The 72,089-nt window shown below is 39.0% G+C and overlaps 1 protein-coding gene across 1 annotated transcript; it reads right to left on the reverse strand.

Moving 5' to 3' along the window:
- Positions 1–16,872: 16,872 nt before the first annotated feature.
- LOC149193033 (uncharacterized) lies at positions 16,873–50,420 on the reverse strand. The gene is made up of 6 exons (XM_089404767.1): positions 47,612–50,420; positions 46,755–46,895; positions 44,737–46,498; positions 39,210–39,394; positions 18,538–19,544; positions 16,873–18,414 (listed from the first exon to the last, which is right to left on the reverse strand). The coding sequence occupies exons 1-6, from the start codon at positions 49,820–49,822 to the stop codon at positions 17,199–17,201; spliced, it is 6,522 nt and encodes a 2,173-aa protein (XP_089260893.1). The 5' UTR covers positions 49,823–50,420; the 3' UTR covers positions 16,873–17,198.
- Between the last annotated feature and the right edge of the window lie 21,669 nt (positions 50,421–72,089).

Consider the following 72,089-nt stretch of genomic DNA (forward strand, 5'->3'; position numbering starts at 1 on the left):
TACTCTTCAACCATAGCATCCTTCCAAACTTGCTCTTTATCTACTTCTTCAAAAGTGGGAGGTTCAGCCTGTATGATGGAGCTCGTAGCAACAACATATCCCTAATACCAGCATGACTTCTTGCTTTCTCTAAAAGTTCCTTTGACAGCTAGATGTCTTTCAGCATCTTGTAAAGTATCACAAAGCCAAAGTGGCCTCTTCCTGGCAAGAGGATCTAAGGGGTCCATAGGCTCCATGGGCTCATCAACAATATCCTTCTAAGATTCCGGCACAAAAGGACCTTCTAGCAGGTCCATGTCATCATTCTTCTTCTCAACAAAACGGAGGGGGAAGGTCCCTTGCTTTTCCAAGGCATCATCTTCATCGAAAGTCACATCCCTGCTCAACTCATTACCAAATATATATATATATTCTAAAGGCTTTAGAATTTTCACAATATCCAACAAACATACCTTTCTTTCTAGTGGCTTCTAGCTTGTTCCTCTTGTCCATGGGGCAGCGAAATATCCTTAGATGTCCAACATCTAGCTTCACACTTGTAAACACTTCATCGGGAGTCTTGTTACCCAAGGCTGGATGAGGAGTGCACAAGCATGGGTCCACATAGGTCAAAGTGGAAGAGTTGCAGAATATCATTAGTCCTACTTTTGCTTTTGCTGAAGGGGAATGGCTCCCTTGTCTTCTTTCCACTGGCACATCCCAAACATACTCCATCATGACTAGCTTGAACATCAGCATCCCAAAAATCAACTTCCTTACTTTAGGCAGGGCTTCAAAATGTAGATGAGCTAACCTTCGATGTCATAGCTCACTTTGATGATTGATATCATGGACCATAGCTTGCAATGGTCTTCCATTGACTCTATAGAATCCTTCAATTCTAGAACCTAAGGTGAAAGCATCCCTCATGTGAGATTCCATGGGCCAAGTAAGGACCTTTACTCTTATGAAAGCAACTCCCATCCCTTTGTCTTCCAAGGCAGATATAGATACTAGATTCTTCTTTAGTCCCAGAACATACATAACATCATGAAGAAGAACAGATTCCACAGAGTTCAAATGAAATTTGACAGAACCAAAGGCCTTATAGGATAAGTAGAGTTGTCCCCAAGGATGATTTTTAGATCGGTCTCCCTTTCAACCAGGTTTGAGAGGACTTCCTTGTACCTAGAGCAAAAATAAGTATATATTCAGATTGAGTGGCAGCAACATTATTTTCATACCTAAAGTTCCTTGATCTCTTTTGAGGACGATGGCCTTCTCCATGATCATCAGGAGCATCTCTTCTTCTTCTATCATCTCCTCTTCTTCTATCATTGAACCTGTTGTTGTTGAAGCCACGATTGTTGTTGTAGTTGGACCTTGGAGCATTCCTCTTTTCTAGACAATCTTGAGCATAGTGACCATACCAGTGACAACTGTAGCATTCAATCTTTAACATATCCATGTCTCTTCTTGATCTTCTATTAGAGTCCCTAGATGTTGGAGCAAGCTTTCTTGAATTAGATGGTCCTCCTCTTCCTTTCCTTTTCTTGTTTCAAGCAACAAATGTGTAGGGCTCTCCTTCATGCTTTTGAATCCTCCCTCTAGAGATCATCCTAAATTCTTCTTGAGTACATTTGCCAACAAACTCGTCAAATGTCGGAAATTTGTTATTGTTGCTTATAGTAGTAATGAAGGTTTCCCAAATACGAGGAAGACCTTGAAAAGTGACCAACACCAACTCTCTATCAAAAATGGGCTCACCAGCAATTTGCAATTGATCCCTTAATTGGGATATTTTCATGACATAGGATTCGACAAATTCCCCTTTGTTCAATTTCATATCCTTGAATTGATTCTTCAAGGAAAGGATGTGATTCAAATTGTTGACCTCTTACATCCCAACCAAATTATCAAAGATATCTCTAGTCTTCTTCAATTTCCCAACATAAGTAAGCAAATGATCGTTCAGAGACTCTAAGAATTTCCTTGGCTTTGAGCTCACCTTTTTTATATTTGGAGTTGGTAGCAGCAAGAGCATTTTCTGGAGGCTCAAGTACCTTTCTTTTCACATATTCCAAAAAATCATTGTCATCTAGTACGACTTCCAACCTAATCTTCTAAGCAGTAAAATTTGATGAGTCACCCAGCGTCTCTGTGTCCTTGAAGTAAGAGGTAGACATCTTGACCAAGTCAAATAGGCTCCTTTAGCTTCTTCCAAAGATGATTTCTCTTGTTCCTTGTCTCCTTTGGGCTTGTCTTCACCTCAGCTCTAAAACCATGTTAATCTTCCATTGTTTTATGCTATTACAATCACTTAGCCCAATCTTTTCTTCAATTAGCAATCAAATTTATTCTTCCAATGATAAATAGCAATCGTAGATAGAACAGTAAATGCAATGTACAATAGAAGACAATCAAGACCAATAACAAGAAACAGAATATTTGGTCAAAAATCAAGGAAAAACCCCACAAGGGAGAAAACCCTTTCAAATCCTTCTTCTATTAGATTGTCATCAAATGTTCAGCAGAGAGATACAATGATTCAATTCATCAACAAAAGAGTCAAAGTCAATTCTTTGACTATCCAAGAGATCAACCAACCAATATCCAATATATGATCCTCAAAATCAAATCTGGTCAACAAGTCAAAGTCTGCAATTTTGCCACAGTCAATAGCAATCAAAGATGCCCTAACCAATCCAAAAGTTAACAGTCAAATTGCCTCAAAGGAGCTCGGTCAGCAGTCAAAATACTTGGCCTTCCTCACTAGTCAAACCTCAGTCAAAACAGTTTCAAACAACTCCGTCAAAAGAGAGAGAACACTGAGGTCAACTTCATATTTCAGAGGTCAAAGTCAACAATCAGCAGCAGCCAAAAGTGCCCAAAAAATCTCAGCTCCTCCACAAAAAATTCAGCCTCCAAAGATCGAAATTATGCAAGTCAAAATTGGTCAACAGTCACCCAAACAGAAAGTCAATGAAGAATTTCAAAATTTGCCTCTTTCCCTTCAAACGTGTGAGCTCAGACCTGCATAAACCAATCCAAAGAAGAGAGAAGAAGATGCTTGAGATGTGATGCTCCAAAGTGATATGACATTAGGTCTATTTATATGTGTTGGAGGAGACTCAATTTGACTTCTAGGCTGGCCTGAACTTTTGTGCACGGGTTTTCACATTAAAAATATATTTTTCCTTGACCAATTTAAATTCTTCCAAGGGCAAAGAGGGTCTTCACCCGATGAGGAAGGTTTTCCAAAGGAAGGAATTTGTCCTTGAGCTGCCAAATTAAAAATAGGGTGTGTGTGATCTTTGCCAAGGTCATATATGACTGCCATGGACTTGGTTGTGGTAAACTGATCCCCCCTATCGTCGGTTGAGGATCATTCTTCTTCTATGAATTGAGACATCATTATTCCACTGAGATGAGATGATGATGCCACTATCAGCTTTCCTTATGATGAGACATGTACATCTGAGATGAGATCTATGATATACAAGTTTAGTTCATGGAGCTTGACCTAGAGACCAATAGGGTGTGTGTGATCTTTTACCAAGGTCATATGTGACTGCCATGGACTTGGTTGTGGTAAATCGATCTCCCCTATCATCAGTTGTGAATTGAGTCTTCATTGTTCAACCGAGATAAGATCTATGGTGCAGCCGGAAGAATGCCTCCCTGGCTGAGAGGGAGTGTTGAAAATGGATTGTGATGCTATCCGCTTTCCTTATGATGTGACATATGAGAGAGAAAGAAAATACCTCACTGGCTAAGAGGGAGTGCTGAAAGTTGTAGCAATGGTCGGTATTTCCCTCAATGAAACCAAATGAATGAAATTAAAATCTATATTTATATTTTTGCCTTCAAAATTGTTCAAGTTGGCCTCCCTTTCTGTTCAAGTCAGTTGGGCCCCTTAGAGGCACCCATTCGACCCCCTCTTGATGACTATATATAGGAGACCCTTGCCCCTCATTTTGGCATTCGATTTTTCTTATAAGATCTGTGTTCTAGCAAAGGAGGAGGGTTTGGAGGCCGAATTTCTGATGAACTATTGTCACTTGCGGGAGGACAGGTTGCTGGTCAGATCTTTCTTGATACTCTGTTTTTGGTTGATGTATTTGATGAACTGGATATTGTCTCATAAAGAAAGTTTTCTAGGTTTTACCCCTTGCTGGGTTTTGCCCTGGCCTCAGTGCTAATTTCTGGTGTATCTTGTCTTTTGTTTCTACTGTGATATGATACTGCTCTTTCATGCTTAATGAACTAATTTTCTTATACTGCTTGATGAAGTAAATGTTACATGAAATCTAATGTTAATGATGATTATTTGAAGCTGTTAAATGTATAAGAAAATGTTGTTCTAGCATTGCCCTTATAAATTCAACAAATTTGATGCTCCCAAGATCCTTCACCTTTACATGAGGAGCCCATATAGTGCAGAAAAGATAACAAAGCAGCATGGTCCTAGTGGTACCCATTTGAGTGTCGATAGCATGCTTCATCCCCCACAGTTCCTGATATTGGAGAAAAGAATGATGTAATTTTCTATATATGTGGCAAATGATCACTCGAGTAAAAGCAGCCTGAGAGAACAGGCCTCCCTAATGTATAAACGAAGCCATCGCCACTTGAAGAAGTTCTATAAGGACCAGTCCAAACCCTTGTAGAGACTGAAATCTCCCTCTAATCTCATGGTAAATAGTGCACCAAAGACAGTTCAGGTTTAAATTCAGGTTCGGCAACAATTAGTTCTGATTATTATAAGGTTTGGACTCTGAGGTTCATCATTAAATTTGGCTATATAAATTTTTCAATATGCACATGTAGCATAAAATCATTAGAAATTGAATATGGCATAAAATAATAAGAAATTATCATCAATAAACATGAATAAGAATCATGATCAGAGTAACAGGTATACAACGAACTCAAGGCATACTGACCTTGCTACTATAATCCTCACAAAGAAACATCATGAGGCAGTAGTAGAGGTGAACCTTAAAAAAAATTTGAAGTTCACCAAATTTGAACCTGAAGGTTCAAATTTGGCAAACCCTGTGACATTGTCTGGCAAGATGTGATTTATCTCAAGTTCCAATCCTCAACTGGTAAATTATCTGGTTAAATAGTCTACTGAAGAATATCCATTAGCTAATAGGAATTATTTTGGACCTGCCAAATGGAAGGAACAATGGATCAAGATTCAAGGTTGGCAGTTGAAGCAGCAGACGAGTAGGTGCTTAATTTCAGTCCAACGTCAAGAATTGATGATCGATGTGACTGCAAGCAATAAGTTGCAAATAAATGGTCCTTTATGCTATTTTCAGAACTAAAGACATCCACAGATGTAATCAAAGATGGCAAAGTTGACTTAGATGCTTGTTATTGACATAAAGTCAGATTTAGGAAAAAGTCAATCACTAGCTTCCCTCTCTGTTAGTAGAGTGGTTAGACATATTCTGCAGAAAACTAAAGCTAAGGATTTCAAGGTTCTTCCAATCTGGACATGGCTCTTCCAGGACAGATAATCACTCGTTAAGATACCCTGTTTGACCAACAAGCCCATGAGATAATATTGCAGATCTCAGACTGATTTGGGTATGGGAAAGATAAGATTTTGCATATAGGATGCCATTGCATTGCTCTCAAGTAAATTCCTTTTTTCTGGATCCCTATAAAATGCAAACTTGAAAAGTAAGATTTAGAACAGCAACAGGCAGCCCATTAGATTGAATTGCAGATCTCAGATTTATCTGGGTACAGGGAAATAGGATCCTATCACGTTGCACTCAAGTAAGTTGATTGTTTTGGATCTCAAAAAATACAAGTCAGAAGACTATGACTTGGAACAGCAACAAAACAGAGGACCCTGAAACAATCTTATACAACAAATGCTAAGAAAATTAATGTTGATGTTTTAACTTTGTAGTATGGACAGGGACTTCCACACAGGTCAGGACGTGTGGAACTCATCCAAAGTCTTTACCTTAGTAACTCACTTTAATTAAAGAAATCATTAAATTGAAATGTACTTTATTAAAATGAGTTTCATGTTTAATGAAAAGTAAAGTTTTTACATTAGTGAATTAGATAAATCTAGAATGTTGATCTGGACTTAATCTCAACCGTCAATCTCATTGTGAGATTAGGGTTATGGAAACTTAGTCATCAATGGTTATTTGATTCAGTCCATAATTAAAAATTATAAAGGGTGGGCTAGGTGAAGAAGAAAGACACATTGAGTGATTGAGACATAAAGAATAATGACTCAAGTAAATCTCAGCAAGGGTGATAAAGGGATTTCATCAAGGTCCAGAGAAGAAAAACAGGATTGATTTACGTTAGGAATGATCAGCCGACAAGCAGGCCATAGAACACAGTAGATTTGCAGGCAGTACAAGAGTCACATGTGAGCCGTACAGCAAGTCATACAAGCACTGTATAGCAGGTCGAGGAAGGCTACCCAGGTTGTACAGCAGCCTGCCAGGGTGGGGTGATTCAGGAAATTTCGGAGGGCTGTACAAGCCATACAGGTGCCAAGTAAAATTCTGAAATATGTTGTCTCTTGTATTGTTTTTCTGAGAGGGCCATTTTCCCAATAAGGGAGCCTTTGTAAGCTTTCAAGCTATTTTAATGAGATAATGATTTGAAGGGAAAAAAAATTTCTATGTACATGTGTAAAAATTAGTTTCATTTACTTCCGTTATGTTTTTCCAAATTAAAATTCCAGTTGGTAACTTTTATTCAATGAACCAAATTTAATATTTATTTTTAGCAAGGAAATCGCTAGGGTGTAAATTGCCTACCAGCAGTAAATATTGTCGGTGCTTGAAGGACTAAGCGCAAATCCAAGGCAATTTGTTCAGATATGAAAAATGGCAGCTTCCAGTGTTAGGTTCGAAGACAGTTCGGATGTAGTATCCAACTTCTTTCCCGGAAAACAAGGGTAACTCTGCTTTTAAAAGAAAATGACCTATGGTAAATAGTTAACCAGGTAGTTCCTTCACCGACAGACCTGTAGCAATTAGCTACTCATGAGAAGGAGATCAGAGCCCAGAAGGTGATCTTGGTTGCAGTGAAAGATCATTTGATTCCTCATTTGTCAGAGAAACTGTCAGCCAGAGAAATGTTCAACGCTCTAGCAGGTCTTTTTCATGGAAACAACATGAACAGGAAGATGATATTAAGAAATAAGCTTAGATCCAAGCATATGTCTAGATCTGACAGTGTTACCAGCCACCTCATGAGGATCACTCAAATACATCATCAGCTTACAGCAAAAGAGGAGAAAGTGACGGATGCAAAGCTAGTTAATACAGCACCGAATGGTTTCATTAAGCCTTGGGAACCATTTGTCAAGGGTATCCATGCTCGGGAGAAACATAGCACTGCTGAGAGGCTTCGGGATGGTTGCATCCAAGAAGAGCCCAAAGGAGTCCAAAGCCAGCATGCAAGGGGGAGATGAGAACCTGGCCCTTGTCAGGCAGGCAAAAAATAGCAAAAGAAAGTGTTCTATCATAAAAGATAAAAGTGAAGAATCAACCTCACAGCTGAGGCATGACTTGAGAAGCATCAAGTGCTTCATATGCCACAAGAATGGACATTATACATCTCAGTGTCCAAAGAAGAAGGGTAAGAGAAAATCACATCAGGTAGCAACATCAGCAGAAACTCAATTGGATGAGTTTGCTACGAAGTTTGAGAAAGACTTCTCACTAATCTCCTGCCTTCCTACTAGCAAAATCACTAGGAGTGCATGGTACTTCGACAGTTGTGTATCTCATCACGTTACAGCTATTTAGCAATCTGATGGAGAAGGGCTCAATCATGTGAAGGTTGGCAATGATGCTAGGTACGCAGTGAGGGAGGTCAGGTGATCTGTTGGAAGCCAAGGACATGCCATATGTACCAGGAGTTACGTAAAATCTGCTCTCAGTCTCACTTATGGATGGGAGGGGTTTTGTTGTTATGTTTCAAAAAGGTAAAGTACTCATTTGTCCAAGAGGATCTAGCCCTAACACACCAAAGGTCATTGGGGTAAGAGAGGGCAAACTATACAAGTTACACGGTAAGCTAGTTCAAGCCTTTGTGCATAACAACAACTTGTGTGAGTTGCGTCACAAGAGGATGGGACACCTGCAGTACAAGGCATTCTCGATTAGGAGGTAGACTCTCATTGGTCTTCCAGATTTCAACATCAAGCAACAAGAAGTGTGAAGAACGTGTGCACTTGGAAAAAATGCCAAGGATGATTTCCCAAGTAGCAAGCACAGTTCAAACGGAACTTGGATATTATTCATTCAAATGTTTGCGGATCAATGTCAATGACATATATACAGTAAGCCTCGTCCTATGCGACATTCATTAATGACTTCTCTATGAAAACCTGGATCTACTTTATGATGACCAAGGATGAAGTCATCAATCAGATTCAAGAGTTTAGGGCTCTTGTTAAAAAAAATAGAAACGAGGATCAAGTTCTTGAGGTCCAACAGTGGGGGTGAGTACACTTCCAATGACTTCAAGGATTTCTGCAAGGAGGCAAGGATCAAAAGGGCGTTGACAGTTATATACAACCCACAACAAAATGGGGTTGTGGAGTGAAAGAACAGATCCATCATCGGTGCTGCCAAGGCTATGATTCATGACCAGGATCTGCCTCCGTTTCTTTGGACAGAGGCATGTAGTAAGGTTGTGTATATTCAAAATAGGAGTCCTCACGGGATCTTGGAAGACAACACTCCAGAGGAAGCATACACTGGAGTGAAGCCGGATATAGCATATTTATGCATCTTTGGTTGTCCAATATACATCCATGTGCCAATGGAGAAGAGGACAAAGTTGGGACCTCTGCGAAAAAGAGCATACTTGTGGGGTACAACAAGACTTCAAAAGCATAGAGGATCTTCATTCCAGTGCAAAGGAAGACAATTGTGAGTTGAGATGTGAAATTCTAGGAAGTTGCATGAGCCCCTACTAGCTTGTCCAATATACATCCATGTGCCAATGGAGAAGAGGACAAAGTTGGGACCTCTGCCAAAAAGAGCATACTTGTGGGGTACAACAAGACTTCAAAAGCATAGAGGATCTTCATTCCAGTGCAAAGGAAGACAATTGTGAGTTGAGCTGTGAAATTCTAGGAAGTTGCACGAGCCCCTACTAGCGACAAGGATGAGAAGCAAGAGGCTCCGAATGTTGAACAACATTTAAAGGCTTCCAATTGAGGGAGTCAATCTTCAGGTGGAGAGGAGTCAATGGCTCCTTCCAGTTCTGTTAGGAGACTGAGATGGTCCACACAAACATTGAAGGATGCTCAAGAGCATGTTGAGAATCCAAGGAACACATTCAGAGAGAGCAGGCCTCCGAAGAAGTTTTCTAACTATATGGAGTTGATGAGTAGCATCATTGATTATGAGCCTTCCAATTCTGAGCAAGTAGCAGGTTTGGAGGGATGTCATGGTGGAGGAAATAGTAAATACAACTCCATCATGAAGAATAATGTTTGCAAAAAAGTGTTGAGACCAAAGGGGGAGTCATAGGTGATTTCCAAGTGGCTCTTCAAAATCAAACACATTGTGGATGGTAGCATCAAAAAGTTCAAGGCAAGGTTTGTGACAAGAGGGTTCTCCAAGAAAGAGGGAGTGCACTATGAGGATAGATTTGTTGCAGTCACCAGATATACTTCCATTCAAGCTGTCATATCCATTTACTCAGTCATGGGGCAGAGGATACATCAGATGGATGTGAAGACAATATTTCTCAACAAGATCATCAAGAAGGTGTACATAGAACAAACTCAACACTTTGAAGTACAAGGAGGGAGTCTCATGTGTGCAGGTTTAAGGAAGCCTTGTACTGACTCAAGCAATCACTAAGGGCATGGTATTCCAGGATTGATGGTTACTTGCAAAGGATGGGCTTCACCAAGATTGAAGCAGATCCTAGCTTGTACTTCATACTTGTTGGCACTGATCCACTTACCTTGGTGTTGTACGTCGATGAATTATTTCTTACTAGTACTGAGAAGCTCATTGCAAGGTGCAAACTTAATTTCGCTATAGAGTTCAAGATGAAGGACACTGGCTTGATACATTACTTTTTGGGATTATAGGCATAGCAGAGGTCGAGAGAAATCTTCCTTGGTCAAGGGAAGTATGCGATAAAGATTCTGAGGAGATTCAAGATGAAGATTGTCGGCCTTTGCCTAGACCTATGATCACCAATCTGAGAAAGATTGTAATTTCAAAATCAAGATTGGTGCATCCCACATCGTACATACAATTGATAGGCTACTTAATGTATTTGGTCAACACCAAAACAAAAATATGTTTTGTAGTGAACATCCAAACCAATTCATGGTGGAGTCGACGCAGGTGCATTGGGTAGCAATGAAGCATGTCCTTGGGTACTTCAAAGGTATAGTGGAGTATGGTCTAAGGTACCTTGGAGGAGATTTAAGGAAGTTGCAAGCATATACAGAGTCAAATTGTAGGTAGTGTGACAAACACGAAAAGCACCTCAAAGTGTTTCTTCAACCTTGGAAAAGCAACGATATCATAGTTTTTTAGAATTTCCTGAACCTAGCACCTAGTATTTGGTTCACAACAATTATTAATTGAACGAATACATGGCTAAATTCCTAACCAAAAATATTTAGCGGAGGAAAAATTACTCGCTCTGAAACACATACACATAAATAGGTCTTTGCCCAATGAACAATTCTTCATTAATGAATTAATCACAGAATTTACTTGGGCTCCCATCCTAAGATAATGGCCCAATTGAGAAAATACAAAATTGATCACCAGCCTCACTGCACTCTCTCAGACCCAGCACACGCTCACTGAGAAGCCTCTCTCAATCTTGTGTTGTTGTTGTGTCTTAGCCTCAACACTTAGGCTCAATTTATAACTTTCCTAAGCTAAGATTGACGACCAAAATTAGCTCGTCAAGTTAACTAAAGATAAGTGACTTTACTTTAGTTAACTATCCTATCTTTAGCTTTCTCTACTTTAACTCAAGTACAAGTCATAAATTTAGCTTGCTTTACATGCACATCTCATGCATGTCACATGTAACACATTCGCATGTGTGCAACTCACTTGCACACTTTGCATGTCGCATGCAAGCTCCTAAAGAGGCAAATCAAGGTCCTTCTAGTCAAGACACAAGACTAGAAGTACCTTCCAAGCTACAAAACTCAAGTTTAGCAAGACATAGATTTCAGTAGCACTCGATTCAATCGAGGCAGAGTATATCTTGGTGTTGTTCATGGATGGCTTCTTTCTCACTAGTACAATGAAGCTCATAACAAGGTGCAAAATTAATTTGTCTATAGAGTTCAAGAGGAAGGACATTGGCTTAATGCATTACTCCTTGGGATTCGAATTCTGGCAAAGGCAGAAAGAAATCTTCCTTGGTCAAGGGAAGTATGCAGTGGAGATACTAAGAAGATTCGAGATGGACTATGTTGATTGGAGTAGAGAAGTAAGCAGTATGCTTGTTTGAGTGCTAAGACTAGCAAAAGAACCCAAAACACTGCCACTTTAGCATAGTATTAATTTATTTAGCTATTTTCTAAAGTTAGACTTAGGAAAAATGAAAAATTCCTAAGTGAACTTATGATTTAATCTCAGCCATTGATCACGATTTAATCTCAACCGTTGAGAGGGAGCTTACGGTTGAGAGCGAAATTGTAAGAGGAGACCGAACAAGTCAGTGGCAAGTCAGACCCAAGGGTTAGCTCAATTGGTTGAGTTCTCGTTGCTAAGTACCTCGCCGATTAGGAGGTCTCAGGGTCAATTCTCCTCGATGCCCTTGGGGTTAGGCCCTGCTCGTTTGGTCGGCGGGATTTTATACCCTCCAGGGTTGATCTACCCAGATTTTTCCGTGGATGTAGAGGCCACCCAATGTCCGTGAACCGCCATAGCATTAAAATAAATAAATGAATAAATAAAAAGGTCAGTGGCAAATCAGTTGAGCACAAGTAGGTGTGAGAAATCAATGAAGGAAGAGTCGAGGGTTTCAGCAGATCGCAAGACTCAGCATCCAAGCAGAGGAAATCGAGTGAGGGTCGAGCTCTTATAGCCCAGCGCAATATTCCATTTGCACATGTGCGCAGGAGAGAGGAAATGCACTCACACATGTGGGTCAAATTGTTGTTTTGTGCAAGAGTTTCGCAGATCCAGTGCGCAGAAAGGGAGATCAATTTAGTTGCAGGGTGATCTAGTGGTTTATTGTGATAAAAGGAAAGTTTCCCCCTTCTTGTAATTCTCAAAAGAAAATAAGGTTGCAGCGTGGTGATGATGAATGTTGCAATAAGGTGCAGCATGTGGGACAGCAAGCATGCAAGGTACGGAAAGCATGCAAGGGACAGCAAGCAAGATACAGCAAGCATTCAAGGTACAACAAACAAACAATGGGACAGCAAGCATGGACAAAATGGTTCAACCATGGCACATGGGAGAGCGGTGCAGCAATCATGAGGTCTAGCATTGTGGTGCAGCATGGTGAGGTGCAGCATGATGACGAGATGCAGCACGATGATAGGTGAAGGAGTCACCTTGGAGAATCAATTGAAGCAGCATGTCTTCAACTGATCTCATATATCATCTTCTTAAATATGATCTATGCTCTTATCTAGATAAATCAAAGTGTTTAGTACTATCTCTCTCTATTGAACTATTGAAGAACATAAAAGAAGAATTGATCAAAGGTTTCCCCACATTGGGGTTTGTCCCTGGCTAGCACCACATCTTGTGTCCTCTTGTCTTGGCTTGTCTTCTGCGATTTATGTTTATGGTCTATCTGCAGTTTACTTTAATGCTGATGTGAATGCTAATCTGGAAAAGATATTGAGCTAACTCTGAAAATCAATGTTGCGAAAATCGCGATTTTTTCATTTCGCCGATAAAATCGCCCAATTATTACAAACTTTTTTTTCAAAAAATTCGCTGAAAAAATCGCGATTTTTTCGAAATAATCGCTATTCGATCGGTAAAAATTGTCGGGCTCCCGGACAGCGCGTTTTATAAGGGAAAAATGAATTTTTTTTGTCATTTGAATAGAGAGCAGCGTGATTTGAGAATGAGGAGGAGAGGAAGCTTGGAAGGCGTCTACTAGAGTAGAAGAGGAGGAAGCTTGGAGATTTTAGCATCCCAAACAAGAGAACTTCATCTTTGGATCAAATTTCTTAGGCAAACCGTGGTTTCTAGGCATGAGCACCAAATTTGGCCATTTCGTTTTGGTTTTTTTCTTGTTTTTGCTTAGGTTTCTATAACACATTGATTATCAATGATTTTTGAGTGGATTTGATGGTGTTTTTTTTCATTTTTGTTGCATAGAGTGGAGAGAATTCATTTTGGATTGAGTTGAAGTCTTTTTGTTTGTTTGTCAAAAATTCAATGTGTTGTGTCATGTATGTAATTTTTTTTTAATGTTTGTAACTTGCAATTCTTATTGTACCTTAGGTTCAACTTCAAATTTCATGTTACATTAAAACTCAAGAGTTCAACCAAGTTACAAACATGCCAAGGCAATTGGACCCTCTGTGGGAATTTGGTGAACCTGACAAAATTGCACAGAAACAAGACAAAATTGGGTGGAAACGGGGCATATTTGGGCCAAAACGCCCCCGCAACGTTTCGGTGGCGTTTCCAAATCAAGAACGCCACCAAGGCATTTCAGCCGCATTTTGGTCACGCTTCAGAGGCATTTCCGAGAGTTTCGAGTATGGGTACGCCACCTTGGGGAGTGTTTCCTGCAACATAGGTATAAACAGTGGTTAAGCTCCTTGATATATTTGCTCAACACCAAACCAGATATCTGTTTTGCTATGAACACCTGAGCTAATTTATGGTGGAGCCGAGGCAAGCACATTGAGTAGAAACAAAGCATGTGGTCAAATACTCGACAGATACAGCGTAGTATGGTTAAAGGTATCTTGGAGGAGATGGAATGAAGTTGCAAGGATATACAGACTCAAATTGGGTAAGTAGTGTGACAAAAAGGAAAAATGTCTCAAGATGTTGCTTCAGCTTTGGATCAATGATGATATCATGGTTCAGCAAGAAACAGACTTTAGTAGGACTCATTCCAGCTGATACAGAGTATATGACAACAAGTATGGCGAGTTTTAAAGCCATTTGCTTACACGGTTATTAGCTTAGAAGCTGGATCTAACTGTGTTCTACCGTGATAATCAGAGTTGTATCAAACTCTTTGAAAATCCAGTGTTCCATGACAGTTCCAAACATATTGAGATCAGGTATAACTTCGTCAGAGAGAAGGGACAAATTAAGCTTTAATATCTCTCCAAAGATGAGCAGGTTGCATACATTTTGATCAAACCCTCAGTCAAAGGGAAGTTTGTATTTTGCAGGGACAGGCTTGAAGTTGTGTAAAGTACGTTCCTCACTAAGAGGTAGCGTTGATGTTTGTAGCTCGAACAAATACTTTCGCACAAGTCTAAGTGTCAAAACATGTTGAATTCTTCCAAAGTCTTTACCTTAGTAATTCACTTTAATTAAAGGAATTATTAAAGTGAAATGCCTATTATTATGAGTTTAATATCTATTGAAATTTAAAGTTTTTACAATAGTGATTTATATGAATCTAGACCACTAAGCTAGACTTAATCTCAACCTGTCAATCTGATTGAGAGATTAGGATTATGGAGACTTAGTCGTCAATGGTTATTTAATTTAATCAAAACTCAAAATTATAAAGGCAAGGCTACATGAAGAAGAAAGGCACATTGAGTGATTCAAGGAAATCTCAGCAATGATGACAAAGAAATTCCATCCACTGTATAGGCCCAGAGAAGACAAGTAGGACTGATTTACAGCAGGAAGAATCTGCCCACAAGCAGGCCTGGCCCATACAGCAGTTGCATGCAGAATGTACAGCAGCCACAAGCAGGCCAAACAGCAGACATGCATGTGGGTCGTACATGTGGCTGTACAGAAGAACATGGGAGGCCACACAGGTCATACGGCAGCCAGCAAGGGTCATGGGGTGATTCAAGAAATTTCAGAGAGCCATCCAGGCCATACAGGTGCCCATTAAAACTTTGAAATTTGCTGTAACTTGTATTGTTTTTCTGAGAGGGCCATTTTCCCAGTAAGGAAAACCTTGTAAGCTTTGAAGTTATTTTAATGAGAAGCTGATTTGCAAGGTAAAAATATTTCTGTGTGCATGTGTGAAAATTGATTTCATTTGCTTCCGGTATATTTTTACAGTTAAAAATTCCAGTTGGTGCATTTTATTCAATCAGCTAAATTTAACATTTATTTTTAGCAAGGAAATCAATAGGAAATAATTTGCCTATGGACTGGGGTCAGAAATTTAACAATTAATATTTTGTGGAACCCAAAAAATCAAGTCAATAGAATAAGGCTTAGACCAACTGCATACAGCTATAGAAGACCCTGAAGCAAGCCTGTACAACCAATGCAAAGAAATCTGAAACATAGGTGTCCAGAAAGGCAGCAAACAGCACACAAAATGAGTCAAGAAAAAAATTAAGTTTGAATATGAACAAAGAAGCACAGGAACTAGGGGTTGATAACTGTATGGAAGTGCAGAATTACATCCCTTGCACCAAAGGTACTACAGGCTACTATGAAACAGAGTATGTAATATCCTCTTCAAATTAATTGCCCAAGGAAGGACGTAGTAACCTATTTAACCCTCCAGGCTATAGTCATTTAAAAAGGGGAAAATCATTATTTAAAGCTACTTAGGTAACATTAGAATATAATAATTAAATCTGGGGCAAATGTAAGGAAACTTACTAGTCACTCAAAAAATTAAAATTAGGAGAGAAACGCCCCAAAGAGAATCTATAAAAGGGAGGGAGGAGATTCATTATGATCATCATGGTTGGTTATTCTTCTTGAATTGGGGCTCAGGCTCTTGGAGGGTTTCAAAACCCCTTTTTTTCTGATTGGTTTTCGTGGAGAAAGATTCCACCCTAGCCAATCCTTCTACCTTTCTGGCTACAGGACCAAATTCTGATTGAAGAATCATTTTTCTGAGGCAAAGCAAAGGCTGGAACCTTAGTTTCCAAGGCAGCAAGGCTGGACTAATCATTCTGAGGCAGCGAGTCATCTTCTGACGAAAGCGAGGGCTGGAATCTCAGTTGTCTGTGGTAACAATGGTCTGATTTCTAGCTTCCTGTGGCAGTGGACTAACTTCCTGAGGTAGCTGAGGGTTAAGAGACTATTTTCTGGGGCTGCCGGTGACCCAAGGGGCCACAAACAGGACAATGCACATGATTATTAAGGGCACAAGTTAGCATTAAGGACTGCTGATAGGGTTTTCTGGCAGCAAGGGGGAAGCTACAGTCTGTAGCCTAGAAACCATTGTTTGACTTGACATCCCTGTTGGGAGATTGTTGACCATGTAAGTCTGTTAATTATGTGTTGAATCAGCCCTATTTTAAACTGGTTGCTTGTGGAATCTACTGTTGCTTGGGTTCTTTCCTAAACTATTTGTGTATTCAATAAAGAGTGCCACTGTTTCAAAGATTGATCAATATTGCATTATTGTTATGAAGTACAATTCTTTTATGATTCATTGAAAACCCTAGCTCAGAACTGCTCCCTAAGGATAATCTCCCCAAGATGGATATTACAGACAACAGCACCACAAAATTGATCAAAATAAAAAACTAAGTCTCAACATGGACAAACAAACACCGGAATTTGATATATAAACTATTAAAATAGACAAACTCAGAGTTGATAACTGTATGGAAATGCTAAATCACATCCCATGCACCTATTGTACTACAGGCTACTAACAAACATAGTGAAGACAAAGGGGTTGATTCTTGCTGTGATACAGCAGCAGTAAAATAGCATTCCCAGGGCATGATAAGCACTCCAGTAAAAGTACTCACAAGTGACATGTTAAAAGAATCAATTTCCATATATGTATGTGCCAAAAATATTGTCCAGTATCTGGACACATGAAGAACTTACAATTAGAATCAATGTGTTCTCTTTGAAAGCAAAGAATTACAGGCCTGTTGCTTCGGTTTTTTCATAAGGCAAAAATGCACAAGGCATGCAAATGTCATTAACCACTGTCACATGGCTCTATGAAAAGATACATAGCTCGGTACTTACATGTTTCAGGGGCGAAGCTTTCTTGCATGTACATAGAAAGTGTTTTTCCAGCTTATGCGAGCATTTAAACCATTACAAACACAGCTACCATCGAGGCTGCTTGATGGTTGACAACTTTTGTATAAGCGAACAAAAACAAACATGTTCTGTTTGACAATGAATATGAAGGTCCTCAGTCCGGTCCAAAGATTTCATGTTGGAGTTACATACATGATCAAAAATAACAAATTCAAGATTTGCTTCTAGCCAAGAAGTATCCTGCCCATGTCTCCACCTTGCATTCCTTTTTCTTGGACTTGCATGGCATTTACATCCTCTTATAGTGATTTCTTCGTTCTTGATATTTGCGTCCCCTCTAGAAAAAGTCTGCGCCGGATGAAAATCACATGTATCCTCACAAGAACAAGAGCTTTGACCAAGAAGCACAGACCCTTTCATACTTCCTGATTCATTTGTGCTCTTTGAGACACCAAATTGGGCTACAACTGCAAGCAAACGTGCTGTACATGAAGCAACTAGATCATGGACACTTTCGAATCTGTCACAGCATCCATCAGCTTTCCAACAATTCATGACAAACTGCTTCACTAATAAATGGAGTCTGTGTATGCACTCAGAACAGCACCGGTAGACACACTGCACCTGAGAACTGGGCAAATTACTATCTTCTATTTTATTTGTAGCATCTACATTACCACCATTTTTGTCTGCTGAGGCACCATGGGACTGTAGAATGCCTGTCTCAGAGTCATGAAAATGATGGTCGGTTGATAATGTCTCTGAGCGTTTGATATCTGACTGGACTTCATAACCATCAGATGGATCAGCCTTAGATACTGTTCCATTGATCATCCTGCAAAAACTAGTCGGCCTTGCTGCAGTTGCTTCCTGAGCAGATTTTTCAATAGCATCACCTAAGTCCACATTATTCTGGGCTACAGAGGCTCCGCGCAACGGAAATTTGTTGGGGTCACAAACTGGGGGGGAGATCGGCTGACAACCTCCCTGCAAAACAGCATTGTTTGCTAACAGAGATCTTGGACTTGATATCTCTCTCCCAATAATGCATGTAGCAGGACCATTAATACCAGGCTTGAAAACATTTGGACTTAAAGTGTTGCCAGAAATAACCTTTTTGTTATTTAAATAAGAAACTGGAAAAGCATCAGAGGTTGCTTGAACATTCACTTCCCCATGACCAACCATGTTAATATCAGTAAGTGCTTGAGAGCTTAACTCTGACCTTTCCTCGGCACATGGTGAAGGGTCCACTAAAGGAATGCAGGAATCGGTTTCCAAGCTACAAACATTCAGAAACAGCCAAGCATCATGAGACACAATCCTGAGAAGCATGCTACAAAATAACAAGACAACGTCTCAGTTCATACAGAAGAAACAATTGATGAAAGAAAAGCAGAAGTACCTCTGTGTGGCATATGCCCAACTGTTAACCATGTCCTCCAGAGAAGCTGCTTGTGCTAATAAAGGGAAAAATTGGTATTTATCTTTTCCATTTTGAATCTTCGTTTTGATTTTTTTAACTAAAAGCTCCAAAACTTTTCTTATATCACGTGAAACTTCCTTCCCTGTACTGTATAAACCCTTGAATGCAAGCAAGCCCACAGCAACCAAACCTCTCACTACAGAAGAGGCTGACATACCTTTATGTTCAGCACTGCTGTCTTCTGATGCAACTTGTGTTGAGCTGTTTGTATCAAGAATACAAGAATTAAATGGCCAACGCTTCCAAGGCCCATCTGTGGTTGCACAAGGACCTTCATTCAACTTTGATGTCACCCAACAAAGTTCAGCAAATTGTGGATAGTGAAGAAGTTGGTAACCACAGGCCGCAATTGCTAGCTGCATGGCTGTTCTTCCTTTTCCAGATCCCCGGTGAGAAGGTTTTTGCAGCTTATGACTTGGCCATTGTTGCTTCCAATCATGTCCATCTTTCAGATTTAAATGTTCTGATTCAATGTTTGATAGAACAGGGTAATCCTTAGCACCTATTGAATGACATTGACTTCCTTTATGAAAACCACCAACATCATCCTCAGAACAGATATTCTTTGGTTCATCCAGTGAGGCATCTTCCCTCTCAATACATGTCTTGGAAGGACAGTTTATTATATTTTTCCCAGCTCTTTCATCCAGCTTTCCAAAAGACGAAGCAGTTTTAGATTTCCTCAGCGATATAGCATCACCATGAGATATACTGTGAATAAATTGAATGTACCTTCTCATTAAAGCCTTTGTTATATTCTTAGCAGATTGGTCAAATAACCACTTACAATCTGAGGTAGAAGGTAGTTGCACAGAAAAGCAAGGTACATTCTTTTTCGATGTAAGTGGAGATGCATCACAGTCTTGGTTCATGAAGAAATTTCTTATCTGAAGGGGAAGAGCAGTCCCTGGTAGCTCACAAGTAGCCTGGAAAATAGCACAATAATATTCATAATGTCATGAGTTTATAGTAAACATTTCCTCTTGGCTTTCAATATGTAACATCAAACTATCCTTAACCATCATATAGCTTTCCTTGCAAGCAATGAATAAATGATTTTACTTAAATATTTAATATACATTACCAAAGAAATTCAATAAAATGAATTAAAAATATAGAAAACTAAAAAAGAATAATTGAAACGTCATGAAAGTTATTGATGTCAGATATATACACAACATACATGACTGCAATGCTAACTTAATAAAATCCCGTCAAAATATGTTCGAGTGTGACAAGGAGCAAAAACCCCCCAGAGGTAGCTAATTTGAAAGACAAATAGCATGTCGCTTATAAATACATCAATCCATTCTGGAAAATATGGATTAAAAAGTATAACCAATGTAAAACAATGGCCGTCCCAATTTTCAGAATAAGCACAGTAATATTTAAGTTTTGGGATCAAGGTTATAATGTAGAATTGATGAATGTTCAATCAAAATTGACTTGGCTGCACCAACTCTTAACTTGCAATCTTCTCCTCCATATTGAGCTTTCTAAATACATTCCAAAGCACCAAACATCATTCAATTCTTAGTTCAGATGAGTAAGATATGGCCATTTTACTGCAACAAGTCGATTTTTTCCTTGACATAGATTAAACAATCAATGAACTTTCAGACAGAAATACTCCAAATAATTTTGAACTATAGCCTACAAACACTTCAACTAGATGCATTTTGGAATTTTGTGTCGTGAGAAAAGAATGCACGAGAATTCAATACCATCTGATAAAGTTATGTTAATTTCACAGCAAAGGGGTGAATTATACCTACAGGAATGTCTTCAAGCATTTTTGCAAGTCACAACTCACAAATGAGGCCTGCAACCCTTGGAAATCCCATTGATGAAAGAGGTAAGGCCTTTACACCTGCAAATGGTACTTGCAAGTTGCAAGTCCTTTCTAGGTTCGGCAAATGAGGGTTTTAAGGTTTTTACAAGCCCAGCAACTGAGAGTTTTGATGCCTTTGGAAGTTGCTAATATTTTTGGTCTTGTGAACAAGGGTTGCAAGGCCCTTGAGAATCCAGCAGATGAATGGTGTGCATGCCTGAAAACTTGTGGGTCACTTCAGTCCTGCAAATGTGGACTGTGTGGCTTAGTGGGTCCCACAAATGGAAGGAACGAAGATCTTTCTGAGCCCCGCAGATAAAGTTGTGGTTCCTTTAGCAGTAACAGATCATTTGACCAAGGTAAATGGGGCTCGCAGGTTTTTCAGCCCCACAAATCTTATTCCTTGTAAATTGCAAAAGATGTCAGCATTTATAAAACATGCAAGAGCAGCTTCAACAGGCCATACCCTTGAAACTCATCAAAGAAATTGCATTTTCAAACTCTCAAAATAATCAAAGGAAACTGTACTTGCCAATGGAACATGTTTCAGGTCTAAATTTGAAGCCATTTTGGCACAACAATCAAAAGTGATAACAGGATCACTTTCATCTCTAAAATTTTGGCATCTTCTGCCATCTTCATTCTACCAGCCATAACTTTCTCAATTCTCAAAAAAATTAAGCATATCATACCGTGTTGGAAACCATAGAATCATTTTTTTTGTCAAGTGGTCTGAGTTCATCAGAGATTACATCAGGCTTGACCTGTGGCTTGAGAAACCACTACCCAAGGGCATCGGATCACACCCAACCTAGACCACACCAGCCCTCAAAGAAATTGCAGTTTTCAAACTCTCAAAATAATCAAAGGAATCTGTACTTGCCAATGGAACATGTTTCAGGTCTAAATTTGAAGCCATTTAGGCACAATAACCAAAAGTGATAACAGGATCACTTTTCATCTCTAAATTTTGGCATCTTCTGCCATCTTCATTCTACCAGCCATAACTTTCTCAATTCTCAAAAAAATTAGGCATATCATAACCTTGTTGGAAACCATAGAATCATTTTTTTTTGTCAAGTGGTCTGAGTTCATCAGAGATTACATCAGGGTTGACCTGTGGCTTGAGAAACCGCAACCCAAGGGCATCTAAGCCGTCAAAAACACGGGGATCGCACCCCGCTAGGCCACACCAGCCCTTAACATGACTAGAATTTTTCCCACGGAGTTTCGAACCAGTGAACTTCACCTCACGGAGTGACTTAATAGTACACCCCATCACCGTCTATTCTACGCCCCATGTGCTGGAAACCATAGAATCATTAGTTTAAAAGGTACTAATTTAAGATATTTTGCATGACAGATTAAATGTCTGTTGAAATTAGCGAGAAAAGTGATTCCTTGATTTGTGCCTTAATTCAAGGAGTCAAAGTCGGGTTCCTTTTTGTGCATGGTCAAGTTCCTAAAACTTAGGAGTTTCCTTAAAAATTAGGAGTGCATGAAGCAGTTAACTGATGTGTTGAAATTGAAAGTCGAGTTCTTGATTTTCTAGTGTGAGTTAGTTTGGAAACTGAAAGAACAAGTGGAGTTAGCCTCCTAAATTTTAGGAGGAACTAGTTAACAAGTTGTGTTAACTGTTGTTAACTAGAAAAGCACCAGTTTGACTTTCCAAACATAGAACTCACTAATTTTAACCATTCAAATTGTCTTTAAAAGGGGGAACATATGCACAAGTTTAATCATTGTTTTGGTGAGCACAAGTTGGTGAGACCAGCAACAGGAAGCACAAGTTTGTGCGTGGAGCTTGTGATAGGAAGAGTGTGCAAGAGAAGCTTGTGCACAGATTGGTAAAGGGCATCAGAGATCAGCAGTTTTGCATGGGTTTCAAGCCTACTTCAAGAAACGAAAACTAGGTTGTTTTCAGATTGAAACAGTTGTATTTGTAAGAGATCAATTGCTCAGTTTTTCAATCAATAAAATTTCGATCAAGCAAAGGGTTTTTCCAGTTGGGTTCCTAGTTTAAAAAAAAATGTGTCTTGAATTGTGTGACTGTGTTTCATTTCTGTTCCTAATTCCGCTGCAAATTGAGTAGAGAAATTTTGTGTTTGTAAGAAAAGAAAGTATTCTTTCAAATTGTTCTTATCAGCATATCAGAATTTCATGGAAATTCTACATTGTGTCGAGCTCTTGGAACAGATTTAAGATCATCACAAGTGCATCACACAAGGAAAAGGTCTGTGGCAGCCAAGTCCCTTAGGTGTTGGCCCGAATTGAAAGGAGGTCGAGATAGTGTTTCTTCTTGTGTTTCAGGGCAGCCAAGATTGGCTAGGTGGTGGCTGTGTGACAAGGTTGAAGTCTGGAAGGTTTTCTGTGCAGGATTAGTGGGCATATTCTCTTCAGAACAGGCCGCAATAGCTCTGTGTCTCTTGGAGATAGACCGAGCTCCTGTAACAGAGATTTGGGAGGGTTGTAAGGCCTCAAAAGAAGCTGCTACAGGGGCTGAGTAGAACCCAGGCACAGCACAGGTGGAAAGGGTGCTAGAAGAAGGCTCAGTGCAGGTGTTGAAGGCAATAGAAGGCCGAGAGGAGGGCTGTAGCAGCTGCTACAGCAGCCCTAACCAGGGCCAAAGGTTGCTGACACTTGTACAAGCACAAGTCCAGAAGAATTGAGAAAGAAGTTGATCCTTCAGGTATGATATTCCTCCTTTCAAGTATCATGTTGATGCTAGGTTGGTAGAGGTCCTGTTTGGACAGAAGTGGGCAGCTCATGTACAGGTTGGAAGACTGTTAGAGGGCTGCCAGAAGAAGCCCTAATTTCAGTCCTTGTGAAGGACTACAAGACTGATAGGAGAGGCAGAATTATTTGAGCCATAAGTACAGCTTCTTGTGCAGGTTTTAGAGAGTTCTTAGGGGAAACGGTATGGCTTACCAAAGGTTGAGAGCAGATCACTGTCTAGAGGGTGCATCGAACTTCATACCTTGGAAAGGGAGGATCACGATAGTGCTGGAAGATAATGGGGTGGGAGAGTACATCAAGCAGGTGATAGCACCACCTCAAAACCCCCAACAATCGGCCCAACATAGTGCCTAGCTTTCACTCACCATGACAAAGGTACAGTGATATAAAACATTGAGTGAGTTTGACCAAGACTGGAAAGGTGGACAACTCAAGAATCTGTCAAGAGAAAGAAAGTGAGAGAGAGAGGTCGATGATGTCAAGGTCTCATGAGTTTTATGGCCAAGGCCAAAAGGGGTGAACAAGGCATTGGCTCTCTATCAAAGTCTGAGGTCCAATTGTATCATCTTGGGGGGATGTACGAGTACGGGATACTTCTAGCATCTAAGGTCAAAAGAAGGAAACTCCAACTGATATCTAGCTGCTCTTTTGGGGTTGGGCAGTAGTATGATGGGCCAGAGGTGCTCTGCTCTGAATATCTCTGGAGTTGATGTCTTTAATGCTTTGAAAACGAGTGTCCTGGTGTACGGACTAGTACCTCCGAACTAGTTTTCTACGGACCAAGAAATCAACCTTAGCTAGCATGGTGAAATCCAACTCAACTAGCATGGAGAAAAGTGAGATGTGAGTCAACCCCAAGCGTTAGCTCAATCAATCAACATAAAGCAGGTTGCCACCGGGGAGGCCATAAGTCACAAGATCAAATCTGATGGACCTCCTTAGGGCTAGTAGTAGCCATTGTCGTTAACAATTATTCGTCTTTCAATCTAAATATTACAGGGATAAAGGGGGGATCCTAAAAGGTTTTCTTAGAAAAAAAATACGCCAGATATGGGTTGCATATGATTGATCCCAAGTCCACGTGAGTGCTTTAATGACAGAAGGAGATAAATTTCAATAGTCATCAAATTTCGGCATATAATGATTCAATTTATCTTTGTTGACTCAAATACTATTCCTTTTGTATCAATTTATCAATAGTTCCTATAACTATTATGGGTTCACTTGACCATGACTTTGTTGATGGAACAATTTGAAGTGACATTAATGGCCAAACAAAATTCTCATATCAAACCTCACCAATCCTTGAACACGCAAGATATTTTATGATCCACATGGGACATCTAACTCATGCCAATCAACGCCTTCTTACTCAATTGATGAAGTTCCTTCTCTTCATTAAGTTAATGTCCTTTGGATCTTTGACTCAATGGCTCATATGGCCACATGCCTTACAACTAATGATTGTCATCATGGGCACCAGCATCAATTATGGGAATGGAAAAGACCTCCAACTAATTGGATTTGATGGGTTATGTGTCTAAACAAGCAAAGGGTGCATTTGAAATCAAATGATTGCACAATATGTTAATAAAAATGCTATAATTGTGTAGATGCATACAAGTAATTGTTGGAAGATAAAGGTTCTTGTAGATTATAGTTGATTTTCCTTACTTGATAATTACTTGTGATATTAGTTGGCCTTTTATTACCTTTTATTTCTTCTTCATCAAGCAATTACCAAAATAGTGAAGATCACAAAAAGACAAAGTACACAAGATATAGGCTCCAAGCCAAGGCAAAACCCCTCCAAGGGGAAAACCTAGAAAGAATACTTCTCTTCTTATAGAATCAATTCAAAATGAGACTTCCAAGACCCAAAGACCAAAGCCAAGATTCCTCCCAAGCACCAAGTCAACCCTTCAACAAGATCTTCTTCAAACAAGATGTAGTCTACCAAAGTCAACAAAGATCAAACCTCTTCAAAGCCTGCTCCAAATAGGTCTCGGCCTCAGCTTCAAATCTACAACTTCGACCTACAATTCTCGGCCCTGCAATTTGCCCAAAAACTCTAGATTTTCACACGTGTGGACAAAAGAATGTTTGATTTCGGCCTCCATTCCTTCGTTGGGTCTTTCTCCTTGCCTTCTTGTCCTTCGCACTCGTTTTCCTTCTTATATTGCAAATCAAACTTCATTGATTGATGATCCAAATGAGTCAAAATCCCTTATATTTATGGTCTTCTTGAGAGATCAAATAGGCTTCCTTTGGCAAACTTCTCCTTGATAGGACCGACATGGTCTTGGAGGACAAATTGACTTATCAGAGTCCAAAATAATATTTTATTTTGTTACAAAGAGTCCAAATGGGACTATAATACATGACACAAATTCTTCTTTGACTCAATAAGCCCTAGAAGCATGAAGAACATGCTTTGACCTAGACTTTGAGCATGAAACCCATGCTTGAATAAATAAAAATTATTTTTCTCTTTTTATATAAAATATACAATGTCATGATTACAAAAGTCATTATGAAGACCAAATCTAGTTACATTCTCCAACACTCCCTCTTAACTAGGGAGGTATTCATAATCCCATCATGAGGTACAAGGATTCTCAAATTGAAGTATTCTCATAAGAGTCATATTGATAAGCCATATTTTAAGCATCTACATCACAACCAGCATTGTCAACAAGGCCTTAACTGACAAGCTCTACTTATATGAGAGCATAATGTTGGGAGGCTTTACGTGAGATACCACACTACCTCTAAAGGCACATACCCCATTCGAAAGTTCGCTAGGCATGTCCTTTTAGGACTATTCTTATCTTGGATTCCCAATCCTCAAAGAATATCAATCCTCTTCGACTACTCTTGTCTTGGATGCCCTACCTCATCCTCAAAGAGTATCGGTCTATGAGTTTACTTTTATCTTGGATTTTCTAATTCTCAAGAAGTACCAGTCTCAGATACTTATTTGATCCTCATCCTCAAAGAGTATCTGCCTATGTGTTTACTTTTATCTTGGATTTTCTAATCCTCAAGAAGTACCAGTCTCAAATGCTTATCCAATCCTCTGGACCCCATTCTCTCTTCATGGCCTTCACTTAGACTTATAGTTGTTAGTCCTGGTCTAGTGCATGACACATGAAGAGAATATAATGTCCATTATCACTCCCTCTCAATCAAGGAAGAGATATCCACCAAGCCAAGCTTGCTTCTTAAGTACTCAAGCTTCTTGTTTGGTAGTGCCTTTGTCAAAATATCAACTACTTGTTCATCTGTAGGAATATAGTGTCTCTTCATGACCCCATCTTGTACCAAGCCTCTGATATAGTGGTACTTATTATTAGTATCCTTTGTCCTAACATGAAACACATGGTCTTCTATCAATCTTATGCAGCTTTCATTGTCAAAATGTATACTTGTAGGGCTTAATGGTCCTTCAAATAAATCTGATAGCAACTTTCTAAGCCAAACAACCTCTCTGCAAACTTCACTTGCAGCAACGTACTCAGCTTCAACACTACTCAAAGCAAAATGCTTCTCGCTCATCCATGAGATCATGGAAGATCCCAAACTAAAGCATCCACCTGTAGTGCTTCTTCCATTAGTCCCACTGCCATCCCAATCAAAATATGTGTATCCCAAAAGTTGGATCTCGTTACCAGCATATCTAAGGCAATGATGCATGGTCCCACAAAGATACCTCAAGATGTGTTTGGTTGCTATTCAATGGTCATGCTTTGGCTCCATCTGAAATTGATTAATGAAATTTGCTGCAAAACACATGCCAAGTCTAGTATTCACAAGATACATTAAGGAACCAATCAACTGTCTATAGCATGTAGGATCCACCGAACTAGATTTTAAACTCCTTAACTTCTTTAGATTAGTAACCACAGGAGCTATCAATGGCTTAGTATCCATCATGCCAATTTTTTGTAGAATCTTAATCACATATTTTCCTTGACCAACATATATTTCACCAGGTTTATGCCTAACCTCTAGTCCCAAATAATGGTGCATATGCCCAAGATCCTTCATGTCAAATTCTGTTGCAAACTACTTCTTGCATCGCTGCTTTCGATGCTCTACACCTGCAACAAGTAGATCATCCACATATAAAACCATGATCACAAGTTCATCCTTTACCACTTTGATGTAGTGGTGAGGATCTATAGAACTCATGACAAAACCAAGTCTCAATATGTATGCATCCATTCTAGCATACCATGCTCTAGGTGCTTGCTTCAAGCCATATAGAGCCTTCTTTAATCTGCAGATGTGTGTCTACCTCTTATGGACTTCAAATCCTTGAGGTTGTTCAATGTAAACTTCTTCATCAATGGTCCCATTCAGAAAAGTTGTTTTAACATCCATTTGATGAATGTTCCATCCCATAGTGGCAGCCAAAGAGATAAGTGATCTTATGGTTGTATATCTAGTTGTACAAGCAAAGGTTTCTTCATAATCGATACCTTATTTTTGTGAAAAGCCTCTAGCCACAAATCTTGCTTTATACTTATCAATGCTCCCATCCACAACATGCTTTATCTTGTATATCCATTTGGAAGTGACGATAGATTTGTCACTTGGTCTATGGACAACTTCCCAGACGTCATTCTTCATAATCGACTGATATTCTCCCTGCCTTGCATTCTTCCACTCTTGATGTTTAGTTGCATCTTCATAGGAGGAAGGTTCAACCTCAATGAGCCTAGTCATAAGTTGCATAACCAGAATGCATTTTAGGTCTTTTACTTTCTCTAAAGGTTCCCTTTGTTGTTGCATGTCCCTCTGCCTCTTGTAGAGTTGTTCTCAACCAAGCAGGTCTTTTACGAGTTTCTAGAATAACAACTTGCTGCACAAGTTCACTAGGTCCTTCAACATCTTCTTGAATTGATGTAGGATCTTGAACATTGTCATCCCTTGAGATTTCTTCAAAAATGGGTACCTCTTCTTCATCAGAATCCATCGGGATCTCTTTGGATTTCTTGTAGGCAACATTTTCATCAAAGATGACATCTCTGCTTAATTCAATATGACGATCATCTTTAATATAGATTTTGTATGCCTTTGATGAAGCACTATAACCAACAAAGATGCCTTTTGTACTTGTAGGATCCAATTTCTTCCTCTTGTCCTTTGGAATGTGCATGTAAACTATTCGAAGATGATCCACACTTGGCTTCTTTCGTGTAAATGCTTCTTTTGGAGTCATATTGTTGAGAATCTTATGAGGACTTCGATTCTGCAAGTAAACAGTTGTTACAAATGCTTCTCCCCATAAGAACTAAGGGAGATGCTTCCTTACATAACGTTATAAGCTTCTTTAGAGGTATATTCTCCACCATTATCAAACATGAGGGTCTTGATGTTTCTTTCTGTCAGATTTTCTACTTCATTTGAATTATTGAAACTTCTCAAATACCTCATCTTTGTTCTTGAGAAGATATATCCATGTTTTCCTAGAGTAGTCATCAATAAAAGTCACATAGTATTGATGTCCTCCAAGATATTTTACTGCCATAGGTCCACACACATCAGAGTGTATGAGATCTAAGATGTCATCAATAAAAATCACATAGTATTGATGTCCTCCAAGATATTTTACTGCCATAGGTCCACACACATCAGAGTGTATGAGATCTAAGATGTCCTTCCATCTTGTGTATCACTTCTTGCAAAGGATTTCTTCACATTCTTGCCTAAAGCGCATCCCTTACAGATTCTTTCATGTTCTTCCTTTAATTCAGGGATGCTAGTGACCAATTGATTTAGAGATGGAAAAACCTTGAAGAAGGTGTCCATACCTTCTATGCCATAATTCAGAAGAGCTAACATATAAGTGTAATAGGGCTTGGGGGAGAGATGTAAGAAGTCTATACAATGTCCCCTTACAAATCCCAATTATCTTAAGCATGTTTAATACTGGAGCCCTTTCCCCAAACCAAAACTTTGACATCAATAAAAGCAATCATATCACCTTTATCTTCTAGGCAAGAAACATAAAGTAATTTTTTCTTCAAACCTGGAACATAGATTATGTTATTGAGACGAATGCTTCCACCCGTCTCTAGCTCCAACGAGGTAGAACAAATTCCTTTCACTGGATAGCTCTTCTTGTCTCCAAGTTTGACTGAATGAGAAGAGGTTCCTTTTGACAAAGTCTGGAGTTGATTGCATTCACCTGAGACTGTCATATGGCTGGAAGCTCCACTATCGATAACCCATACATTAATGTCCTTAAAAGTGCCTAAGAGAGCGGAGAAGGAACTTCCATCCATCACTTTTTCTGCTAGCTTGGAGGTGTTCTTCAAGATGTATCCTTTTAGAGTTACAAGGAGGCTCCCAAGAGACTTGAAACCTTTCTTCATGACAACTTCTAGATCTTTAACAAGAGTGCCAACTAAGATGTGATCTTCAATCTCCTTGCACCTTAGCTTTGATACCATGTTGGAAAATCAAAGTTCTTGTAGATTATAGTTGATTTTCCATACTTGATAATTACTTGTGATATTAGTTGGCCTTTTATTACCTTGTATTTCTTCTTCATCATGCAATTACCAAAATAATGAACATCATAAAAAGACAGTACGCAAGATACAAGCTCCAAACCAGAGCAAAACCTCTCCAACAAGAAAATACAAAAAGAATACATGTTTTCTTATAGAATCAATTCAAAATGAGACTTCCAATACCCAAAGACCAAAGCCAAGATTCCTCCCAAGCACCAAGTCAACCCTTCAACAAGATCTCTTTCAAACAAGATGAAGTCTACCAAGGTCAACAAAGATCAAACCTCTTCAAAGTCTGCTCCAAACAAGTCTCGGCCTCCACTTCAGATCTGCAAATTTGGCCTGCAATTCTAGGCCCTGCAATTAGCCCACAAACCCTAGATTTTCGCACGTGCACAAAATAAGGTATGATTTCAGCCTTCCTTCCTTCGCTAGGTCTTTCTCCTTGCCTTCCTTCTTTTATTGCAGATCGAACTTCATTGATTGATGATCCAAATGAGTCGAAATCCCTTCTATTTATAGTCTTCTTAAGGGGTCAAATAGGCTTCCTATGGGCCAACTTCTCCTTAATAGGGCCAACATGGTCTTGGAGGATAAATTTAAATTTTAGAATCAAAATAATATTTTTCTTTTGTTACAACAAGTCCAAATGGAACTATTATACATGACGCAAATTCTTCTTTGACTCAATAAGCCCTAGAAGCATGAAGAACATGCTTTGACCTAGACTTTGAGTATGAAACCTGTGCTTGAATAAATAAGAAATATTTTCTCTTTTTATACAAAATATACAATGTCATGATTACAAAAGTCATTATGAAGCCTAAATCTAGTTACATTCTCCAACAGTAATTACATCAAAATAGTGACCCCATGGGGTAAGATCTTCCTATCCTACCTCTAGCTTACTTCACTAGCTAAGCTAACAACTAACAAGTTCACAAGAAAGCGAAACCCACAACCCAAAATGTCCCAAACTAAGCTCTTTGTATTTAGAGTTATGTTTGCATAATGCCACAAACATGAAAAAGGAAGTTCATTGGACGTAGCATCTCCAACAACCGAGGAGGATTTGGGAGAAAGAGGCAGCTAATATACCAAGCATTCAAAATGGTTGTGGGAGGGAACAATCCCCGTAATGGTTTCAAGGTCCCGCTGAAGGGGAAATCCACTGCAATTGCAAATGATAGGAAAATTCCCATTTCTCACACATCTCATGCAAGCTTACAGTTTCCTGTGGGACAGATCCATTGTCTGTTGAAATCTCGATTATCTACAAATGCAAGGGTGGGAACAACTGTAACTATATATTGTGCAAGCATTCTGGAGACGAAGACATTTGCAGCTTGCTATTAGAGGAGATAAAAAACTTGATACTTTGATCAAAGCCAATTTCGTGAAAGCAAGAAGCCGAACAAGTATCAAGGGTACTTAGTTGCCATGAGTACCATTGTACAATCTGAGCCTTGTACATTCGAAGAAGTCGTGAAACACCAAGTTTGGAAGGATGCGATGAACGAGGAGTATGAGTCAATCATGAAGAATGATGTCTAGGATGTTGTTCCTAGACACAAGGACAAGTCAGCGGTCACTTCAAAATGGCTCTGCAAGATCAAACATGGAGCTAATGGAAGTGTTGAAAAGTTCAAGGCTAGATTTGTTGCTCGAGGCTTCTCTCAAAAGGAAGGAGTAGAATATGATGAGATATTTTCACCGGTTTCCCGATATACCACCATCCGTTCAATCATAGCCCTTGTTGCCTCGCAAGGATGGAGCCTTCACCAAATGGATGTCAAAACTGCCTTCTTGCATGGCTCGCTTAAAGAGGAAGTCTACGTAGAACAACCCAAGAGGTTCAAAGTTCAAGATCGTAAGACACATGTATGCAGGTTGAAAAAAACCCTCTATGGGTTGAAGCAAATCCCCAGGGTTTGGTATGAGAGGATCGATAGCTATCTCATGAAGTTGGGATTTACAAGGAGCAATGTTGACCCTAACCTATACTTCAAGGTCGAAAAGAACAGGCCTCTCATTCTGGTCCTTTATGTGGATGATCTCTTTCTGACAAGTGATGACCCTCTCATTCATCAATGCAAGAGGGAGTTGGCTTCCGAATTCGAGATGAAGGACCTAGGACTGATGCACTACTTCCTAGGACTGGAGGTCTGGCAAAAGCCAAGTGAGATTTTTCTTTCTCAAGGAAAATACATTATGAAGCTACTTAAGAGATGTGGGATGGTGGATTGCAAGTCTGTATCTACTCCAGTGGAACAAAACTTCATGAAGCTATGTGGAAGTGTTGTTGGCCCAGATTAGCAAACCCTTCCGAGTATCGTCAACTTGTGGGAACCCAGATGTTCTTGTTCAACTCCCATCCTAACATATGCTTCGCTGTGAATAGGTTGAATCAATTTATGGTCGAGCCTCATCACATTCATTGGATTGCTGCTAAGAATCGCTTTAGATATCTTCGGGGCATAATCCATTATGGACTGAGATACACTGCCGTGAACTTGAGGCTACATGGATATTCAAATGTTGATTGGGTTGGCAATGTGGTGGATTGTAAGAGCACGTCTGGGTGTTGCTTCTCTTTGGAGCCTGCTTCTATATCTTGGATAAGCAGGATGCAAAAACTAGTTGCTTTAAGCACCGCCAAGGCTGAATACATTGTTGTGAGTTGGCCTATTGTGAAGTTGTTTGGTTGAGAAAGCTCTTCAATGAGCTTTTTGAGCACGTGCTAGATACCACTGTGATCTTCTGCGACAACAGAGTGGGATTCGCCTATCAGAGAATCCTGTGTTCCATGACCGCTCCAATCACATTGATATCAGGTACCACTTTATCCATAATATGGTACAACAGGGAGCAATAAGGCTCCAACACATCAGGACGGATGAGCAGGTCACAAACATTCTCACGAAGCCTTTGAGGAAGGTAAAATTCTTAATCATACGAAAGAGACTTGGAGTCGTGGAACGACCCTCCTATGAGGGTCCCGTATGAGTTGGACATTGAGCTCTGGAAGCTCCTAGGGGAGTTGGGGTACTTCTTGGAGCTTTGAGCGACCATAGGGTGAGTGGCTCACCTTCCCCTAGTGGTGCGCTAGATACAGGTTGAGTGGTTCACCTTCCCCTGTGATGCCCCATGACGTGTGTAGGGTGAGTGGTTCACCTTCCCATACGATTGCGGACACATGTATGTAGGGTGAGTGGTTCACCTTCCCTTAATATTGTCATATGCATAGGATGAGTGGTTCACCTTCTCCTATAGCATATGAGCAGGATGAGTGGTTCAAGTTCTCCTGCCAATGCCCCAGCACACAGCCTACCCATGGAGTCTAGGGCTCATGGGAAGTACCTCTCATCTGGCCAATGAGTTGGGAAAAGATCGTTAGGGACCATAGCACTATCGATGGACGCATCATGTATTGTCGTACTCCCTATGACTAGGATGCATGGTGTTCAACAACTTGATATGAGATCAAGGACTGACTTTTGTCAGTGGAGAGTGGTGTGATCTTATGACTCGCTCTCGATCACTTCTAATTCATTATTACTTCATGGTTCAGCAGTGCAGTGATGACAGAGATGGTACATGATGATAAGAAGGCATGATGATGACAGATGGATTGGCAGATGCAATTCTCCCTATTTGAGAGGGACTGTTAAAATTGGCAACTAGGGCCAAATTCCACCTTAGAACAGCTCATGATGGAGATGATTATTACATTGGATTCCTCTTTTCGAGAGGTCCAATTTTGATATAAAGATCATTTCATTCTGACAAGCAGAAGTGGAATTTTGAATTTATTCTCTCTCATGCACAAATTATCAAGGTCGGCCTCAGTGAAATGTAGGCTCAAGAAGCCCAATGTATGTGTCTCCTCACCCTCAACAAATTGTATAAATAGGAGTGACCTCTCTCCTCATTTGGACATCACTCATCGCATCATACATCTCTCTCTCTCCTCTCTTGATTGGTTTGTACAACTTAGGGACAGCCTCTATCTTCTTCGCACGTATGGCAGGAGGCTGAATATTTCAGGGACAAAACAAACCGAAATTTCAAAGAATCAAACCTGCATTGACCGAGTTTGACTTCGATCTTCAAGGCAGAATTCCAATTTCTCTAGGCCGAGTTGATGGGCACAGATTCCAAGGTGTTTTGAGCAAGTTGACTTCAGCAATTGACTTCATATTTTGCCACAGAAATTACAACAGTGTTTCTCTCCTTTGACTAGGTTTGACCGCACTATTTTGGGCTAACTTTGACGCTCCTGGAAGGCCGAATTAGACCGTTGTTGAGCGAGCTGCTTGGAGGACGTTTTGGTGTTGATCAAAGGGTTTTCCCCACATTGGGGTTTTTCCATGACATCAGCCAAATCTTGTGTCCTCTTGTCTTGGCTTGTCTTCTGCACATGTTTTTATGTTCTATCTGCATTTACTATCAATGTGTATAAGTTAATGTGATTGCTACTTTTGGAAATTGTCTTTGCGCTGATAAGGAACATTGAAGAAAATTGTGCTTAAGCATAGAAATACCATTGTTATCTAAAATTAACAATCCAATAGTGAATTCTATGTTTTCATGTTTTTTGTGGTTGATGTTAGTAGCTCAGATGGGTATTTCTACACAAACCTCCAGTTGAAGCTTGTGGTAGCTTCGGAAGGTCTTCTACATAGGCTCAGTGTCTTAGCATGTAGGAGATTGATTAATTGCCTCTTTAGGGGCTTGTTTGATGGAGTAAGAGATTTATGTCTTCTTTCCTAAGTCTATCTTATAAAAGTACAATAAATAAAGTCAATTAATTAGTAAGTAAATTTCTAAGGATAAATAGCGAAATTATTTAAGTGCCTTAAAAATGATCTCAAACAATGATCTCCCAAATCTTCTAGAAGGGAAATTATGGTTAGGTAATTGGGCTTGACGAAGATTATAAAATAAGCCTAAGGAAGAGTTGAAGACACACAAGTGGAGAAAATTTTCTTTGGAGCGAGAGGATTAGCTAGACTGCAACGCAAAGGAGGAAGAGTGCCGGTTGATTCGAAAACATTTCTAGGAGGCCAAATTGTTGGAAATTGCATGACCGAATTGTTGAAGCAAGGATGACAGTTTGTTGGAGAGGTCAATTTGCCAAGGCCAAATTTCCTGAGGCATAGAGGCGATTCGAGGGGAAGGAGGCTATTTGAGTGGAAGACACAAAGGCCAAATTGTTGGTGAGAGGTGGACAGAGTTTTCCAAGCCAAATTTCTTTAGAGGCTAATTTCCAGTAGGCCAAAATTCCTAGGGCTAGATTCTTACAATGGGGCCGAATTGATTAATGAAGGGGAATTGTTGTGGGTGTTTTATATATTGTACTGTGTGATTGATCTCAATTTGATTTTATTTCCACTGCATATAAATTTCTAGGAGTTAAAATACCAGTGACTTTATTTTTCAAATATTCAAAATTTATTTGGATAATAAAATAAATTTCTAGGAATAAATAATTGTTGTGAGAAAGTATCTTTGGATTGGTATTAGGGGATTTAACACCTCCTAAGTGTTTAGGCATGCAAAAATCACCCAAAATCTCTTTAGGATACTTGCTCAAGTATTAAGTTGTTTTTGTAACTTAGCCTAAGTCTAACTTAGGAAAAGCACATAATTAATTATGTTGGCCACTGAGCTAAGGAAACTTAGGAAAAGTGAAGTATTTACTTTATTGATTATGTTTTAATCTCAATAGTTGATCTCAACTTAAGCAAAACCTAATCTCGGCCATCCATCACTTTGGAGATTAGGGTTAGGGATTTAGCTAAATAAGAAATTATAAAAGCAAAGCTAATGAGAGGAGAAAGACACACCTTACAGCGGCACAAGCCATTGAGAGAGGGATTTTCTAAAGTGAGGGGTGTGATACTTGTGTTTCCGGTCTAAGGACGGTTCAAGGGCACAGCAAAGGAGATCCATATCAACCAAAGATATCAAGGATAAGTGAGAGGTGTGATACTCATGTGTTTCAGGTCTAAGGATGGTTCAAGGGCGCAAAAAAGGAGATCCATATCAACCAAAGAGATCAAGGATAGACCTAGGGTCTGATCAACTAGATCAGATCCAAGGTATGTTGCAACTGTAAATTTCTTAGTTGGTCCATTATCCCAAGACGGGAACCCAAGTAGGTTATGATAAAGATATAATGAAGAGCTGACTTGATTGGACAGAATCTGTATGTGTCAGATGTGATTGAGATTTGTTGTAATTTTGCTTCTATTGAATAATTGTGTTAAGAACCAAGTTGTGCATTTATTCACTAGAGTTGTGATAAATCTGCTAGGAACTAATTGCTGGGTGCTAGATTTAGGAAATTAGCATTTGTAACTAATTCTGCATTTTGCAAGTTTTTTTGAATATATATTCATCAAAATATGTATTATATAAAAAAAAACTCCACTCCCAGAAGATTTTTGAAAGTTGCGCTTCCCACTCCCAAAAGGCTTCAGTGAAACAGCCCTTAACCATAAGTAGGAGAATATGATTAGTGCTTACATAAATATGAATTTCATTTTGCAAGTAGATTCCCCTTGCTCAAACAACATTAATGAAAGGCTTGGGAGAAAAGTATATGCAAATCATAATGCATCAATGAATTGCTTCCATAATGAATACATGGGTCTCAGGATATTATCCCAGATATAATTTCCACACAAAGAGAACTCAAGAAGATGTGAGCAGGATTTGAATGGAAACACCAGTATTCTCATCAGTTTTTATCATAGCGCACCACCGCCTTTCTAGATCCAATGAGTTGACTACCTGGAACTTAGCAAAGTGAATCACATATGAGTTGGCAAAGCCCCCTCCAATATCTATGCATAAAAAAGAAGACTAGCATTAATAAGGATGTTCTCCCTACAAACAATCTAGAGTTTTCCTATCTCTAAAACAGAGGCAACTGATATCAGTTTAGCATAACCTCTTGGAGGTGGACACAGCATTAAAGGGAGAAACCCAGACATTTGACATTCTAAAATAGACATGGAATCTGGACACATAAAACCAAAAGTAGACACCAAAGTTTTCACCATGATACTTCATGTTGAAGCAGATTTCAGAGAAGTTTTCATCTTTGTGTGAACTCAGAATGCAATCACACTATGAAAGGACTTGCCTTTTGTGGTTTTGAAGCTTTCTGTACACTTGTTGACACTCAAATGCAGCGTTAATATTTTCTAAAGTTCTTTCTATGCATATGAATTTCACAGTTGTTATTCTAAATATACCTTTGCACAACAGATTTGCTAAGTTTAACATGGTTTCTTGCAGTGTTTTAAAACTTGGCCATGTTGACCCTCAAGAGCACTGACTTGGCCACCAAACCAGTCCAACTTGGTTAAGTTTATACCAGAGTGGTTCCCTACAGGCCAAGCTGCCATTTGGGGGGAAATACAAACTAAATTTTCTGTCCCCTAAACCCTAAAAACACACTTCATTGATCATTTGAGAGCATCTGGAATTTTTGAGCCAAAAGCCAACCTGGAATGATAATTTAAAATTCCTAAATTAAAAGCTTTCATTTTCATTATATTCCCTTTTTCGTTTTGTTTATATTTCAACTTCATTTTCGTTATATTTCCCTTTTTCATTTTCTTTATATCTCTCTTTCCACCCTTTTACCTAAAATTTTTTATAATATCATTAATTGTTTCAGGATGTTTTACAGGGGTTCCAACCTCATTGAACCTCATACAATGAAATCAGAATTTCACCCAAAATTCAACAAACTTCGCAGTTTCGAATTCTAGCAAAACTGAACTACACATAACCAAAGATATGTCCACTAAACCATCAAAAAACACCAAATGCCACCCTGCTACTCTGCTACATGCCACTTGTGAAATACAAAGCTGCTAAAGATAGACATGCCAAAGATAGCAGTTCCAATTTCTAAAAAATAGGAGTTCCAAAATGTGAAAAATGACTGTTCCAGTAACTGAACAGAAGACCTAATACAGATCGCATTGTGTTGGAAACTTGGATGAAATTGACCCAACCTCAGAATGCGTAGAGGAGATTCACCCGACAGTTTCATCCTAATACCGATTACTTGGGATCGATTCATTTGGATCTGGATTCACTAGTAGGAATAGCATCAGGCATGGCAGGCACTACCTGATGCCAAGGATCCCATTTCCAACAGTGGCGATGAGCTGGATGATTGATCATGTTGAACAGTGATACATAGTAGGGTATTAGCTTGTAGCATGTTGTTTGTTAAACTCTAGAAGTTATTTGGAGACTCATTAATTAAGTATTTTGTTTCAGATATGTATTGCACTTAGTGCCATTTTGATATATTCACCCTTGCATGGTATATACATGAGCAAACTTTGTATATTTTGTCTCTACTGGTTTGGAATCTTTAAATATATTTTTCCATTAAAATTTTAATATTTCAAGTAGTTTTTATTAAACAAAGTCATAAACCTCAAACCAGTCTGATTCTGAGCCAAGTCCAACTCAAATCCGAGCAAACCTTCAACCAGTTCCAATGCCAAGTCTAAGTTTTAAGACATTGATTTCTTGCTCAGCTACCTTAGAGCAAGGACCTGGGTGGTTCAGCCCAGCACTATATACACTTTGTTTATGAGATTTACTAAGAGCCTGATCAACTAACTCAGCACAGAGATTTCTGTGTCTAATGTATTCAACTTTCAGCCTTGTGGCTTCCAAATATCCATATATGAAATTCATGCCTGCAGCTTCATATTTTTGCTCGTCTTGAATCTGAGTCAATCTGAGGAAGGATATTGATGGCAGTGGCCCTTCTTATTATATACACTGGTCTTTTTCAAATCTTATGAAATGACAATTTTTTTGTTTGAAATTACTTAGAGGGCAAGTTCTACCAGGTGATGACACATACTTACCACAATAACAGTGATTTCTCCCAAAACGCATTGACCCAATTTTCTCGACCTAAGCTCCTGAGCACATGCTATTAGTCATTGCATCCTGGTTACATGCAGTAAAGCCTCTGCTGTGCTAGAGCTCACATAGCTAGGACTTATGGAGTAGTCCCCAAAAGTAGATAACAGTCTTTTAGCCTATTTTGCTGCTACAGTGAAAGAATATAATCAGCTTCTTTCCACACCCTCTTTTTTCTTTGATCCTATTGGGACTGAACTTCACTTAGATGCACCAAGCACCCATATCATAACCTATATGTTTAATGACTTTCAGTCCCATTGGCCTTTTCCAGTTTACTCATGCATATTGATAAAATTTCAGTACCATATGTTAAGCAACATTTATGGTTCTTCAAAAAAAATACTCAGTTAATATTTATTTCTCAGTACAATACAGATCTTTTTCCAACAACAAATTGAAGAAAAAATAAAACCCCAATTATATTTCACCAAAATGTAAAATGAAATTCCTATAATTATATTAAATTATTAATCAATTTCTAACTGTTTTCAAAGTCGGATTTGTAGATAAATTATAAAAAAGCTTACCAGAAATACCAATGGCACATCTGCAGGTATTGAATCCACTTGCTGAAGAAGCATATTCCATGTCCGAGATACAGCACTCTGGTCAGCGCCTCCCTGACTCTCAGAAATCTCATCAACCTTTTCCAACGCCCAAACATCAATTTTAGGCATATAAATAACACATGGACCAATATTTCTCCAAATTCCTGTTCCAGAAAAAAATCCATCTAATCATTAGCAAGACCTGGCTACAAAAGAGAAATGACTAAACTCTTTGTCAAACTAGCTAGGATCTGTAAGCTTTCATAAAATTTATAATCAATAGATAAAGGGATTTTATCAATGTCTGCCAGTGCCAAAAAGAAACAACATATCCAAACAGCTGTGAGATCACAGGGGGCCAATGGTCATGTGCCAAGCTTTATGTTCATATATAACTGAAGTTAAACAAAACAATGCCCCCATATGCTAATCTAGCGATTAAAGTTAAATAAAACAAAATCTAAAGCGGTATCTCCTTTCACACTTCAAAGATATAGCAAAACATAAACAAATTCCCACAAGCCATATAATATCTATAATATCTACAGTTTCACCAAAAAAATGTCCTACCAGACTTCTCATTTATCATTACTCCAGCACAAAAACAGAATAGTATAGAAGCATTCAAGATAAAAGATAGACTAGATAGGTAACATTAACCAGCTTTGCTTGGAATCAGATCAGTGTGCTCATTGTAATATTCACCCTCACACACTAGAAGAAGCAATATTCATGTTTTATGCCTTAAAAGAGAAGCAAACCCAGCTTATTAGTGATTTTCCCAATGAATAACGCCATTTGCAACTAATGCATACTTTGGCAAATGTAACACTTTTAAACTACTTGTGGATTCTTCAGGCAGAATGTCCAAGCTTCCCCGTGGGAAAGTATCAGCTGGATATTAACCTCAAGGGTTAACTCAAGTGATTTGAATTGCCATGCCAAAGCTGTAATGGTCAAGGAGGTTACAAGATCAAATACCCCTGAATCTCTTGGGGTTAGGTTTACATGTTGTCCACCAGCAGCATTTTGTTGGACATTGGGTTCAGCGCTCCCCGTGTGTTTTGTGACATGGACTAACCGCCTCTCGTGGATCCTAATTCTGGCGATTATAGCAGAGACTAATGCCTGCAGGTTTTGGTCAAACAGCAATCATGATTCCAACAAATGGTATCAGAGCGACAGGTCTCAAGTTCGAAACTCACCCAGCTCAAGCTAGGGGGCAGATTGTTGGACACTAGATTCAGCACTCCCCGGGTGTTTCGCAACATGGACTAACTACCTCTCGTGGATCCTAACTCTGGTGATTGTAGTGGAGACTAATGCCTGCAGGTTTTGGTCTAACAGCAATCGTGATTCCAACACATTTACCCTGGATGCCATCCATGGAATGTGAGGAAGTGCCTGGAGGGTTTGCCCAAATAAGTTTTCAATGCCAATATATATATATATTGGTATGTCTCATCCAATTCTGCTGTCAACATATTTTGTACCACCATGAAATTGGCTGACAATTGGCACAAGACACATTGCAACTCTTGTATAATATACATGCAACTGTCAAGGAGGTTACAAGATCAAATACCCCTGGGTCTCTTGGGGTTAGGTGTACATGTTGTCCACCACCAGCATTTACCCCGGATGTCATCCATGGAATGTGAGGAAGTGCCCAGAGGGTTTGACCAATGAATTTCTCCATGCCAATATACATACATACATACATATATATATATATATATATATATATATATATATATATATATATATATAGATATATGACTATTAGTATGACTCGTCCAATTTTGCCTGCCAACATGTTTTGTACCAGCATGAAATTGGCTGACAATTGGCACAAGACACATTGCTACTCTTGTATATTATGCAAGCAACTGTCATGTGGTCCACCAGACTTTCCTGTATTCTCTTGGCCACTAGCATATAATCATCTCATAACTGATCTGTATTCCACCAGCAACCTGCAACTGGGAAGTAGCATAAAGTTCATTTGCAATCATTGTGCTTTGCATTATAACAAACCATGTCTTTTCATCGATGATAATATTGTGTTATCAAAGTGGCCTTAACATTGTTCTCTCTATGTTCTTCAATATTTAATTTTGTTGTCATATGCACTGCCGAAAATACCACATACATCTCTGAGGACATTGATCCTTCAGGTGTCCTCAGTCAGATTTCATTTATGGCCTGCTCCAGGTATGCTCTGGTATATTCTGCTCAAGATTGCTGCTGGCCATTCTTTAAGAACAGCAAAAAAAATTGGTGATAGTAGTTGGCATTTTGTTCATTGCCACTTCCTACTTTTTCTTAATTTTTTGAATGTATATTTACCAATAATGCTTGATCCACTCCTTTACAATGATTCAGCATTTTTTTTTGTTTTGTCTGATTCACTAATCTGAACGTGTCATGGCCTCTCCATCCTCAACAAGGATTGTTGAGAAATAGAGCTTGAGCAGGAGCTTCTTGACAGGCTAAGTGTGAATGTGCCAGAACTAGTTCCAGACAACTTCTACTGACCACTTAGTAAAAGTGGTAAATAATATCCCCTTGTAATTTCACTTAAATAAATAAAAGTGAGTCAAATTCCATATATTCTTCTCGTCTTAGAAATCTAAAATTTAAATGGAATATTATGTAGAATCTAGAATATTAATGAATTAGATTTGTTATCATCTTAGCCATACACCTCATTGTTGAGATAAGATGTTTGCTAGAACTAATGAAATTACTTGCTAAGATACAAGAAATTAGTTACTAGGATTGAGGAGACTAATTATCCCTCTTAAAGCATAATCAGGACAAGATGGGAGAAGTTGAAACACATATGAAAACACTTGAGAGAGGTGGAGACCAAGAGGAGAGTGCATCTAAGAGGAGAAAGTGCAAATCAGACATAGCAAACAAGAGGGAATCCATAAAGCAGCAGAGCACGATACAGTTGTACAACAGTAGCTGCTGCCTTATTTCTTCAGCAGAGCCATCCTTTTATTTCAGCAAGTTTAATGTTCTGTAGTGTTTTGTTTACACAGCTGCTAAGTTACAGCACACTGTGGAGGTAACTTGTAAGCTTTGATCATTGGAATGATAAGCTAATTAGAAGGCGAAAATCATTCTACATGTGTGTTATTCATTTATTGCTTCTGTTGTTCATTTTTCACCATATGTCTGATTATTACATTTTCAGAAATATTCATTTCTGTGAAGAAATAAGTTCAGATCTAATTTATTTAATTAAAAAAATATAGGACAACAATCATCTAGGGCTTTTGAAAATTTTGACATGGTACCAAAGTTGGTATCTGATTGAGATCGTTGAGGATTTACAGCAATTGATCAACCGTCAAAATCAAGGACCAACAGTTAGAGGGTTTCATTATTGTTGATTGAAGAACTAAACACTCTTGCAGGGCAATTTTTTTCCTTTTATTTCCATATCTGGAATGTTTGTGCATTTGATCTCAGAGATGGCAACAGCTAACTGCAGACTTGAAGATAGATTGGATGGTGCCTCAAAATTTTTTCCCTAGAAAGTCAGGGCAACATTGCTGTTGGAAAAAAATGATCTCTGAGATATCATCAAGGATGTCGTGATCTTGGATGCCATGAAAGATCACCTAATTCCTCACATATCCAAGAAGACAACAATGAAGGAGATGTTCAATGCCTTAGTCAGCCTCTACTGAAGTGAGAACATTAATAGAAAGACGACATTGCAGAACAAATTTAGATCCATAGAGATGAACAAATCAGACACCGTTACCGATTACATGATGAAGATGCGGAGAGAATGCTGCACATGCGGAGTTGGTGAACATGGCACTAAATCAATTCCCAACTTCATGGGAACCATCTATCAAAGATATTTGTGCTCAGGAGAACCTTCCTAACTTTGAGAGGCTTTGGGATGATTGCATCTAAGAGGAAGCTCAAATGGAGTCACAGGCCAGGAAGAAGGGTGGTGACAACAACCTAGCCCTAACTGGTCAAACCAAGAAGGGCAAACGTAGACAACCCAGAAAGGGTATGAAAAAAAGTTAGGAGTCAACGTCACAACTAGGGAAGGACTTGAGTAAAATTAAATGCCTAATTTGTCATAAGATTGGCCATTATGCATCAGTGTCCAAAGAAGAACGGCAAAGGGAAGCAGCAATAAAAGCAGGTAGCAGACTCTGCAGAAACTCAGAAGAACGAGTTTGCTGCCAAGTTTGAGAAAATTTTCTCAATGATATATTGCCTCTCTAATAGTATGGTTATGAGGAATGCTTAGTGTGTGGATAGTGGAGCATATAAAGTTTAAACATATGGCATCAGCTCAAGAGTCATTTTCAAGTCTAACAGAGCAAGACTTGGGAGTCCAGGTTGAACATGGTGATGCCCAGTACCTGGAAACAGGAGCTGATACCACTCCCCTTCCAGCTCTAGTCAAGTAACTCTTCAGATTTTGAAGATGTCTTGTTTATTCCAGGTCTCAGAAAAAATTTGCTTTCAGTTTTGGTTATGGAGGATAAGGGCTATGTAGTAGAGTTGAAGAAACGACTAGCCCTTATCAAGCCGGAGGAATCTAGCCTAAAAGAAGCATCATTGATTGGGATTAGAGAAGGCACCTTGTATAGGTTATAGTGTGAACCTGTTCGAGTGATCAATGAGAAAGTCATTCAGGAGTGCAACTCTGGAGCGGAAGCACCCCCATCCTGAATGATTCCAAATATTCCTGGGCAAGTGTGAACTGAAAACCATAAGACCAAGAAAGTGAAAATAAGAAAGCAAAAATTGCAAAGACAAAACCAAAGTTACCAAACTCAGGCAAGTCAAATTGGACTTGCAAGTCTAACTCAGCTTGAGTCTCAAAACGAGCATAGTCAAACAAGTCCTCAGGGTGACCAATCAGTAAGCCAAATCAAGATTTGAGCAACAAGAAAAACTCAAGCCCCATTTTACTGTATTGTTATCACGAATAGACACATTAGACTCTAATACTTCATGCAACGAACTCTATGGTCACATATGTATACGAAATAGACTTTTGTGTTTGTGTAACGCCATTCTGTGTTTTCTAATGAGAATTGTTGGTTCTTTTGATCTCCTATTTATTTATTTGCAGGCACATTTACAAAACAAGTCTGTTATTATATGATACTGAATCATAGTAGTTTGACCGTAACTTTTCCATCAAATGGATAAAAGAACTTTTAAATTCCAATTCAAGCCATCATGCACTGTGCCAGGACTTCCTGATAATGAAATTTTATACAAACAATACAAAAAGCTTTAATGGCTGCATGATAGCTCCTTGGTTTACAGAAATGCAAAGGTCATAGCTTCCAATGTTGGATGTAATATAGTTTATGCCTATGAAAATATTTCAGAAAGTTGTGCATCATTTTCTAACCTAAACAACTTTCATATTTCCCATTGCCTAAAAAGCATCAAAACCTAATCATCTTCTAGTCTGCAGGCAAGAAATTCAGAGACAGAAGGTATTTACCTAGTATATGGGTTAGGCCTTGAATTATGTCTCCATGTCCTTCCTGCGACATTGTGGATAAGTTCAACTTTCGAATTTCAACATGTCCTTCAAAGCCATGAATAATGCAGGAAGCTAAATATTTTTGTCCAGCCTTGGGAACTCCAGTAATCAAAACCCTAAAACCCACTCCTTTCCCCTTGTTCCCCCACCACTTTAATTTCTCCATATTTTTCAACTGACCTTCAGTGGAATCAAAACCATAATCTTTGGCATCTCTTGCATTCTCTTCACCTGGAGAAAATGGGAAATTAGAAGAGTCAATCCCATCATAAATAAGACCAACTGAAGACAGACATTTTTCAATGTCTTTGGCAATTCCTGATCCTGGTGAAATTGACTGTAGTAGGGACCAACAAGAAAGTTTGACGGGGCTCTTTTCTTCCAAATTAGACCTTGCTATATTTTCTATTAACCTTGCAGCTTCAGAAAGGACAGGAGGCAAGACAATACACCCATCCCGATAGAGGGAAACAAGTAATTCCACCAACGGCTGGAGAAGGGCTGAAACCATGTGCCTCTGTAGAGGTAATGCACTAATATCATTTATCGCCATGCTTGCTGCCCTCCTAGAACAAGGCGGAGGAGCTTGCACAAGAGCAGCTGCCCAGTCACTTTCCTTCACTGTGACTAGTGGAAGAGAAGGTAGTTTATTATTCTCTAGCTTTTTTTCAGTGGTACGCAAGAGTTGTTGCAAGGGAAATTGTCGTTTCAAAGCAATCATTGCTGCCTGAGTACAAAGCGCCTGCAAATCAGCACCAGCATATCCTGGTGTTTGTTGTGCAACCCTGGAAAGAACATATTGAGAAGCTGGTTTTGGCCATTTCCTGGTGTGAACGTGCAGAATAGCTTCCCTGTCCTTGACAGAAGGTAAAGGAAAATAGATTTCCCGATCAAATCGCCCAGGGCGTCGCAGCGCAGGGTCAAGGTCCTCAGGGCGATTTGTAGCACCAATTACAACTATCGAGCCCCTTGGTTTCAGACCATCCATGAGTGCAAGTAACGTGGATACTACAGAACTATGAGTCTGATCTTGCTGTCGAGAACGTTTTGGTGCAAGACCATCAATTTCATCAAAAAAGATAATAGAAGGCTGGCATTGTTCTGCAACCTGAAACAATAGTCGCAATTGTCGTTCCGCATCCCCAACATACTTCCCTAAACAGTCTGCTCCCTTGCGAGAAAAGTAAGCTATTCGCTTGCCACCACGAGCACATGCTCCAACCAAAGCCCGCACAACAAGTGTCTTACCAGTCCCTGGATAGCCATGCAGGAGAACTCCCCTGGGAGGGGTAATACCAAGACTATCAAAGCATCCAGGATATAACAGTGGTAAAGTCACTACTTCTTTCATGCATTGAACAACATTTTGCAGGCCAGCTACAGATTCCCAACCCTCTGCAAAAGTAGCACTGCCAGATGATGAGCCTCCAATATAGACAGGTGCAACTCTTGACAGATCTCGATGAAGCCGCTTACGCTCACGCCTCAAAAATTCTTCATCTTCTCCACAATTCTCTAACCATTTCTCTTCTGCTTCTAAATCCTTCCTAAGGGCAGCTGCACTTGCTTTCCTCCTTTCTATTACCAGCCTCCGAAACCGCATCTTTCGCATCTCTTGACGATATCGTCTACCTCGTGGACGAAACACATGGTAATGATCAGTACAAGCCATAAGAAACTTCCGATGGTCAAAGACGCAACCTTCCGTTCTACCACAAGCCTGGCAAGCAAAACAAAGTTCCCTGAAATGAGTTGGACACGGGTCCATTTTTGCAGATATTGGATTTTCAAACACACTACCTGTAACCTAAAAGCATTAAAAGATATAACTAAATAGAAAATTAAAAGGCATCTTATACATAGACTAACTTAATGATAAGTTAAAAAAGATTCTTGAGACTTCTAATTGTCTGAAACAAATACTTTATAAAAAAGATCGTAATGAATTGAATACAAGGATAGACAGTTTAACAAACAAGGTGGTAAGTCCGTGGACATCGATCAACTCGACACCCAATCGTTGCTCCCGGTCGCCCACAACGGCTGCACTTCAGTGTTCGGCCTCTGGCAAGTGCTGCTCGGACATTTTTAAGACAGCCAACACCTGAGAAATAGACCTGCGTGGCCATCAGTTAAGAGCCAAATTACATCCAGCCTGGATTTGATTTAAAACTACAACTATGCCCCCTGTTTTCAAAATTTAGGATGTAAAGCTCATAAATATGTTAACAATGAGCTAGGCAAATACAACATTTACACTTACCACAAACATTTACCCAAGCATCATTGCATTGAGAAGAAAGGTAAGAAGTCAGGAATGCAAGTGAAAAACATGAAGTGATAAATAACCTCTATAAAACCCCAAACACATCGTATTGAGAGGTGAAAAACAGAACTGCAAATTAAAAGAACTGAAATTGGAATAAAAATACTTGTAACCTTGGGCCTAACATTGACTTTATTAAAGATAATCAAAATGCCTTTCAGGAATACAGGACACAATTTATTGGGTACTTGTCTGCAATAGCAAGGTCCATGGCTAAATCTGCTGCGAAGAAATAGCAGAGGAATTAGTACACAATAAGTCCTATAGACTCGACTATATACCCCTCATCTAAAAGATAAATAATACATACCACTAATCTAGAATATAAATAGTCACTCAGTAAGAGACTGCCAATAGATTCTTGAATGTACAAGTGAAATGAATGAGAACCACCCACAAACTGAGCCAATCAACAATATCAAAGACTAATATATGGGATATACAATGAATAGCAATCTCACAAAACCAAAAGACTTTTAAATGTAGTAGCAAAGGATGCTAGAGTACCTCAGGACTCCACACTGCACATTGTCGATGGACCCATACTCCAGCAATACCAAATCTGTCACTGAGGGGACCCAAAAGGCGACCAAGCCAACCTGGATCATGTCCAAATCCATCAGACTCCCGATACATCGGCTCCTCAGTAGCAGCCTGCAGGTTGGCAGACATTTCATTCTCACTGTCCGTGCCATCTTGAGAAAGTTTCTTTGGGGGTTTTCCATCATTGCCCACACCGCACAGGCTGCACTTACGGCCTTCAATTATAGCTGCTTTCTCAAATTTGAAACTCACAGTATCATTTGCCTTTTGTGCTGACACATTGCTATTAGGTTTTACACTTTCCCTTGAATCTAATCTACCTGTTTTCTCTGTCGCCTGGGCAGTTTCAAGTTGAGCAAGTTTACAACGCTTACTATTCAATTCTGTCATATCATTTGCAACTTCAACCGTGGCATCTTCAAAGTGTCTGGCACCAGTCTCTGTTATATCCTTCATAGCTTCACTAAGAGAAATTTCATGCTGCCTCACACTGGCATCCATCTCTGAAGGTTCTAATAGTGTTGCATCTATATTCATATCTTCTACGTGGTCATCTAAAATCCTCTCCCTTGAATTAATATCACATGCATGTGCTATTCCCTCCTTTGACCCAGTCGCATTTGCAGCCACAATGGTTGACTCGAGAACAGGCTTGGAACTGCCATTCAAATTCTGGGATTTTGTGTGGGTGTGTGAATCCTCAAAGTCGAGAGGTTTTGCTTGGTTAATCATGTCACTGCTAGAATCTTTGGAGCCTCGAGGTTTTTCTTGGCCACCAAGATCCCTGCTATATTCTCCAGATTCTGGAGGATTTTCTTGGCAGCCTTGCCCCTTGATACAAGCTTCAGAGGGAGAAATTTCATTGCGGTAACGCACATCTCCCCCATGAATACCTTTTCCATCAGTGATGCAATTTCTAGAGATCGGGTCTTTCAAATCCTTGCCCAAAGAATGATTTTTACCCTGGAACTTTTGATTGGTATTTTCACACAACATTACTTCTAGCTGAACATTTGGGTCCTGGGCAACAGGGATCTCATTTCTAATTTGCAAAACATCAGGTACTACGGAGTTTTTCATTAGAAGAATGTCTGAGGCTGCCTTGCTAGCAGGATTCTCTCCATCTTTTAAAGCTGACGCATATATAGATGACAAAGAAACACTCTTGTAGACATCTATACGATCTGTCTTTTTCTGGCTCCATGGTGTCCGATTACCCTCATCATAGCTTTTATCAGCCATTTCTGGGTGCATTGGAGAAGCACCTCGTTTCTTATGCCTGTGTAGATTCTTGGACACCAAACTTGGACGCAATGAATCTGAATCCTTGAACACCAAATCCAGCTGAAACATTTCCGAATCCTTGCATGCCATATCAGGTTGCGACAAATTCAGATCAGGTATTGATGTGGCTACAATTGCATCCCCATTATCAGTTTCTGCCTTAAATATCTTTCGAGCTCGAGGTTTCCTTCTTGATTTTCTCGCCCAAGGCACCAATTTAAATATCTCAGTTTCTGGATCATCTTCCTCTTTAGGAAGAATCAAGTCGTTGCAACCATCTAGTTCCTGCTCTCTTTGTCTCTTGCCCCGTGTCGTCACACCCCGATTTTGTTCCGGATGTTCAGCCTTCTCCTGTTCCTCATTGTCTTTTACCTCCTGCCTCTGCAATTTAGTATAATCATGTTTTGAATTCCTAAGCCTGTATCTAAGTCTAGTGTCCCAACTTTCGCCGTGCTTTGTGTAGACTCCATTGCAAGAAGGGCGATCACTGCAATACATGGTGTTCGATTCTGGTTTATCATCTCTCGATCTCTCTTTTTTTTCTAATTTCGCTCCCTCCCTCAAAGGTTTTGACCCCTCTCCATTCTTCTTTTCCGGCTGCAAGGGACAGTCTTTCTTCTCTTCCAAATGCTCGTGATGTTGTAAAATTTCCTGAATCCGCAAGCTCCGGCGTTGCACCGGACCTGGAGACGTCCTACTGCTGTCATCTTTGCCCTTTTCGCTGGAATGTTCTTCTCGGCTCCGGCTAGCCAAACCCTTATCCTCGACCTTCTTGTGTTTCTTGCAAGCCGTAGCCCTATCACAGTCCCATTCGCAATCACATGCTCGAGGCTGCGACCTCCTCCTCTTGCGACCGCTCGCCAATGAATCAAAGGTCTGGGGTAAGCGCATGACAGAGGAAACGAAGCACTTAGACCCCAAATTTCCTTTTAGGGCTTTTGCCTCCGGAATTTTGTTTAGGGTTTCGGATGATCGAGTTTCTCCAATGTCAAAATAAGGCAGAAACCCAATCCCAATATCAATCTATATCGGACTGACATGAAATGGTTCGCATGAATATATAACTATAAAGAACAGTCTGTTTAAACGGTGCTGCTGCGTATACGCATTGGGTATATCAAAAACTTGTATTCTAATATGCCAGATTATAATGAAAACACAGTGCTTACCTTCTGCAGTCTGTGTTCTGAATCTGGACTTCCCTGATCGACATGCCAATGGTGGTTGGAAGGATTCAAATGCTGTAACTCGCAGGCTTTAATGACCTTCGCAAGCCAAAGAATGGAGAAATTGATAATATAGCGAACCAGTCAGTTAAAAGTGAAGGTGTGTAGGTGTAGTAGGGGTGGAGTGGGGTAAAGCCTAAAGCCCCTGGTGTCGTTGGGGTGCTTACTCTCAGTATGTACGCTTAGCGATCTAATGTGTTTCAGTATAGGGCATCCCCGCTTCTCCTTCATTACTTTAAAAAGACTTTTATATGGATAGCATGGCATCGTATTTATTGAAATTGAATTCCACCCGATTTTAAGTATATTTGCCGCCAAGATTCCATCGGGTCAATGGTGATCTCGAACTTGCTTCTCCTTGCAAATAACATAATCTCTCGCAAGTTCCCATTGGCTTGACAGTGTATATATAGGACGAGGTTATTACAAGTGTTTGATGGTGTATGGAGACTTCAAGTTCAGTGCCCGGCCATCATTCCATAGAATGACACTGCAAATAAGCATTTGAGGTGTTTCAAGGTTTTGCTGCCATTTAGGGCGTTTATTTTTCGCTTCTCTAATTATTGGGAGCGGTCCCCGGACCTTGGAGATCAATTTCACGACCTCCTCAACTTTTGTTTAGGGAAAGAAAGCTCTTAAAATGTCTTATTTAAACTAATTAGTATATCTAATAACTTGCCATTTAGATTGATTTAGTAAAGACGAAGACATTTAGAAACAAATTTGAATTTTGGGAGTTTTATTTCGAGGAGGTACCTACTCGTTTAGCTTTATCAAAATAAGCCAAATCTCATTAGGGATTTGAATTTGGGTAGAGATTGCAAAACCTACATACCCACCACTTAAATTATTGCCCCTTGACAAGGATTTTATTTAGCCTAACAAGATTGGATTTAAGAAAATTAAAGTGAAGTTTTGAAGGTAGATTTGAACATTGAAGGTTTTGAAAGGTTTTTCCTTTGTAAAACTCAAGTGATGAATTTATGTCATTAAACATAGTTTAAGGGAGGTTTTACAACTTTTTCAAGATGATTAAGAACTTATCAGCTAGATTAACCCCACATATAATTAAGCTTTTGTTATAGGATCTTATCAAGACTTTATTAAGTTAACATGAAATCAACCTTTTGTTAGAAAGGTTGATATAAGCCTTATTAAGTTTGATGTAATTTTAAATTTATTAAGTACATTATGACTTCGGATATCCATAAAAACCACTTAAAATTTTTCATGGGACATTTACTTTGAGCACTTGTAAATATATTGTAAAACAATTCATTCATTATAATAACTTAGTAAGTTAATAACTAAGGTACAGTTGAGCTTAGTAACTTACTCAAAACTAGAATGCATGTATTGCATTGTGAAAGGTAAGCCTACGCTCGCAAATAAGTAAACTGTGTCTAATAAAAGACAAGAAACCCAAGTTATCTTTAATTGGTTTAAAGTGTGGTGATGGATCTCAACCTAATGGATTGTGGACAGGAGGGGTGGCGTACTTCAGTGCTATAACTATTTTCAAGTATAAAGAGGACCTAATAGAGATATGGTGGGCCTGTAAGGTTATGAGCAAAGGAATTTTCCCTAGGGCTAGATAAGGGGGACAACAGACAAAGGTGCTTGGACTTTGGAGAAGTGGATCGTAGTAGAATAGTAGATGCAACAAGACGAGAAAATAATGAGGAGACTGTTGAGGAGTTAAAGATTCAAGGCACCTACGAGGGCCATGTGATACAAACTTTGCTACCTTTTGTCGTTGTTTTATAGCTTGTTGGAGACAGGGAGCCAAGAACCCATAGCGGGGAGTTAAGTGAAGAAACAAGTCTTATTAAAATCCATTTGATGGGTTACAATGGTTAAGCAACATTAGAAGATGAGCGTTTTCATTCTAAATGTTCAGTTTTGGGTCATATTGAGGTAGTCCGAGAGTCAAGGAGATAAGACTGAGATTTAGTCAATCTAGAATAAAAAATCCTAAGGAGGAAGTTAGAGGGAGACCAATTGAGGATGAACTTGGAAAAACATGAGTGGGGAATAAATGTTGAATTATGTGTACAATAATCGAAAAAAGAAAAGGTAAAGATGGTTTTGGCCAGAGATATAGGCTTGGAGGAGGTCATGACATTGATGGAGAAGGATTTTTTAGGTTGTTTTACAAAAAAATTAGTCAAGAGTGGATTCTCAAGGTTGTAGCTAGAGGAAAATTGAGCACAATTGTTAGGACATATATCCAAATTTCATTTATTGCTATGAAGTAATTATGTTTCAAGTTCAACTCAACCAAAGATGTAGTTGAAAGTCAAAAACGGGAAGTAGTTTTGGGGCCCTTTGACCCTATCCTTAAAATTTTGAAAACCATAATTTAACCCAAGGATTGATCTCGAGTTTACCCAACAATTTTTTGTATCAATATTAGGTTTGTCTTTACAATTTAATCATGTCCTTAAAAAGATGGGAAACAATTGAGGATAAATCATCATGGCAGAGAATGGTTTATGGTCTAAGGAGGATAAAAAGAATTATGAAGACCATGGTAGGGTTTGATTTGCAAGAAGGTTTTCCTAATAAAATGTACTTGGAATGGGATTCTAGAAGCCATGTCCAAGTATTAGATTAGTGGAAGTTAGCCTTTGGATGCCTATCCTACCACAAAATAATTCATCTCTAATGAGATTGCTCTAAAAAAGGCCTTGATTGTTAGAAATGACAACAATTAAAAGATTTTGTAAATGTAATTTTTACCCCAGTAAGTTTTATTTTACTAATCAGGTGGTTGTGTAATGATAGGCAGTTCGTAACAGTGCCTATTAATTAAAATGTTGTAACCCAAGAGGAAATTGTATTGGAGATTCATTGTTGATCTTGATTAATAAAAGTATTCCAATCCCTTGCCCCGTGGAGGTGTACTTGACACACTGTCAGGGTTTTACCACATATATTTTGTGTATTGTTTATGAAATTAGTTTCCCATTTTGTGTGCATTTTTCCTTTCTTGATCAATTAAGTTTACAGGCTCAAAATACCAACATTGATCACGGTTGGAGGAAAAATAAGAAGACTAGGCCTTTGATAATGTTTGAGTAACGTATGGAGATCTATGAAGGTAATTAAGATGAAAGGATGAAGGCCATATCTTGATGGGAGGGGATTGTGGACTTAGTAAACAAGAGGTTGCTCTCAAGGCCACTCATGGCTTAGAGTAAAAATGAGCAAAGCCTCAAACAAAGCTTGTAGAAAAGGATGAAGTGAAGGAATCCCCGCTAGCTTCAAAGAATCCAACTATGAATTCTTAATGTCTTGACTCTCACTCTGAGTCTTTTTCAAGAAATTAAAAATAACAATACAAACTATGTGACTTTTTCTTAGACCTATAAAGGGAGTTGATGGAGATTCCAATCACCTCTAGTGTTTTCCATTCTCAAAATTTTGTGGAGGACAAGCCATATGGTACCATCTTTGAATGTAATGGATCATCCCCTTACATTCCTCACCAATCAAAAGGGAATGAGAGTGAGGTTTCGTATAGGAATCGCACTATAAGTGAATACAACCCAAGGCCCAAAAAGAAGGAAATTAGAGAGGGTAAACAACTAATAATAGAAAGGGTCCTTGGAGCAAGGGTGGCTTGGGAAAAGAAGCACTAATGAAGAACATGGCTTTAAACATTAAAGGGATCAAGGTTGCCTCCAAGGAATTAGCCCTTAAAGGACATTTTTTGTCATTTGCCTAATGTTGATTTAATTTAAGAAATCATGTGCAAAGGGGACAAAGTTGTAGAGGTCTTATTTTCATTCCTTGAAATTAGACTTTTTTCTAGTGTTAAAGGTTTGTCCATGGTGTTGGTCTTAGGCTGGAGTATTAATATTGGCCTAATCTCCATATATGTGTTGAATGTAGTAATAATAGTGGAATACATACCAAAGATGCAGATGAATAATTCAAAATTATTAATTCATATGCATCCCATGGAGGCACAAAAGTTTCGTGGGATGAACTAATTTATCGAGATAGCCTAAGAGAAGACATTGAGACCATCAAAGGTGATCTAAATATGATTATGGAAGTGCATCAAATCCAAGGGAAACTATAAGTTTAGCTCCACTGACAAATTATTTTGTTAATATCTTTGATGATTTGAACTTAGTGATGTGGAACCAGTCCAAATGGTGCCCATTTGGAGGAATTCAAAAAGTTGTAGGGTAGGGATTTCAAAGGGATTCGATAGATTGTTTAATACTAAGATAACGATGGAGGAATTAGAGATGCTAAAAGTGCACTTGGGAAATCGGGGATTATCTTATCATTTGTCATTTTTCCTACAAATAGACATAGAAACCCCACACCCTTTAAATTTGATAACGAGTAGCTTAAAGAGGAAGATTTTAGGAAAATAGTGACACCAAATTGGCAAATATAATGTTAGAAAATGTAGCAAGAAGGGCTAAATTTCACTTGTGCCTTAGTCAAATTTAGTAATTTGTTTTTCCACATCAACAGAATGACTTGGGTGGTAGTTAACTTGTGTGACATGGCTTTGTCTACTTGTTTACTCTGTAAATTTAAGTTATAGGCTAGAAGTAGAGTTATGCATGTAGTGATTGCTAAAATTTAGCAATCTAGTTCAGTTATTTTCAGGTTGACATAGTTAACTGAGCTCAAGCAACTAGTTGAGATAGTTGAAGGTCAGTTCAGTAATAGAATTGTTGTTAACTCGGTGATCTCTTAGCTAAACTAATGACTTAGATAAAAATATCCAAACATGCATGGAATTTGAATTGCCTAGTTGGAGTGGAGGAAAAGGCACATTGTAACTATCAATTGTATATTAATTGAGTGTATGGGCTTGGCAGTTAAGCAGGTGAATCATTCCTTGGGAATTACGCACACAAATAGAAGAAAATTCCTATCTTTTAGGAGTTGATTTTCTCCAGGATTGCACAAGGAAATAGGAGCAAGTTGGGGCCTTGAATTGGCTGAGTGTTGGTCAGAGCAGGATAGTCAGCAGGAGAACAAGTTTATAGTGCAGGGTGTGCTTCAGATTCGAAGCAATACATTGTAATAGTTTCTCATTCTCATCTGATTAATGAAAAGCAGTGGAGGGTTTTTTCCCTGTTGGGTTCCCCTGTAAATCGTTGTGTTATTGTGGTGTTTTAATGCTTGCATGTCATTACATGTGTTTCTAAAGTGTGATTTCCATTCCACGGAACATTACAGGAAATTTGTAATCTCTTCTTTTCAATTCAAATACATTAGTAGTAGAAAATTTCTATTAATTGCTACATGGTATCAGAGCCAAAATTACACTAGAAACCAGTCTATTGAGCCCCTCCTTCATAGATTTTGATTTGCAGATTCAATGAATCAATTTTCTTCCATGTGGGAAAATGTCTTTCAACCAATTGAGATTAGAGTATGTCCTTGAGGGAACCTCGAATTTCGTAGCTTAGAAGGACAAGATGGAAATAGTACTCAATGATAATGGTGTGTTGGAGTACACGAAAACTGACATTCCAAAGCAAATAGTATCATATGCACAACAATTAACCTAGTTGAAGAAGGATACCACAAAAGCTAAGATGATCATCCTTGAGGGTGTGAGAGAACATAAAGTCTCTAATTTACATGGAAAGGAGACTCCCTTTGCTATGTGGAAGACCCTCACTGAGCTATTCAAAAATAGTAATGATGCCAGGAAATTGGCATTGAGGGACAAGCTCAGAAACATCCAAATGCAAAAAGGAGAAACCATTCCACATTACCTCTCCAGGTTCACTCAGTGTCGAGATGAGCTTGGAGGACTTGGAGAAAATATTCCCTCTTCATAACTAGTGAGCCTAGCTCTCTTAGGCCTTCCAAAATCCTAGCACAGTTACCAAGACTCTGTAAATGGAAGGGACAAATTGCCAAATTGGGAGAGATTGTGGTATGATCTAGTGCAAGAAGAAATTCAGAGGAACACTAGAGATGGAGTAACATCCAAATCTGAGGAGGAAGATAATTTTTCCTTGGTTGGAAAGGGCAAGAAGGCCCAAAGAAAACCAGACACTTACCAAATTAATCTCAAAAAGAAGGACTTGAGCAAGATAAAATGTTTTCACTACCATAATTCGAGTACTATGAAATAAAGTGTCCACTCAAGAAGTATAACAAGAAGCCTTCAGGAGGAGGAGGAGTTGAAGCACTTGCCTCACAATTCAAATTAGACTTCACCCTGATTGCATGCATGGGTTGCACTATGAGGGGAGTGCGTGGTATCTATATTAAGGTGCCTTGTTCCATATGATAGGATCCAAAGAATTCTTCAATAGCTTAGAGGAGAAGGATCTCCATATGCACATTGAACTTGGGGATGATGGGCAGCACAGTACCAAAGGAAATGGTACCGTGATCTTTAAGAGGGAGTTGAGCTCCCATCTTCATTTGAAAGATGTCATGTATGTACCTGGGCTAAAGAAGAACTTGATCTTTGTAGCTGTATTGGAGGATCATGGATATGATGTTGTTTTCAGTAAAAGGAAAGTATTTTTGAGACATGTATCTAATGGGCCCATGAAGCAAATTGGATTTCGTGTGAAGAACCTATACTAACTTGAGGTGGAAGGTGGAAGCTTGCACTGCACTAAGTAGCAAGGCATGAAAAGTGCAGAGTAGGGATGTCAGAGAAATTTGACACATGCGCATGGGACACTTACACCATGGGGCCTTGAAGATCATGCAACATATTACCACTGGTCTCCCAAAATGCACCCTTGACCAGCATGATGTCTACAAGGGATGCACATTAGGAAAATATGTCAAATCCACCTTCCAGGGCCAAGATAGTAGAGTGGGAGCAATCTTGGAGTGAGTCCACTTTGATGTATGTGGACCATTTTCTACAGCCTCTACAACAAAACATAGGTATTATGTGATTTTTGTTGATGACTTTTCTAGAAAATGTTGGATCTTCTTCATGCAGAAGAAGGATGAAGTTTTCTCAAAATTTGTTGAATTCAAAGCATTGGTTGAAAAGGAGATTGGTCAGAAATTGAAAGCCCTGAGAAGTGACAATGGAGGATAATTTGTTTCTAACACCTTCAAGGACTTTTGTGCCAAAGAGGGTATTAGAAGAGAATTGATAACACCCCATAACCCACAGCAAAATGGAGTGGTTGGAACGAAGAATAGAAGCATAGTGGGAGTAGCTAAAGCCATGATGCATGCTTAGGGGCTCCCATTACATCTATTGGCAAAAGCATGCAACATCGTAATTTATTTGCAAAACCGGAGTCTTCATAGAATACTTGGCATGATCACACCCAAAGAAGATTGCTCTGGGAGGAATCCAAATGTATCTCATTTCAGAATTTTTGGAGCTATTGTGTATTTTCATGTCTCCAAGTATATCAGGAAGAAACTTGAGCCTACAATTGATATGGGAGTCTTTGTAGGATACACATAGACACCACATAACTATACAATGTATTTTTACTCACTGAGGGTGACAGTAGCGAGGAGAGATGTCAAATTTGATGAGGAGAAGGCTATGAAATGCTCTCTAGAGAGAGAGCTAACTATCCCACCAAAGGAGGAGCTTCTAGTTCCTAAGGAGGAGCCTCAGACAGAGCTTTGGGAGGTTGTGGAGCAGCCACATACAGAGGAGTAGATAGGAGGTCGAGTGGAGGTACCCACTCAACCAAAATCATCAAGAGAGGGGAGGAAGAGAACCAGAGAAGCTAAAAAATTTGTACAGTGTGCAGAGGAGCATGTGGGAGCTCCTTCATCTCAGTGCAGGAAGAGGAGGTCACTAGATAGGTACACTGGGTATATGGATCTCATGATAGAACTCATTGAATCAAAGCCTTCTTCATTTGAGGAAGCAGTTTCTCAACCAATGTGGGTTGATGCCATGGTGGAGTATGACTCCATCATGAAGAACAATGTATGGGAGGTGGTGTTGAGACCAGAGAACAAGTCAGTGGTTGGTTCCAGATGGATCTACAAAGTGAAACATGCAACTTATGGGAGCATCGAGAAGTACAAGGCTAAATTTGTGGCCAAAGGCTTCGCACAGGTAGAGGGAGTGGACTATGAGGAAATATTTTCCCCATTGGTAAGATATTCCTCAATGAGGACCATTCTAGCATTGACTGTGTAGATGAGGTGGAAGGTCCATCAGATGTATGTGAATACTACCTTTCTCAATGGTGTTGTTGAGGAGGAAATTTACATAGAGCGGGAAGAGAAATTTGAGACATATGGTTGGGAGACACATGTGTGTAGACTCAGGAGAGCCTTGTATGGTCTCAAACAGGCACCCCAAGCATGGTACACTCAGATCAATACATATCTCGGTGGATTGTGATTCACCAGAAGTGAAGCAAATACCAACCTCTATCACATTATGCTAAATGGCAAGTTTCTTATCTTGGTTTTGTATATTGATGACTTCATACTTACAGGGGATGAGTAGTTGATCTACGCTTGCAAGGAGGACCTTGCAAGAGAATTTGAGATGAAAGACATGGGCTTGATGTTGAGAAACCTAGGGGTAGTTAGAGTGGATGATTTCTTTTAACTTGATAATTCCTTGTGATATATTTTTACTTAACTTTATTAGCTTCTTCTTTTACTTGATTATTACTAGTGTTATTTATCATCAAACAACTATCAAACAATAATATCAATGAGATAATAGGACACAAGATGTAGGTGATCAACTAGGGTCAAAACCTCTCCAGCTGAGAGGAAAACCCACAAGAATTTTTATCTTCTTCTAGAAACTTAATTGATGAATTCCAAGACCCATTACCCTTTACCAAGACCCTCCAAGACCAAGTCAATCCTTGCTTCCAACAACTTATGCAATTTCGACTTACCCATCAAATTATTCTAGAACTTCAACCTTCCTAGCAAATTATTTTGCAACTTCAACCTGCCCAACAAATTCTTCTGCAAATTATTCTGCCCAGCAAATGTAGAAACCCTAACACGAGAGAGAGAGAGAGGCCCAAAAAATTTGATCTAGTTCTTCTCCTTCTTTTTCATCCTTTTCCAGCTTCTATCTTGAGAAGATTGAAATTGCTTGAGTGATTCCCCAAATGAGGCAGAGTTCCTTCTTATTTATAGGCTTGTGAGGGGTACAAATTGCTATCTTTAGGCCAACTTGTCCCTTCATGTAGGCCGACTTAATCTTTGATCCATGACGAGGTCTAGGAGGGTCTTTTGACTCAAATAAATTTTCTTTATAATATGTAACATGCCCAAATGGGTCTTCAATACATGACAATGACTCAATTGACTTTATGACAAACCTAGAAGCACTCAATGGGTGCTTGACCTAAAAATAAAGTTCCCTTGAGCATGAAACCCATACCTCAAGAATAACAATAATAAATTTATATATTTCTATTTTCATTAAATACATAAATTCATGATTACATATGTCATTACGAAGACCGAACCTAGTTACATATTTCAACACTCCCTCTTAACTAGGGAGGTATTCATAATCCATACAAGGTACTTGGGAATTCTTAATCTGAAGGATTCTCATAAAAAGAGTTGGATTGGTAACCCATCTGTATAACATCATATCATACAACATTGTCACATAGAAAGGACTTGACTAACAACTCTATCTCTCCACAAGATCAGAGCACAATGTTGGTAAGACCAATGATTTATAGACACCTTCATCATTGTCTCTCAAGGAGCATACCTCACCCGGTGTTCCTAGGGTATGTCCTTCTAGTACTATTCTTAGTTTGGATTCCTAGTCCTCAAAGAATATCGGTCCTTTATGACTACTCTTATCTTGGATACCCTACCACATCCTCAAAGAGTATCGGATGTCAGATGCTTACCCAATCCTCCATTATTTCTTTCCAAGTGAAGACAAGAATGATGTGTTTATCTCTCCCTCTCAACTACGGAGGATATACCCATTCCAACGAAGGAATGTACCCATTACTATAAAAGGAATGTACCCAAACTCCCTCTTAGCTTAGGGACTTACTTCCAAGTTTCTACTAAATCAAAATCTTGCTTCCAAGATCCCTCTTTACTGGGGACCTATTAGCAACAACTCTTTATTCATTGGTGGAGATTATGGGACTTTCAAATCCTTGTAGCACTCCTCCCTTTAATGTCATGAATTTCATCTTTGACATTATAGAGCCTTCATCTTGTAGGGCATCGACCATCCATCTCTTTCCTTAAGTCAGTCATGTCATCTTCCCCTTATTGGAAAGTGGTTTTCTAGTCCACATCTGGCTTTCCTTCATACAACTACCTCTTTCACATCATGTTTTCTTTAGGATCTTCCATCCCACCACATGAGTGCTAGTTGTAGGTGACATCCACAACTCTTTTTCTAATAGCCCTGCATTAACCCATCCAGATGTTGTTCAAAAATAAAAATGAACATTAAATCAAAGTTACCTTTTGTGATTTCCCTTCATCATGACATCTTCTTGTTGCAACATCAACATCCTGCACACATATTGACACATCTCCAAGATATTCAATGTCAAGGGTCTCCATTCTTTCCAGACTTCATCAGTGTCTTCATACCTTTTCCATGGAGATGTCATGGTCAATTCTCCTAGCCATCGCATGTTGATTTCCTTTTTTATGTGCTTATAGTTACATCTTGCACGATCTCTTATTTCTTTCTTCACATATTGCTCCCTAGGAACTTTTATCCATAGTTCCTTCATCTTTGTCAACTACATATTCCATATGAGGACATATTATGTTGATTTCATCTAGTCAATATGTGAACCATGCCCTCATGCATCTTTCCAACGAAAGAGATCCCTTTTCTTCGATCATGCTCATGAGGTAGAGCATTCATCCATGTTATCTGCAACTATATGATGACATGACTCAATCTTACATGCATACATACCTCATTTCTTCTTTTTGGTCATCTAGACTTCCTTTTGCAGCTTCCTTGATTAAGAGTACTTCAACCATCTTAACCTGTTGCACTTCTTTGTCATCATACCGCCATCCCATGAATCCCATACAAGATGGAATTCTCATAAAGGCACTTGCTTTTTCCAAGAGAGGTGAACCTTCCAATGAAGATTCCAATGGAGGATCTTGATTACCCTCATCCTGCAAATGCTCCTTCCTAATGATGATGATACACAATGAGTTATTTCTATGCTAGATGACTTTTCTTTTCCCATAAGTACTACTTATGCTTTCAATGAGGTTACCAATAGATATTTCCTTTATATGTTGACATCTACAATCATGTAGACTTATACATTAGCTATCCTTTCAAGCTTTTCTAATGAGCCCTTATTTTAACGGTATGTTTCTAATATGATGCCATCTTCTACTAAGATGCATTTAATCATAATGCTTCTCATATTGATTGCCATGGTGGAGGTATTTTCACCTCCTACTTCTCCTTGTTATGCATTGGAGGAACCCTAATAGTTAAGATCTATCCATTTGGATTTATTCTCATCAGGTTCTTCCACTTCTTTGGTGATATGAGCTTTATTTATTTCTTCCCTCTTGTTGTCCTTCTTGAATTTTAGACAATCTCTCCTGTGATGCCTATATTCCTGACAACCATAGCATCGGATCTTCACCATATTCTTCTTCCTTTTATGAGGACCAAATTTCCCAAACTTTCATTTTCTATATACTTGAGTTTTCTCGTTTGATCCTACATCACCTTTTGCCTTCACCCTGGTTTCTTCAATTTTGAATAGTGACCATAATTCATTGAATGGAGTAGCTTCCTTCTTCCCATAGATGCTTGATGTAGAGTTACCCCATTCCTCCGGTAGTGCATTTAACACTATAATAATCATTTCCTTATCATTATTTGTCATTATTTCTCCCAACTCTTGTAGTTGGTCCCTTATTTAAGATGCCCTCATAAAGTATGAGGCTATTCCTTCTTCTTTTGATATCTTCATCTTGTAGAGTTTTTGTCTTAACGAGATCACTTCTCCTATAGTGCTTGCAGAGAACAATTCTACAAGTTTTGTCATAGATGTCTTTTGACTTTTTCAATTTTGTTGTATAAGGATCTTTGAGCTCTTATTTCCATTTTCATGAATTGAGCTTCTTCCTTTGGAGGTTTACTGACAGAACCCTTAACATGCTCAACGACTCCATTTTCTATGAGGATCACATCTATCCTCTTCTTCCATGCAAGAAAGATTGACAACCCAACCAATTTGTTGCTCTCCTTGAAAAATGAAGTTATTTTGATAGATTCAAATATATATATATATATATATATATATATATATATATATATATATATATATATATATATATATATATATATATATATATATATATATATATATATAAAGATACTTACTTGTCAAGTGAAGATGATCCTTGATGTTAATATCTTCAACTTCATGCCTTCTTGATTTTGAAGATGGAATATGTCTTTTTGATGAAGATGTCTTCCTTCAAAAGTGGTCCTTCAATGAGAGAGAGATCACATTGATCCCTTGATGATGATGATTACGCTTCTTCTTGCTTCTCTAGAATGTAGAGACTTTTAGATGCTTCAATGTGTAGTTCTTTTCTGGATGGGCTAGGGTTTTGAGGTCTTCTTACAACTTCAGGTTTCGACCCTTCTTCAGATTTTCGACTTGTTGTTGCAGGATTGAAATTTTGGTTTTTCCTGCAGAAACCCTTGGTCACATGTGTGGCTGGAATATGGACATATTTTCCTCCTTTTGATGTCACTTGACCTTGAATACTTCCCTTGACAGCTCATCTTGTTAAATGTTCCTTATTTAATCCAAACTTTGTCTCCTTTGGGTGATTACAATTTTCAACTTCTACTGATGTAGGATGATGCCCTAACCTTCGCACATGTGGAGAAGATTTAGCCCAAAAATAGATCAAAAAATGCTTTGCTTCTCCTTCCTCCTTCCTTCACTGGGTATTTAGGCTTATTTTTATTTCTTGATTGAACTTCTTGATGCTTCTTAGATGTTTTTCTAGAGCTTCGGCCCTTGAGTGTCCTTCTTTAAGCTACTTTTCCTTGTCTTGTCACCTTAGCTCTGATACCATGTTGAGAAATCTAGGGGTAGTTAGAGTAGATGATTTCTCTTAACTTGATAACTTCTTGTGATATATTTTTACTTAACTTGATTATATTCTTCTTTTACTTGATTATTATTAGTGTTCTTTATCATCAAATAGCTACCAAACAATAAAATTAATGAGATAATTGGCCACCAGATGTAGGCGATCGACCAGGGCCAAAACCTTTCCAACTGACAGGAAAACCCACAAGCATTCTTCTCTTCTTATAAAACTTCAATTGATGAATTTCAAGACCTATGACCCTTGACCAAGGTCAAGTCAATCCTTGCTTCCAACAACTTTTGTGTTTGGTAATAATAGGATTGGTAATAAGACTCTAAGTTTGGATAATATTGGTTGTTCTAATTTTCTTTCCTCTTCTAGTAATAGGGTTGTCAATCTCTCTAGCTTTTCTTTTGATCCCCCTATCTTTAGTCTTTTGGAGAAAGGTTTAAATTTTTCTCTTGCTCCTAGAAAGATCCCGGTCGACGATATCATCTATGACATTGAATATGGTATTAGAGACTTACCAGATGTCACTAAAGATATCATTTGTCAAGACTGTGCGGTTGTCCTTAGAAAGGCAAAGCCCCCCAAGAATAACATCAGCAAACCTGAGTTTGATGCTCTCAAATCGTTAAATGATAATAAGAATATTGTTGTTCTCAAAGCCGACAAAGGTGGTGCTGTGGTTATTCTTGATAAAGATGATTACCGTCGAAAGATGTTGGACCACCTCCATAATAGCGGGAGCTACAAGAAACTCAACAAGGATCCTCTGAAGAAGATTTCCAAAAGTGTGGCTCTTGCTATAAAGGCTAGTAGCTTGGTCAGCTTGTTCAGTCATAAGCTTATTGAAAGTTGCCCTCTTACCCCCAGAATCTATGGTCTACCAAAGATTCATAAGGAAGGGGCTCCTCTGAGACCCATTGTCAACACGATAGGAGGGCCAACTTATCTTCTTGCTAAATATTTAGCCCAGAAGCTTAAGCCCCTTGTTGGCCATACAAAATCCTTCGTCAAGGACTTTGCATCATTTGTTAATGAGTTAAAGAGTTTCAAGCTTGATCCAGATGACAAGCTTGTGAGCTTCGATGTGGTCTCTCTCTACACTAATATCCCTATCAATGAGGCCATCGAAGTCATCAAGCGCATCACAGATCCTGATACGGCTTATTTAGTTGGCATTTTTATTACTTCTACTTTCTTTTCATTCGATGGGGAATTCTATGAGCAAACTTGCGGTGTTGTCATGGGTTCCCCCCTCTCCCCTGTGGTAGCTAATCTATTCATGGAGGATTTTGAATCAATATGTTAGGCCCCTATATTACTAGTGTAACCCCTTATTGTTATTAGTACAACCCCCTTATTATATTGTTGTACCCATGTAGTTCCCATATTGTTACTATTGTGCCCCATAGAAGCCCACTATTGTTATTATTATGCCCTTACATTATTATTGTTATGTCGGATCTGATTATATTATGACCCCTTAGACTCCTATACATAAAAAGGAGGTCTTGTCATTTGTATCATCCAAGAATTGTTCATTTATGTAATGTAAAGGAGGTTGCCCCCTCGAAGAGGCTAAATTCTAAGGCGTTGATCCATCTTTTTATCTTTTTGTGAGCTGGTTTCCTAACATTGGGTATCAGAGCTTTGGATTCTAGTGTTTCGCTGCTCCAAACAGATCACCGTGGGAAAAATCATATTGGAACCTGGAGCAGTCACAGAAACAAGAACCCGACAACTACGAAATCAATCAATTTCAGAGTATCTCATCAAGTGGAAGAACTTACTTGCTGAAGATTCCACATGGGAGGACAAGAATTTTATACAAAAGCATCAAGAACTACTCAAGCATTGAGGACAACACTTTTTTAAGGAGAGGAGCATGTTAGGCCCCTATACTACTAGTGTAACCCCTTATTGTTATTAATACAACCCCCTTATTATATTGTTGTACCCATGTAGTCCCCATATTGTTATTATTGTGCCCCATAGAAGCCCACTATTGTTATTATTGTGCCCTTACATTATTATTGTTATGTCAGCTCTGATTATATTATGACCCCTTAGACTCCTATATATAGAAAGGAGGTCTTGTCATTTGTATCATCCAAGAATTGTTCATTTGTGTAATGTAAAGGAGGTTGCCCCTCGAAGAGGCTGAATTCTAAGGCGTTGATCCATCTTTTTATCTTTTTGTGAGCTGATTTTATAACACAAAGGCCTTGGCCTCTTCTCGTCTTTTGCCTAAGTTGTGGAAGAGGTTTGTGGATGACACTTTTGTCATCTGGTCCCATGGTAAAGAAAAGTTGGAAGTATTTTTCCTCCATCTTAACAGTCAATCTAGTTCTATAAAGTTCACCATGGAATTTGAATGTAATGGTAGTCTTCCCTTCCTTGACGTCCTCCTCTCAAGAAATGATAATGGCTCTTTCTGTCATCAAGTATATCGTAAGAAAACTCATACGGAACAATATCTTCATGCTAATTCTCATCATTTCCCAGCTCAAAAGCTTGGTGTTCTCAACACCTTAGCGACTAGAGCTTTAAGAGTTTTTTATGAGAACCATCTCAAGGAAGAGAAAGCACATCTCCTAAGTGTTTTATTTAATAATGGGTATAGTAGACACCAATGTACTAAGGCTTTCCTCAAAGCTGAAAAAGGTCCTAGTGCTAAGAAAGATACCAAGGATCGATTTTCTGGTGTTCATCTTCCTTTTATCCAAGGGACCACTAACAAGATTGCAAGGATCTAAAGGAAGCATGAGGTGGCTTCAACCTTTCGGCCTTTAAATACCATACAGAGCTCCCTTAGATCTGTAAAAGACCCAGTGGACCCCAAGAATATGAAGGGTGTTTACATTATCCCATGCTCTTGTGGGACTCCCTACATTGGTGAGACTGGTCGCTTGATTAATCAAAGGATTTGAGCATGCTGTTGACATCAAGCATGGCAGGAACCGCTTCTCTGCTTTGGCGGAGCATGCAGATAAATCTAAGCATCACATCTGCATTGAGGAGGCCCAAGTCATTGCTAAGGTTAGTCATTTTCATCATCGTAAATTGAGGGAGGCCCTAGAAATTGAAAAAAGACCCAATAATTTGAATAGAGATGATGGTTGGAATATTAGTAGAAGTTGGGTCCCTGTCTTGTCCTCCTAGTTTTTTTTTTTTTTATGTATTGACATCCTTTTTATAGTATTTGGTGTTGATTTATTCTTCATTAGATTTATTTTCTCGATCCTTCGTGTTTTTTATGTATTTTATCATCCTATTCGTTCTTAACTCCTTTTAGTATTTTTCTTATTTGTTTAATGGCCCTGAGCCCCATATTTTATTGTTGACCTTGTTTTATTTATTGATTTTTTTTGTTTGGATATATATATATATGTGTGTGTGTGTTTCTATTTTTGTTTATTTATTTTTATTTTATTTTTAATTATATATATATATACTTTTTTTTCACAGAAAAAAGCCGACCTTCTATTAAAAAACAAGGGTTACATAGAATATGCAAGCGTACAGCGTTTTTTCTCTGTCCAAATCACCATTCGCATGCTGGGCCAAAAGGAACCAGTGATGATCTGAAGGAGAGGCCAGCAACCCTGATCGAGACCAGAGATTTGCAGACCCTTTTCGTCTTTGGGATCGGGTCTCCCTTGGAGGGCGGAAATTTGGCAGTAATCTTTCTGATATGTACAAGACCGGGCAAAAAAGAGTTTATCTGGCTTACCCCTTTACAGTTTCTTCAAGCAGGCAACGATGAAGGTTTGCATGGGATAGATCTGCCCGTATACCCTATAGCATGGCCTAAAACCAGCGGATCTAGGCCGGATCTCACAAAAAAGGAAGAGATCCAAGATCTCCAGGAGTTCGGGCAGCAGATCGGTGGGTATAAGCACCGATCAAACAGAGGGAATATTGCCCATCTCCTCAGGAAGTCTGCATGCAAGGATGGGGGACTGCGGGTTGCAGATCCGACCCACCCCAAAACCGTAAGACCTAATCTCGGCAGATCTGGGTCGGATCTACCAGATCTGAGGCCCAATCAATGCAGATCTTGGTCAGATCTAACCTTTTGGAACAAAGACATCAATCCTAGATTGGGCAGAGTTTATGCAGATCCAGGCAAGCAAAAGGAAAAAGGAACCAAAACGGAGCCAGATCTGGATTTTCGCCATCAGTCAAAGCAGGTAACTAATTATTATTTTCAGATCCTGATTAAACCCCCTCAGGGGAAATCTCGATTAGTATGGGTTCATGCAGGAGATACCTCCATGCCGCTAAAACAACAAATTTGGGCAGAAATGGGGTACCCTGTTCAGACCCAGCACCTGGTCAGTGGAAGAAGGTCCCTCCAGGACTGTAGATCTCTGGAAAGTTATGAGATTGGGCCAGGATCAACCATTATTCTAAATCTCAGATTGAGAGGTGGGGCTCTGCCTCAGGGACAGCCAAGCTCCTCAGGGGGAGACAAGGGGAAAAAAGCTGCAGCCCAGCACCAACCAAAATCCTATAAAAACATTTTACAGGGCAGCAGAAGCTCAGGGCCACCTCCAGATCAAGGAGGACACCTGCCCAGGCCATACATAGTAGATCAGTCAGAGCAAACCCCAGCTTTAAACTTAGATTCCTCAGGGCTAGATGATTTCGTCAAGTCCTATGAAACGCGAGCTTTAATCTGCCGTTTCAACAGCTTTTGGCCTAAACCTATGGATCTTTTCCACTGGATATTCACCAGCTGGACCATGGAGTGTGACATTCATTTATGTGCAAAGGGTTTTTTCATAGTGAGATTCACATCCAAGGAAGTCAGAGATACAGTTATCAGTACCGGACCATGGTTTTGGGGAACAGCAGGGCTATTTGTGACCCCATGGTTCCCAGATTTTGATCCAAATAAAATGACGGTAACCAGAATGCCAGTTTGGGTTAGACTACACAATCTTCCTTTGCATTTTTGGGATGAACGGGTGCTGGAAGGCATTGGAAACAACATAGGGAAGTATATCAAAACAGACATGGACAGGATTGATGAAAGGATCTACACTTACGCACGTATCTGTGTGGAAGTAGACTTAAGTAAAGGACTGCCGGAAAATATAAGGTTGATCTACAAACAACAGAACTGGTTGCAGGTACTAGATTATGAAAACACCGCTTTCAGATGTAGGATCTGTAGGCAGACAGGTCACTTACAAAGCACGTGTCCAGAAGCCAAGAATAAAAAGAAGCAGAAAGGGAAGCAGAGGAAAGGTTGGAACTTTTCTCCCCCAGATTCAGAGGATGAAGAATCAGAAGCAGCAGAGGAAGAACCTCCAGAAGAGAAAACTGAGGTAACCCAAGAAATGGAGAAACAGAAAGGAACCCCATCAGACAACAAGGCAGTGGAGACAAGCATGGATCTTAGTACGGGAGGCACCAAACGGCACCACCACTCAGATACTTCAGATTCAGACAAGGAACCTGGCCCGCAGAATACAGAGACACAGTTAGTCATTGCTTCGATCGAGCCCACACAAGGAGTGTGGCGCAAGGTCGAAAAGAAAAAGGGGAGAAAAACTTGAAGCGTGAGTTCTACTCACTGCCGGATTCCAGTTTTTGCTCCTTACATATTCTCTTTTCTCTTCTCTTTTCTTATTCTTTCTGCACGTTAGTCCTCTAACGTTGCGTGGGGTGCGAAAGCACTCGGGCCCTTGTGGCAGCATACGGAATGCTTAAATGCATCTGCTTTGTGTAACTTTTCATTATCTTTTTAATAAAAAGTTACCGGTTTTTTTCCTTGGGAAAAAAGAATATGCAAGCAATTCGAAGAGACTTAAATCCACCAGAGAAGGGGAGAAAGTCTCAGCCGGCTGCCAAAACCAGCTCGCTGTGTAAAATGCTCAGCAAGCCAAAACATGAAGGACGACTCCTCCAGAAAACACACACTTCCCGGGATCAGAATCACGCAGGAAAAAACGCAGAGAGATCAATATAAATACATAGACCTCGAGAATCCATAGTGAACACTTGAAGGATTCTCGCACGGCAGAAAAGAAATGAAGAGAAAGCAGCTTCCCGGGCCTCCACGATTAAGGAAAACAGCCCAAGAAACCAGAAGAAATTCTACAGAAAGGTATGGTAGCGAAAAAAACAAAACGAACCCAGACAAATTATGTACAAAACCAAAGAACTGATGAAAACAATTTTAAACGAAGATGGGCTGTTCGACAGATCGAACCACCCCATTTTCATCCTCCGAGACAGACCACGACCCCATATCAAGCTCAACACCTGCTTTGGAAAGGCGGTCCGCGTCGAAATTCCTTTCCCGAAAGATATGACTGAGGGAGATCTCCATGAAACGACTCATGAGGCGAGAAACTTCTTTAAGCAGGGGAATCATAGTAAGATTGTTGCAGCGCTGAGCCCCATTATATATTTTGAATTGTGTATATTTTTGTTTTATTTTATTTATTTTTCCATTAATTATTTTTATTTTATTTTATTTTATTTCCATTAGTTATTTTATTTATCAAATGATCTTGTCTCGATTAGGGTCTTCACTCGTTTTTATAATTTTTGACTCCCCTCCTTTAAAGTTTGACTTTGATTATTTATTTACTTTAAAAACTAGTTATTTAATATAGCGATTACTTATTAATATTTGTTTTTAATAGATTAATAAACTAATATCACAGTTTAAATATTATTTTTCAAAAACTAGCCGTTTAATATAACCGTTACATATTAATATTTTAATAAATTAATAAACTAATATCGTTATTTAAATATTATTTTTCAAGAACTAGAAATAATTTGTTTTAATAAATTAATTTAAATATTATTTTTCAAAAGCTAGTTGTTTAATATAGCTGTTACCTATTAATAATTTTAATAAATTAATGGAATAATATCATTATTTAAATATATTTTTTTCAAAAAATTAGTCGTTTAATATAGTCGTTACTTGAAATTATGTCTCTACATTGCTCTCTATTTAAGCCTTTGTCATGGTCTGCCTCTTCATCTAGTCCTGATGATGAACTACACTTGTTGGTTCGAAACGGGTTGGCCAAAAAATTCTCTCATGTGATTTCTACCGAAAGACTTTGTTTAACCTTTTGATTTCGACTTACCCAACAGATTCTTTTGGAACTTCGACCTGCCCAACAAATTCTTCTGCAACTTCAACCAACAAATTATTTTGCCCAACAAATTCCTTTGTCCGACAAATTCTTATGCCCAACAAATTCTTTTGTCCAAGAAATTCTTTTGCCCAACAAATGTAGAAACCCTAACACGAGAGAGAGAGAGAGAGGCCCAAAAATTTTGATCTAGTTCTTCTCCTTCTTTTTCATCCTTTTCCATCTTCCATCTTGAGAAGTTCAAACTTGCTTGAGTGAGTCCCGAAATGAGGTCCAGTTCCTTCTTATTTATAGGCTTGTTTTAGGTACAAATTGCTATCTGTAGGTTGACTTGTCCCTTCATGTAGGCCAGCTTTATCTTTGCACGAGGCCTTGGAGATTCTTTTGACTCAAATAAATTTTCTTTACAATATGTAACATGCCCAAATGGGTCTTCAATACATGACAATGACTCAATTGACTTTATGACAAACCTCGAAGCACTCAATGGGTGCTTCACCTAAAAGTAAATTTCCCTTAAGCATGAAACCCATGCCTCAAGAATAACAATAATAATTTTTTCTTTTTTCTTTTTACATTAAATACATAAAATCATGATTACATATGGCATTATGAAGATTGAACCTAGTTACATATTTCAACACTTGATGCATTACTTCCTTGAGTTGGAAGTATAGCAGGGTGATGGTGAGCTTCTTGTGAGTGAGCGGAAGTATGCCTCTGAAATACCTCAACGATTTCACATGGAGAACTCCAAGCCTATGGACACACCTCTAACTACAAACTGGAGGAAGGAGAGTGCTTCTTTTGGTGAAGCAATAGATGCTACAATCTATAGATAACTTGTGGGATCCTTGATGTATCTGGTGAACACAAGGCCCGACATATGTTATACAGTTAATTAGTTGAGTCAAGCCATGGTGAAGCCTACCAAGTTGTATTGGAAGACAACAAAGCATGTTTTGATGTACCTTAGAGGCACAACCGAGTGTGGGTTATGGTGCACCAGGACAAAAGGAGTGAAGCTCCAAGGCTTCACCGATGCAGATTAGGTAGGGAGACCATTAGACAGGAAAAGCATTTTAGGTGTTATCTTTAGTGTTGGGTCTACAACTATTTCCTGGTATAGCAGGAGATAGATGTATGTGGCACTCAGCTTAGCAGAGACTGAATACATGGTTGTAAGTCAAACAACATGTGAGGCCATATGGATGAGGAAAATACTTGTGGGTCTTTTCATTCAACAGATGGAACCGACAATGATTTATTGTGATAATCAGAGTTGTCTCAAACTCTTTGAGAATCTAGTATTTCATGACAAGTCTAAGCACATTGATATCAGGTACCATCACTCATGAGATTGTGTGCATAGGAGAATTATGATGCTACAATACATTCCAACTGAGGAGTAGGATGTAGATATGTTGACAAAGGCATTGTCAAGAGGCAAATTTGAATTCCACAGATGTAGGATAGGGGTGGTGCAAAATATCTTTCTTGCTAAGAGGGAGTGTTAGAAAATGTAGCAAGAAAGGCTAAATTTGACTTGTGCCTTAGTCAAATTTAGTAATTCGATTATCCACATCAACAGGATGACTTGGATGGCATTTAACTTGTGTGACATGGCTTCGTCTGCTTGTTTACTTAATAAATTCGAGTTATAGGCTAGAAGTAGAGTTATGAATGTAGTGATTGCTAAAATTTAGCAATCTAGTTCAGTTTGACTCAGTT

This window comes from Pinus tabuliformis, chromosome 2_2 (genome assembly GCF_031772625.1).
Source record: "Pinus tabuliformis cultivar Carrire ecotype Pingquan chromosome 2_2, CPIR1, whole genome shotgun sequence".
In the NCBI taxonomy this organism is placed as follows: domain Eukaryota; kingdom Viridiplantae; phylum Streptophyta; class Pinopsida; order Pinales; family Pinaceae; genus Pinus; species Pinus tabuliformis.

Bases quoted from the DNA above. Each gene is read 5' to 3' on its own strand.
- LOC149193033 (XM_089404767.1), bottom strand. From the start codon at position 49,822: ATGCGCTTACCCCAGACCTTTGATTCATTGGCGAGCGGTCGCAAGAGG. The intron at 46,896-47,611 runs GTACTCTAGCAT...ATGGCCACGCAG, and splicing joins GTGCAGTGTGGAGTCCTGAG to GTCTATTTCTCAGGTGTTGG. The intron at 46,499-46,754 runs GTTTGTTAAACT...TTTGCTTGCCAG, and splicing joins GTCCACGGACTTACCACCTT to GCTTGTGGTAGAACGGAAGG.